Source organism: Alligator mississippiensis, chromosome 3, assembly GCF_030867095.1.
Source record: "Alligator mississippiensis isolate rAllMis1 chromosome 3, rAllMis1, whole genome shotgun sequence".
Classification (NCBI taxonomy): domain Eukaryota; kingdom Metazoa; phylum Chordata; order Crocodylia; family Alligatoridae; genus Alligator; species Alligator mississippiensis.
In genome coordinates, this window is record NC_081826.1 from 234,722,131 (window position 1) to 234,794,219 (window position 72,089).

General features: G+C 44.5%; 1 long non-coding RNA gene across 1 annotated transcript; it reads left to right on the top strand.

The window, feature by feature from the left end:
* Nucleotides 1–7,166: 7,166 nt before the first annotated feature.
* On the top strand, nt 7,167–41,971 carry LOC132249581 (uncharacterized). The gene is made up of 3 exons (XR_009461082.1): nt 7,167–9,706; nt 34,790–34,954; nt 40,001–41,971. It is a non-coding gene; the product is annotated as an uncharacterized LOC132249581 (long non-coding RNA).
* The last annotated feature ends 30,118 nt before the right edge of the window (nt 41,972–72,089 follow it).

Consider the following 72,089-nt stretch of genomic DNA (forward strand, 5'->3'; position numbering starts at 1 on the left):
AAGCTAGCTGAAACTTAACTAGTACCAAACAGAGCAGTTCTATCAGCCCTTTTTTAAGTGGCCATATATTTCTCATCCAGGAATTTACAATTTGCTCTGGTAACTTCCTGGGTAATAAAATCAGATTAATTGATCTATATTTCCAGGGATGATCTTCTTTTTTTTTTTTTTTTGTACCTTTTAAAAAATGGGCACTGTTACCCTTCTCTAGTCCTGTGAGATCTTGCCTGTTATCCAAGACTGCAAATACTAGTGTTAGTGTCCTTAAAAGGGCTAATTTGCATTGAAACACTTTTAACCTTAAACTTTTTTCCAACCAAGACTTTGTTTGCATTTTAAATAGGAAAAGAAGGAAGGGGCTGAGTGGGATACACACTTTATTAATACTACTACTACAACAACAACAACACTTTCAGATTGCATCATTTTAGAATCTAGTTAAAGGCCCTGTTTCTGCATGGGAGATCTGCTGTTCCTACATGGTGGATTGCCACTGAAGTCAACGAAGTTTGCAGGATTCAGATCCAACACTATTTCTGGCCACCATCTCTAGTAAAAGTACAGTAAAAGCTTTGTTATCCAGCACCCATGGAGAGTGGAGGGTGCCGGATAACAAAATATGCCAGATAACTGAGCGGCCCGAACAGGCGTCTTTCCCTGTTTGGGCCCCTGTTGCCTGCCCCTCCTGCTGTGTTGCCACCCCTCCCGTCGCATCACTGCCCCTCCGATGGGCCCCGAGGGACAGGGAGGGGGGACCTGTGCAGGCTGCTATGCCCCAGGCCGTGGGGGCTTGGCAGCACAGGCTGCTTCTCCCCGGGCCATGGGGGCTCTGTGAAACCGGAAGTGCCATGGTGGGCACTTCTGGTTTCACTTTTCCCTTACAAGCTGGCATGCCAGTTAACAGAGCACACCAGCTTGGAAGGTTCCAGATAACTCAGCTGTACTATAGTTAGCTTTTGCATGTCATATCATTGTGATGATTGCAATCTAGGGTCTTTTTTATGATTGAGTCATAGTGTCATCTATTATGGATTGCTTTTATGGGTATCTTTTTATTTAATCATAGCTAAGTGGAATAGTTTGGCCTTTTGTCAGATTACTTAGAATTTTCCTGCAATTTTATCATTTCAAAAGAACTAACTCTATTTTAAACTTATGTCTTATAAAGTGCAATGAATAGTTATACGCAATGTGTAGAAGAGAGAACTTGTAGTGGGTCAAGCATGAACTGAGGACCTAAGGACTACTCAATTCTAATTGCAATTTTACACTGGTTGGTTGGGTGGTTTTAGCCAAATAATTTAATCATTTTTGTGCTTACTTCTCCATCTGTAAAACAAGAGATTTAATATTTAATGCCCTAACAGCATTAGCGGGTTATTATTTGGCTGCTTTATAGGATAAAATGTAAGTTCTGTGTTCCATGCATAACTAACATGGAATTTGAAGTGATCTTGCATAGAGTCATATATATGAGCTAACCAAGGATAACTACATATTACTTGAATAATTAAAATATAAATGACTGCCCATGTACAAATTATTATGGAACACATTAGCTGAAAATTATATTTAGAATGATGATGCTATTTAATGTTAAAAACCAATGACAACCTTTATTGGCAAGCATTATATTAATATTAAACGGCTGGCCAAGAGAATAGGTGCAGAACCTTGCTGTTTGAGGTATCTATTCAGACTTGTTTTAAAATGCTCAGATACAATACAGTATTTCAAATGTTATGTGCAGCAGCATGAAAGCTAATCAAACGGCAAATGTTTCCATCCCATACTTCAATCACAAATGCATGTATGTGCAATTATGTCTAATTACACAGAGTGGTGAGAAAATGGAGATATATGTGGATTGCAACATCACAGTAACAGACATTAATTTAACATGTACACTTTCTGGTTTTCCAGACTGCCTCTAATTAAGTTGTTGTTGTTGTTTTTTTTAAATCTATATTCTTTTTGTTCATGTTTAATTTGAAACAGACATTACAAAGACATCCTATTGCAAAGTTGCCTTTAGACTATTTTCCTAAGTAACAAAGTATACCGAGTACAATTGTTTTGCCTGTCTAAACCAACAGACAATGTAAAATTAACAGAATGAAATCAAACCAGCTGTGTAATACCCAGGTTGCATATACAATTTTTGGAGGTGCAAGAGTACATATAATTTCTCATTTGGTACCCTAGTCCTTTTCATGGTTCTCAAGTCACATGCTGAGTTACCTGGAAGTCATCTGAGATGAAGTATGCCAAGGATCATACTAACTGATAAATCCCTAATGGAATTTAAATTTTACACTGCTGGACTTATGTGCTAGGCCTCCTCAAATACTTTATAGAAAAAGTTAAATGCCAAAAGAAAAGAGACTCCGAAAACAGCTAAGTGGTGAACCAGAAGAGTCAGGAATGAAATGCAGAGGAAAGGTAGGGCTTAGTATATGTATCCCAGCCAGAGAAAAGTTCACATCTCTGACTGGCAAAACTTTTCTTGGAGTAAAGTATCTAAGCCCACTATGTGAGAGAGAGCCTACCCAGTGGGTGCATCTGTACAAGACACTAGTCTGCTGTAGTGACATGCTATGGCAACGTAATTTGTCACTATGGCAATGTAGTGTCAGCAGGCCCAAACCATGGTGCTGATGCTTCATTGTTGTAGTGGTGAGCTACCACATTATAGTGCATTGCTAGGGTAACATATGTGCTAAAAATAACCGTACACTGCTGGGACAATACAGTAATGGTTGTTACTGTGCCATCATTTAGTACTTGATGGAGCACTCCTGAGGTGTAGGAGACTGAAACTGTAATCTGTATTCTGCCCGATTCAGATCAGGGACTTAACTCCACACTTCCATATTTCATGGAAATGATCATTAGGTTACTGGACATGGTGCAATGGTAGAGGAAGATCTTTTCTTATGTACCGTCTTTCCTGTTGGAGTAGTCTCCTTTGTTTACATATATTAAATATTTATTGGACCAGAAAAAGTCTGACTCTATGTAGTTCAGTAATTAGAACCTTTACTAGAGATGTGGGTTCAAGTCTCTCTTACAACAGATAACTCATTGATACAGAGTGTAAGAGTGCCAACAGGAGAGATTGCCTTGGAAATTGTTTATGCTACACGTGGGCCAAACATAGAACTTGTTTTGCTAGTGGAAGGGAGAAACTGTGCATCAATTTACTCATAGTGCACATTCTTGGTGCATTTATGAATCTCAGGATTGTAAAGAGAATGGTATTTGCTGATATTGGCAGCATATTTGGAACATACTTTCCTGGGTGTAGTGGCATTTCAGCAATACTCACAAATAGATAGAAACTGAGAGGTTTGGACCTTTACATGTGTTTGCTAATTTTTTCTTTTCTCTGGGATGCTTTGAGAGAATAAAATATATTGATTTATCATTTATAGGAGTCATAAATAACAAGGCTATATAAATATATAATGAAATTTTTTATTGAAACCACTAGCCTTTACAGATGTGGTGCACATTATTTGTTTATACATTATTCCAAATGGGAAACACTTTGTTAATACATCTACAGCTATGAATTTATACTTAGCAGTTTTTAGCAAGTTACTACAAAAGGCAATCAGCTGATTGCCTAAGATGCAATGCTTCCAAGTGTATTCTTGATACTTTTATAATTACCAATTAGACTCAACCTGAAAATGTAAATGTTGATAAATCCTCAGAAGCTTATCAGACTTGTCAGGTAAATTGATGCATTTCTTCTTTTTTTGGTTTGCTTACCCATGTTCTTCTCTCTAGGATTGCCCTACAATCTCACCAATAAGCTCTCTTATTAGACTTCTTCATTCCCCGGAATCTTACAAGCTTTTCAGACTTGAAATGTTAGGGATCAATAGAAGAACTATGAAAAGTATGGAAACTCCATTTAATAAGTAAATCTGTAATAATGAAATTAGGTTTCATTCTGAATTGGGACCTTCTTCCCCTGTCCCCCTCCCCTCCCTGAATATATGAAAAAGTTACATGAGAACAAACTCCAGCCTCTTAAAAAGACAAACAAAATGAAACATTTAATTTTGTTGTGTAACACAATACATAAAAAAAAAAAAATAAGAATGAAAGCTAATAACAAGATACAATAATTTGATCCACAAGTGTAAAAAAGGGATGTTTCAATACCATTGGAACTCCTTTCGTATTTTTTTCTGAAAAGAAATTTTGGTGAAATCAAATTTGCAAAGCATTTCATTAGTGATAAAATTAAATTTTCTAACAGAAGATGGCTGCATGTTTTTCTGCTTAGCTTTAGATAATTGTCTGGTACAATTTCTGCTTAATTTCTATGTTTTTGAAAGTTGTTTATCCAACTTTGATCACCATTTTCTGATTCAAACCAACACATTTCTCTCTCTTTCTCTCTGAAGTAGACCATGTCTTATCAAGAAATCATAGATTCCTGAGCAGCCTAACGATTTAGTAGATACGGGGTGTGTCTACACGTTCATTAAGGTGTATAATTATGACACATTAAGTTTAGTACCTGTATTAGCACAGATGGATACTTTTTTGTGATGCTTAATGCATAGTAGACTTAGTCTAATGTACATTAGCATGCTTTTTGCATGACATGCTAATGCTCAGCAGAATTAAACTAATGCACATTTATCATCTTGTGTAGATGCACCCATGATGCTGGACTTTGAAAACCTACTTCCTTGCAGGAGGTACAAAGACAGAACTGCCAAAGTAATGGAAATGAGGTGAGAGACAAAGGAGTCTGAGGAAGACTTCCAGGGTGGAGGATTAGGACTGGGATAAAGGCAAAAACTGCTTGTGGGATGACTGTCAAAAAGAAAAGAATCTGTAGTTATCTTATTTAAAGAAGACAGGAGGGGTTGAAAGTGAGTGACTGTTTGTCATCTGTTGTGTGATGGTTGATTTGTTGGTGGTTTGTGGTTCCAGAGTCTGTTAAGTGGAGGTGTATTGTAAATAGGAGAGAGGCCTTGCAACTGAAGATTTGAGGCATGCTTCCTGTCTCCAAGTACATCTGGTGGACAACTGTGGAGCCTTAATAAGGGTGAAGGATTAACTTAAGGGAAAGAATATAACAAGCTACACAGTTGGTGACTAAAGCAGTGGACAAGAGCAAAAAATAAGAGTTTGCATGTAAAACTGTTGCTGGTAGAATTATAGGTTTATTCATTTTAAGATGGGTATAAGGGAGAGAAGGCAGTGATACCTACTAAGGCAGAAGGAAGCAATGAAGACCACCGGATGGAAACACAGTGGAAGCTATACTTGAAGTGATAAAGCTCTAAGAGCTGAAGGAAGAGAAGATCCAAGGGCTAGAAAAGCAGGTAGAAATTATGATGGAGCTGCCATATGAATATGGAGACATGGAAGAGAGATGAAAGGAGGCTACATGGACAGCTCAAGATTGGTAGATCCCTGTTAGATGATAAGAGGGGGAGTACAGGCTCACAAAAGAGGATGCAAGTCAACAGCACATTGCCATGATGAGTATATGGAAGAAAAACTGAATTATGAGGCAGTTTTGCTACACTGAAGAATGTGGAAGAGAAGCAGACAGAAATTGATGATGAGGTGGCCTGGAAACAGTTAGCCCCATTAAGAGATCATGGAAACATCTAGGGATTGGAGCGCAAGGAGGAACAAGGATAATAAGGAGAATAGACAGGATAAACTGTAGATACAATGGACAAATAGTCACAGAAGGGACAGGTATTCACATCAGTATCAGGAAGAGGCAGATTTATGTAATTGGAAACTTTGTGTAAAAATGGATCGATAGGCCTGTTACATGAGTGGAGGCTATTGTATACCAGAAGCAAAGATAGAAGATGTGAGCCTAAAGCTAAAAAGGATTCTCACGAGACTGGGGGTGGGGGAAGAAAAAAAAAAAAAATCACCCGTTTATTCTCCAGGTAGTAACAAATGTCGTTATCAGATTCTGTCTGGAAGATCAAATATAATAACACTGGAAACTGCTTAACGAAGTTAAAGCTTAGGTGGTCTTTGGAATTTTCTTTGAATATAAAGAGAGGTGGCAAGATAATGAACGTAAGCAGGCAGTTCATGGAGTGATGCTGTAGAAAGGTTTTAGAGTACTTGATCAGTTTGAGAGGGTTCACAGAAAGATTTTTTCTCAGTATATGGACTCAAGTAAAGAACGTAAGGTATTATCCTTCTGAGACTGAAGCTAGCATGATTAATGAGATATCTTTAAATTAATAAATCAGGCAAGTGTTGGGAGTAGCTTGTATATATGCCATGCCAGTTTTACTACACAGAAAGGGAAAGTGGCATAACCATGGATACAAGAGTGGATACAAGAATATTAGTAGGTAGGAGGAGAGATGGCAAGGAGGCATTTGTAAAAAATAAATGGAGCTTCATCAGAACATAACTTTTGAGCAAAAAAAGAAAAGATTTAGATCAGTATAACAGGGTGGCCTCCTTGTCAGGTCTTTGCTGGCTGCCCTGCTCCTCAGGTAACCACCCACTTCACTCATCTGCCACACCTCGACAGAAAAATATGAGAGTTGTTACTAAGGTGGGAGGCTACCTGTTACTCGTCCTGCTGACAAGGGCCTAATACCTGCTCTGATCTCCCCTCCATGGGTTCCATGCCTCACAGATGCTTCTCTGATGTTAATTCTCCGGCCTATGGCCAGAGCAAACTGGGCAAACAGTTGTAGCTCTTTTTTACAGCCCCAAAGGGCCACTCATATACTACCCCTCTCTCACCAGGGTCCCACTCTGCTTGCTTTCACCCAGCCTTTCATACTGCCCTCTCTCAGGGGCCACACTCATGCTACCCGGCCTCACCTGGCTTTGGGCTCAGCTCTCTTCTCCTCGGTCAGCCCCAGTGCAATCTGTTGGGCATCTCCTGCTACCCTCACCTGAGCATTGACTGAGCAATTGTATGGCTATAGGTCTATTTTGCTTCTAACCCCTCACCAGACCACTATGCCCCCACTGGGGCCCACACTCGCAGGCTGCTCTGTTCATTGCCCTTCTCACACAGGGCCTGACTCGGGCTCCCAGGCTATCCTCTGCCACCTGGGTATGGCCCCAGGTCCCTCCTCTGGCCTGAGCTCTGCCGCAGGACTCCTTAAGTGAGCCCTGGGATCCCCCTGCTCGCTAGAACACCACTGGGGATAGGTGGCTGGGGTTATAAGGTGTCCCAACCCACCTTTCACTGGGGAGGTAACTGGCCTGGCATTTCCTGGGGGCTCCAATTCCACTAGAAGCCCAACCAGACCGCCCTTCCCCAGCAGAGTGCAGTTTTACATCTTCCCCAGGACAAGGGGTCACCTCCTCCCCATAGCCTGTGCCCTTACCTCCTGACTCTAGCTGGAGCAGCCCCTCAGCCTGATGGTTCCTCCTTCCTTTCTACAGCAAACTGCAGCCCAGCTTATATCCCTGGGCCAAAATGGCTGCCCTCGTCAGGCACCTGGCTGCTGCCTGTTTGCTGCTCTTAAAGTAGCAGGCACCAAAGGTGCCCTGCCACAATCAGTTTTAATATTTTTAGGTATGCAATTATTTTTTTGTTACTGTGTGGCAGTACAGTATTTCCAGATGCATGTGAACAGTGAAGTGAGAAAAGTAATCTGACATTCAGAACTCATCAGTGGGGCAATATATTATCTTTTTTGATAATTGTGTTTTCTGTTCTTATATTCCTCTTCCTCTCCATATTTCTGTCTCTTGTCCTCCTTCCCTTTCTGTATTTCTTCCTTCCCTTGTTCATCAACCTATCTGCTTAAATGCAGAGTTAATGTAAGCATATAAAATGCCATCTTGGGTTTTATAGTTTTTATTTCAAGAAGGATGAAACTTCACTCATCTTAGAGTCACAGTTTCAGCCTCTCTCTTGGAAGTCTTAATGATCCTGCACCATTTTATATTTGATTCATATTGGGAAATTTATCTTTTCAAGTACAAAGGTTAGAAACTTGACTTTTTTTAAAGCATCTGCAAAATTGTATTTGGTCATGCACACCACTTTTGTAGGTGGATAATTTAGCTTTCCTTATTAGTTCATACAAGTTCTCACTGTTTTAGGTTCAACTGCAATTTCAGTAACAACTTCTTTGCACCATCTTCTAGAACATAAGGGAAGAAATGAAATATGGGTAACTTTCTTTTAAAAACATCTACTCCAATGTTTTAAATGTTTCTGAGCACCTAGGAATTGAACTGGGATTGAAAGACAAGGAGTTAGGATCTTAAATTGCTTCTGAAAATGAAACATTGGGTGCATCTACATGTTGCCCCATGGTGATGTTGTTATTGTGTCATGTGCATGGTGCACTTAGTTTTTGCTGCTACTTCATCATCAGTTGGGTGCAGTAGGAGGGAGAGGAGGCTGACTGGGCACATGTGCGGGCTCTCAGCACATGTGTGCCCCCTGCAACATACCTGAGGCAGCAGAGGCTGAGAAGCAACAGCGGGGGCAGCAGCAGCTGACCCCCTGAAGGTAAGTGGGGCAGGAGCCGGTGCAGCTGCAGAGGATCCAGAGGGGAAGCCCCTGGATTCCTCTTCGCTGAGCCGGGCATGGAGCAGTGTGCAAACAGAGCGCGCAAACAGGCACGCTCTGTAAGGGTGCTCCTGCATTTACGCAAGGTGGGCACACAAAGAATAAGCGACAAGAAGGAACACCTAGCAAGAGCAATGATTACTTGAAGCTCAGCAGCTAAGGTAAGAGCAGCTAAGGTAAGCGCACGGGATGCAGCTGCAGCTCAGATGGTGCTGCCCACCTGTGGTTCCTCTGAGGTGTCCACTCAGATGGACCCCTGCACCCCTGTCTGCAGGGGTGGCCTGGCAGTGACCCTGCCATCGGGGGAGGGGGGGAGCCCCCTTACCTGTCCCTCATGTGCCTACATTTGAGCCTTGGAGGAGCAGGTGAGGGAACTCCAGGTGGCAGTGAGCAGGCTAAGGGGGATCAGGGATGATGAGGCTGTGATTGATGGGTATTTCCATTCCTTACAGCTCCAGATGCCCACGGGTGAAACTCCATGCGAGGAGTCTGCAGCTGGGGAGTGGAGGACAGTCACCTCTGGATCCAGGTGGAGGGGCCTGGTGTTTGCTTCCCCATTGCATGTGGGGAAAGGATACGGGGCCCTGACAACCATGGAGGAGACAGAGAAGGAGCATTTTCCTGCAGATGAGGTGATCCCTGTAGCCCCTACTGGGCAGGCTGGGGGATCACTGCCCAGGCAGAAAAAGAAACACCGAGTGATTGTGGTGGGCAACTCGATCCTGAGAGGCATGGAGAGGCCGATCTGTCGACCGGATCCTATGGTGAGAGAAGTCTCCTGCATGTCTGGAGCTAAGATCAGGGACATCACTGAGGCGATTCCTGCTCTTATTAAGCCCTCTGACGACTACCCCATGGTCCTCGTCCACGTGGGAACCAACGATGCAGCTAGGACCAGCCCTGACCACATCATGAAGGACTTCCATGAACTGGGAGACAGCCTCAGGAAGACTGGAGCACAGGTTGTATTTTCTTCCATCCTTCCACTTGGCAGCAGCCAGAGACGCCAGGGTGCCCGCATCAAGGAAGTCAACCGGTGGCTCCAGAGTTGGTGTCTTCAGGAGAGCTTTGGATTCTACAGCCATGACCAGCACTTCCAGGGAGGAGGCTTCCTGGGAGATGATGATCTTCATCTCTCTCCCAGAGGTAAGTATCTCCTCCAAAAAGCTTTAAACTAGGCTCAATGGGGGTCGGGGAACCGGTGGTCAAAGAGAGCCCAGGGTTGGTAAACCACAAACAAGACACCAGATCGCACCAGGTAAATATTAAGGGGTTGGTAAGCCATAAACAAGGCACCAGACCACACCAGATAAGTAATAAAGGGAATACATGCCATCAAGGCACAGGGGCACCAAGAGCCCCCTTTGGAGGACTAAAATGTCTTTATACAAATGCCAGAAGTATGGGGAACAAGCAAGAGGAGCTCACATTCTTGCTTGCTAGCACCCAGTGTGACCTAGTCAGACTAACCAAAACATGGTGGGATTCTACACATGGCTGGGCGGTAGGCATTGAGGAGGTATAGGTTGTATAGGCGTGACAGTGGGGAAAAAAGGTGGTGGGGTAGCACTCTATGTTAAGGAGCAGTATACGTCTTCCACCATTAAGGTGGGGGTTGAGGAGGGGAACACCGAGGCATTGTGGGTTAGGATCAAGGGGGGACCAGGCGAAAAGGACTTGATTGTGGGGGTCTACTACAGGCCTCCTCATCAGGATCAAGAGCTAGACGATGTATTCTCTGGGCAGCTAGCAGACGCCACACAGGTGAGGGAGGCAGTGGTCATGGGAGATCTAAACTACCCAGATATCTGCTGGGAGGAGCAGACAGCCAAAACAAGCTGCTCGTGGAGGTTCTTACACTGTGTGCAGGACCTCCACCTAACCCAGGTGGTGTCTAGTCCCACCAGAGGTAGCGCCTTGCTTGACCTGGTCTTAGCAACAGGGGATGATCTCGTGGGGACCATGCGAGTTCATGGTAGCCTGGGAGATAGTGACCATCACTTGGTCGAGTTCACTATCCAGCAAAGGGTGGGTAAAGTAACTAGTGGGGCTAAGGTGGTGGACTTCAGAAGGGCCAACTTTAGTAAGCTTAGAAGGCTAGTTAGTGAGGAGATGCAACTCAAAAACATAGAGCAAATGAGGGTCCAGGAGGGTTGGAGGTATCTCAAGGGGGTGATCCTTGGGGCCCAAAAGGAGTCTATCCCATTACATAGGAAGGGAGGTAAGGGGGCAAAAAAGCCCTGTTGGCTGAACAGGAAACTCCAGGAGAGTATGGGGGCAACGAAAGAAATGTATAGGCAATGGAAGCAGGGAGTAGCCACCAAGGAGGAATATATCTCCCTGGTGCACTATTGCAGGGAATCAGACAGGCCAAGGCGGGGCTTGAGCTCAGGCTGTCTTCAACAACCAAGGACAATAAAAAGTCCTTCTTCAGGTATATAGCAGGTAAAAGGAAAGCTCAGAGCAACATAGGTCTCCTGCAAGACAAATCAGGGCAGTTGGTGGTTGACGTGGGGGGAAAAGCAGAGCTCTTCAATGAGTTCTTCACTTCAGTATTTCTAAGTACCGACCAAGCCAATTCCCCCACCTCGATCATTGATGGATGTCCACATGGCACCAGTCCACCTACGGTTAGTTCTGAAGTAGTTAAGGAGCTCCTGGAGGAGCTGGATGGGTACAAGTCAGCAGGCCCAGATGACCTCCATCCACGGCTGCTGAAGGAATTGGCCAGTGTCATAGCTGAGCTGCTGGCACAGCTGTTTGAGTACTCAAGGTGCTCTGGCCAGGTCCCTGAGGACTGGAGAAGGGCCAATGTGGCGCCCATTTTCAAGAAAGGGAGAAGGGATGAGCCGGGTAACTTTAGACCAGTCAGTCTTACCTCTATTCCTGGGAAAATGCTAGAGAAAATAATCAAAGAGCACATTTGTGCAGGCCCAGCAGGGGAAACGATGCTGAGGGGAAACCAGCACGGGTTTGTCACAGGTAGATCCTGCCTGACAAACCTCGTAGCCTTCTATGACCAGGTCACATACTGCCTGGATGTGGGAGCTGAGGCTGATGTCATCTTCCTGGACTTTAGGAAGGCCTTCGACACAGTTTTGCACCCTATCTTCATTGGGAAGCTTGCAGACTGTGGAATGGATGCCTATGCGGTCAGGTGGGTGGCCAACTGGCTTAGGGACAGCACCCAGAGAGTGGTGGTGGATGGTTCCTTCTCAGCGTGGAAGGAGGTGGGGAGTGGGGTCCTGCAGGGTTCGGTCCTCGGACCAATATTTAATATCCTCATCAGCGATTTGGATGAGGATGTGGAGAGCACCCTCTCCAAGTTCACTGATGATACCAAGTTATGGGGCAAAGTTAGTACACCGGAGGGCAGGGAGCAGATTCAGGCTGACCTGGATAGGTTGGATCAATGGGCAGAGAGAAATAGGATACAATTTAATAAAGATAAATGTAAGGTACTCCACCTGGGAAGGAGGAACCTTCAGCACACCTATAGGTTGGGGAGTGTCCTTCTCAGCAGCTCGGAGGCAGAGAGGGATCTTGGTGTCATAGTTGACTCCAAGATGAACATGAGCCGGCAGTGTAACGAGGCCATCAACAAGGCCAATTGCACCTTGTCGTGCATTAGCAGGTGCATGACTAATAGAACAAAGGAGGTGATGCTCCCCCTCTATGCGGCACTGGTCAGGCTGCAGTTGGAGTACTGTGTCCAGTTTTGGGTGCCGCACTTCAAGAGGAACACGGGGAATCTCGAGAGGGTCCAGAGGAGGGCCACTCACATGGTTAGTGGCCTTCATAGTAGACCCTATGGGGGGAGGTTGAGAGAGCTGAATTCCTTCAGCCTTCACAAGAGACGGCTAAGGGGAGATCTTGTGGCCGCCTATAAATTTATTAGGGGAGGTCAACGGGGAATAGGGGAAGCGCTGTTTACTAAGGCGCCCCAGGGAGTGACTAGGAATAATGGGTGTAAACTAGTTGAGAGTGGATTTAGGTTAGATATTAGGAAGAAATTTTTCACAGTAAGGGTGGCCAGGATCTAGAATGGGCTTCCAAGATAGGTGGTGCTATCACCTAGCTTGGAGGTCTTCAAGAGGAGGTTAGATAGTCCCCTGGCTGGGGTCATCTGACCTCAGTCCTCTTTCCTGCCAGGGGCATGGGGTTGGACACAATGATCCATTGTGGTCCCTTCTGACTCTACAATCTATGAATCATAGCAGCGCGTTAAAATGGGGGAGCATGCTGTTACACTGAAGTAGCTGCCAGTCGTGTAGATGCACATGATTGCTATGTCACCATGGTGATGTACTATGGTGATGTAGCTTGTTGCTACTGTGAGGTAAGGTGATGTGTAGACATGCCCATTGACTCCTAATTCTAAGAATTTTATCCTATTATTTTAACATAGATTCCCATTGAGACCCTCTTACAACTTAGTTCTTTTGTGATTCACCATAATTGTTTTTATGGTCTTATAACCCTGTTTTCCCAATCAAAAAAGTGGGATGTTTCAAATATTCAGCAGCATTGTCTTGTGGTTGGATGAGATAGCTTTATGGCATTTGACAAGAGCTATGGTTGGGTGGGTCTGAATTTTAACATGGAAATGCTGTGTTAATAAAAGAAAAGAAAAGATGAGATAATGCATGAAAAGATTAAATGATGCATGATCACTCGGAGAGCTCCAAGAAGGTACACTGGCCAACTTGAACCATTTATTTTGTAAATGTATTAATTGATTCTTTTTGATATGGACAAAATTAAAAAAAAAATGAAAAAAAACCCCCTTCTAATTCTCCCCATTTTCTGAGAAAGATCATAAAAGCAATACACATGCTGACAGAGCTTCCCAGCCTTGATGCTGAAAGCTGTGATTTAAGGAAACAATCAGCATTTAGAAAGAGGAAATTAGAAAATAAAATAACTCCTGTTGTCCCATAATTTATTTTTATGATATACTACTGTAGCTCTATTATGCATGGACATGTTCTCATTTAAATTTGGGTTGTTTGACTATTGTTTATGCCTTAGCAATATGCAAGCTTTTTTGCTATAAAAAGTACCTAAATGCTTTTTGCATATTCCATAAGCACTTCCCACAGAGCTCTTAGTAATAAAACACTGATTTAAAGGTTATAGGAGTGACTATAAATCTGTGCTAATGCTGCATTCTCAGTTCTGCAAAACCATGGCCTCTAGGCAATGAATTTGTTAGTGAGAATAATGGTGTTCGGCATATTCTAGTCTCATTCAGAATTTGGAAGATGGGGTGCAATACTGATGCATGATTAATGTTACTACAGTTGAACACAGTGTTCCTTCAGAATTCTGGACCTATATTGTTAATTTTGCTGTTTTGAACATGGGATCCTGAAGAATTTCACCATTTATTTTCATATGTTCATGCAAGTACCAAAGCAGCATTTCCACCGACATGCTCTGAAGTATCCTTCTTACCCCCAGTCAGGAAACACTGCCTGATCCTGACTAATATCAGTAGAAGCTTTGGAATTGACATCAGTAGCAACAGGATCAGACTCACTAAAAAAAATAGTGATTTCTTCTGACAAGAGTGATTCTGTCTTTCTGGCCCAATTTTCTTCATTAGAAAGGAGGCTTTTAAAACCCTAGCAGCAACATGCCTTCTGTGTGAGTTGCTTGTTTTCTCTTTGGGTATTTTTTTGAGAAGAATATCTCTGAATTTCATACTTGCATTGTATAATCATTGTGTGAAATCCTGCCTTTACTGAAGTTAGTGGGAGTCCTGTTATTGACATTGGAAGGGCAAGAGTGTCCCTTTTTTTGTTTTAATAATTTTGTCTACTATCCCTTACAGGCTTGTATATGTTGTTATCCCTATTGAAGTAGCATTCACAGGTCTTCAGCGGGCATTCTTGGGGCTCCACCTCCCCTACACCCCAGCCATATGCTAGCCCTCAGGACAGCCGGATGATGGGTTGCCAGCCTGCCCCTTGATGTTGACGCCTGTTCTCTTTTCCCCACTCCCATCTCTCGGTGCCCCTTCACCCTGGATGACTACAGGGCGTGGGACTGTCCTCATCACTGTCTGCTCTCCCTCTGAGGAGTAGTGGTCTGCTCCACTGCCTCAGCTCTCCCTCTTGACCCCGGGGTCACTTGAAGACTCCTTCTCCGGTCCATGCTCCATGCACCCTTTGAAATAACAATAAAGAAAAAAGAGAAGAAAGGAATAGTTGGGGTATGGGGCCTCGGCCTACCCCACTCACGGATCCAGCGTCTGTGATCCTCATGACCCTTCGATGCCATTCTCCTTGGTTTGGCTGCCCTGCCAAGCCAGGTGGATACTACTTTTAATGGAGCCGGGACCCCTCCTATGGGTCCCTGTCTGGCCCCCTGCTGAGCTGCCGACACTGCTGATGTGCAGCCTGCGGAGCAGCTTTGCCTTCTGGCTCCGGTGTTGCTGCCCCCACTTCCATTTCTCTGCCACCAGCTTTTAAATCAGCCAGGCAGCAATTTTTGATGACGTGTTCTGGCAATTCCCAGCTGGCAATAAAAGAGGCTGATGAACCGCGCTGGTGGTCTGTGTCAGCACGGCTATATTTCTCCTAAAAACAGTAAGTATGCCTCTTTTCAGGGATTTTCATTTCTTTCCTTGGGTGGGTCAGCCCTGCCTTGGGTCCCACCATGGGAAGGTGCTCCAGGGCCTCTGCTTATGTCCACCTGGGACAACTTTAATCAAGAATAGTATTTATCATTCTGTAGCATCGTAAAAACTGAGGGTACTCCTGCAAAAATCTATGGATGTACATATGTAGGAACACCCCTTGACATCTCTTAGAATGGGTAATATGGAAACCAGAGGGGTGGGGGAAGCAGCAATGTGAACAGAGTAGGGAAAATCTTAAGGTAAGAGGTAAGACTAAGAAATGGAAGTATAGATGACTTGGGATATTTTTGGGAGTGAAGGATTGGGAAGCTTTACTGATATAACAAGGTGGAATAACATGATATTGAAGGAATTGATTGTTAGGAAGTGATCAAAATGAGGTACTACTTATTCATCAACTGTGCAAATTGGGATATCATCATTTGCATAACATCCCCAGCTATCCAGAGTCACAGAGTGTCTATACTTCAGCTACCATGCTGTGTATCATAGAAATAGAAATGATCATATCATAGAAATTAAGGGCTAAAAGAGATCTTGAAAATCCATAATGTTCAATCTCCCTGCTTTGAGCAGGAATACTGCTGAGAACAAATGATCCCAGCAAGGTGTCTGTCCAGTTTCCTCATGAAGGATTCCAAGGTTGGGGACTGCACCACTTCTTTGCGAAGTCTATTCCATATTCTTGTCACCCTTACTGTTAAGTTTGTCCTTACATCCAACCTGAAACCATCCTCTAACAGTTTATGGGCATTGCTCCTTGTCCTCCCCTCGGGTGCCCTAGTGAACAGTTTTTTTTCTCCCAGCTCCTAATATTCACCCCTTATGTACTTATAGATGGCCACCAAATCCCCCCTCAGTCTTTTTTTCCCCAGGATAAACCATCCCAGATCCCTTAGTCTTTCCTTATAAGGTTTGTCCTCCAGGCCCTTAATCATTCTTGTGGCCCTTCTCTGGACCTCTTCAAGGTTCTCCACATGTTTTTCAAGTGCAGTGCCCAGAACTGGACACACTGCTTCAGCTGGGGTCTCACCAGTACTGAGTAGAGAGGAAGTATCACTTCCTTAGCCAGAGCCATCCCTAGGAGGATGGGGGGGGGGGCATGCTCTGGGCCCCCTCAGACAGTGCTGTACAGGCTCTGCGGACAGCACCTTTGGCACATGCTGAGGGTGCCACCACTCTGTGCAGCTGTCTCTGGCTTCGTGCTCTGGCTGCTTGCCACCCCCACACCCTGCACAGGCCCTGCACAGACTGATATGCCCCAGGCCCTACACACCCCTAGGGTCAGCTCTGTCATTATCCCTGCTCACGACACATTGGCTAATGCATCCCAGTATGCTATTAGCTCTGACTACAGTGTCACGCTGACGGTTCATGCTCATCCTGTGATCAACCATAACCCCAAGATCCCTTTCAGCCAGCATGCTGGCCAGGACATCTCCTCCTAACCTGTATTCATGTCATTGGTTACTTCTCCCCATATGATACACTCTGCATATTGAATTACATCCAGTTCCTCTCCACCCACCTTTTCATCTTGTCCAGGTCTGCTTGGATCCTCAACCTGTCCCCAAGTGTGACTGCTTTTCCCCATAACTTAGTCTGAAAACTTATCTAGCATGCTTTCCACATCCTCATCTAAATTGTTGATAAAGATGTTGAACAGTACAGGGCCAAGAACTGAATCCTGTGAGACACCACTGGCCCCACCCTATGCCAAAAAAATACAGATCATCCACTAACACTCTCTGGGTTTGATCCCTTAGCCAGGTTCCATCCCACCTGACCATGGGCTCTGCCAGCCCATAATCCCCCAGTTTTTTTTATAAGAGCATCATGGGAGACCATATCAAAGGCCTTTTTAAAATCCAAGTATATAACATGAACTGCATCTCCTACATCCAAGTGGTTCGTTACTTGATCATAGAAGAAGACACGATTGGTCAGACATGACCTACTCACAATGTAATCATGCTGGCTATCCTTCAGCATCACGCTTTCTGCCAGTCTCTCACAAATGGACTTGATAATTTTTTCCAAAATGTTACCTGGTAGTGAGCTCAAACTGACTGGCCTCTAATTTTTTGGATCCTCCCTCTTTTCCTTCTTAAAGATTGCCACCACATTGGCCCTTTTCCAGTCATCTGGGACCTCTCCCAAGCACCAGGAATCTTTAGGTACCTACGCCAATGGTCCTGTAACGACTCCTGCCAATTCCTTCAGGACTCTTGGGTGTAGTCTATCTGGTCCTGCTGACTTGAAGACTTTCAGCCACTCTAAGTGCTCCCTCACCAGTTCAACACTGACCATTGGTTAGCAATTGTCCCCCCTCCGCCTCCCCCACCCCCATGCAACTGTCCAGTATCCAACCAGGCGGTCGACCACCATTTGTATGCAGGAACACTAACACAAAGTATTCATTAAAGAGTTCAGCTTTCTCCTGACTGTCTGTTATCAGCTGTCCCATTCCATTCTGCAAGGGCCCTACATTTCCCTTGTCTTCCTTCTGCTCCCTATATACCTAAAGACGGACTTCTTATTGTCCTTGATTTCAGTCACCAACCTGATCTTGGTCACCGCCCTTGCCTTCCTTATTCTCTTCCTACAAATATGGGCTACATTTGTGTATTCCTCCATGGTGACTATCTCTTGTTTCCATTGTCTTAAGCCTCCTTTTTCTTTTTTAAGCAGTCCTTGATTCCTTTGGTAAGCCAAAAGGGCTTCCCACCCCACCTTACCACCTTTTCCTCATACAGGAATGGACCTTTTCTGCACTCTGAGGATCGTTCCTTTGAGGAGCGACCACCCTTCCTGAACTTCCTTCCTTCCAGTCCTCCTTCCCATAGGGTGTCTCCCACTATTTTCCTAAGCTAATTGAAGTCAGCCTTCCTGAAGTCAAACACCTATGCCCTACTGGCTGACTTTCCTGCCCTATAATGGATAGTGAATTCCACCATGATTACCATCTACCAGATTACACTTAATCCTGAGATCTCCCACCAGGTTGTCCCCTTTGGCTAAAACCAAATCCATCAAAGTTTCCCCACAGTCAGCCCGTTCACCTTTTGTACTAAATAAAGTTCTTTCACGCAGGTCAAAGGCCTACATGATCAGGCTGAGTGCTCCTCCCAGCAGCTGTCTGGGTAATTGAGATCATCCATGACAACCATGTCCCTTGAATGTGCAGCCTCCATCAGTTCTATGGAAAATTCCAGATCCAGTTCCTCCTCCTGGTGTGGCAGTCTTCAGTAGATGTCTACCATCAAGTCCTCTTTTCCTCATCCCCCTGTATCTTGACCCACAGGGTCTTGATTTGCCCTTGTCTTGAACCAATTTGGGCCTCCAAGGAGGCATACCACTCCTTTACATAGACAGCTACATCCCCTCCCTTCTTCCCTACCCAGTTCCTTCTATGCAGCCTGTAGCTCTCTGTGCATACAGCCCAGTCTTGCATGGCATCCCACTAGGTCTCTGTTATTTTGATGAGATCATACTCCCTATTTGCTAGCAGGAGTGCCAGTTCCTCCTGCTTATTCCTGATACTCCTAGCAATTGTGTATAGATACTTAAGTCCCCCAGTTCCCCACTGCCCTGACACCATTCCACCATTCTTGACACCTCACTGACTGTCCTCTCTACATCCTTCATGCTTAGCTGTCCCCTGGCTTGCATTCCCATCTGCACACCCATCCCCTAATGCACCTAGTTTAAAGCCCTCTGCAGCAAGTCAGCCATACAGGAAGAAAACAGGTTCTTCCGCCTTGGTGTGAGGTGGATGCCAGCTCTTCTCAACAAGCCTCTACCCTGGAACAGCATTCCATGATCATAAAATCTGAAACTCTCACTGTAGCACCATCTTCTGAACCTCCAGTTGACCTCCTCAATACAACAGTCTCTCCAGGGACCCTGACCCCTGACTGGAAGGATGGAAGAGAAAACCACCTGTGCCCCCAACCCCTTGAGTCCAGCCCCCAGAGCCCTGTAGTCACTCATGACCCACTCAGGTTTGTTCCTGTGTTATTCGTGCCCACATGGATGAGCGCCATGGGATAGTGGTCAGAGGGCCGGATGAGTTTTGTAATCCTCTCTGTCACATCCCAGATATGGCCCCTTGGAAGGTAGCAGACCTCCTGTGCAAAAAGATCCGGCCAACAGATAGCACCCTCCAGTCCTGTCAGGGGTGAGGCACCCAGTACTACCACCTTACATTTCCTCTTCTGGACAAGAGCTTGCCTCATTTCCTCCCCTGGAGGAAGTGACTTTGGTCCTTCTTCCACCAATGGTGCAAGGGTCTCGTATCTGTTGCACAGCTGAAGCAGAAAAGTTTCCCTTGTAACACATGGCCTGGAGCCTGAAGTGACCACCTTCCACTCAGTTCCATTCAGGTCCTCCTGCTCCAACTTCTTGTCCTCATTCTTCAGTTGCAAAGCCTGGCTGTTCAACTTGTCTATGTCCTGCTCAACAGCCTAATTCTGCACAGCCTACTCACCTCTGCTTGGGCTCCTTACCTGGCTCTCTAGAGACTCTGCTAGAGCACCCTGCCCCCCCCCATGTGGTTATCCCTGTGTCTGCTCCCAGCCACTGGGGGCCATGCTAGGCACCCTCTGAAGCCCAAGATCTGGGTTGAAACCTCCACCACTGAGAGCCACTGTGCATAGTATAGATTTACATTAGCCAACGTTGCTATTGTTAGCAGTCTAGCCATGGAAGCATAGAGCCCAACACAGGCTACCCTGAAACTTAATATGTAGGTAAGTGACAGGATTTATTTGAGTGTCAATTGGCACTGTAACTGTAAACTGGATTGAACAAATACTTAATTATGTAATTATATCAACAGAAGCCTTTAGTATCTTAAATAACTGCAGCTTCCAGTGTAAAAATGGCATCTTCAAATAATCAAGGTAGGAAGCCACTACTTTCCATGGAAGAGGAGCAAAACAGTGACTGAGTTGGCCATATACGAACCTCAGATCCCTATGATGCAGCCTTTAGCTGCTCTTAAGTATTATATGGAGTAGTGGCATGTGATATGTAAATAAGGTACTTCATATCAATCAGAAGACCACATAAGATCAGACAGAAATAGGACATGGGAGTGTGTATACCAAGTCTCTACATTAAATACAAAAGTGACTAGTGTCCTCCTTCAGTGTATGTGATTCTGGTGAGGGATCCCATAGTAGATGTTGCTTTCTGGTAAGCCAAAACTCAGCTGTGCTAGAACAAATATACTCTACCTAAAAAGCTTAAAATCTAATATTATACAAAATGGGAAGAAAACAAACAAATATTGGTGCTTGGGTGGTTAGTAGGTAGACAACATTTTCATTATATTGTTGGGTAGAGATGTGTTGAATGTCTTGACATTACTGATTTTAGCATGTCTCTCTGCTAGAATTTCATGAATGCTATTAAACATAAAAGTACAATTTATCTGCAATGATTCTAAAGATAAAGGGAAAGTATGACAAGATTTGTGGCAAAAATATGTGCCTGTAGTCACCATCCTACCTAATAAAAACTATTACTACTACTTGGAAAATATGTTCACAAAACCTGTAATTACTGAACAAAGAAACTGACAATTTTTTCAGCCACGAGGGCTTGATCAACCACAAAGAGTCTATAAAGAGGAGGCGGCTGTGTGATCCAATTGCTTGAGCAAAGGCACAGTGATCTTGATTCTGATTTTATCAGAACCCCTGACAACTGTGTAAGCTTGAGAAAGGAACTTGACTGCTGTGCTTCTCTGTCATTGTGGGAAAATTAAAATAAAATGTGGCTTCAATAATGAGAAGGCATGAAGAAGATAGTGTAGCTTCTTTGTGAAATTCTTTTTGAAAAAGAAATCAGGCATGATAGCTTGGGGGAATCACCATGGGCACTGCATTCTATGTTAATTTTTGTTTCTTCCAAATTCTTGCTTTTGGATTGAGATGGAGAATATATTTAGAAATGTCAACAGTTCTCAATGTATATCCTCAGTTTTATTCACAACATCCCACCTCTACTGCTTCAATAAATAACAATAATTAAAGCATTTTTCAAATAGTGATTTAAATGTAATTTTATTTACTATAGTTACTCATATCAAGATGGGGTTGCCCCCCATTTGACATGGGAAGGAAAAAAACCTGGTCTTAGATACAAGTATAAGTGGAGGGGTGGGAAGGTAGCAGCTTGGCCTCTTATATTTATAAATGTTCTGAGAGGAGGTAGCAGTGATGAAGGGCCACATTTTCAAAGGCCCTTGTCCTAAAATTCAGTCTTTCTTGGTAGATCCGATTGTTGGGTTGAGATCTTGTTTTGCTTATCTTGTCTTGTTTTCTCACATACAAAGCCTGCTTCTGCACTCCTTCAGGCCATTCTCTTATTGACTTCAGTTTGCATTTTGCTCCTTTTGAGCACAAGATCTGGTTCATAGTTTGTGATTGTTGATAAGAAACAAAGCAGTGTTCTTTAAGAAGTCTATAAGCAGAGACAGATGAATGGTGGAATATATCTCCAACAGCAAAGAATAATATTTATTTCTGTAGAGCTTGTAGGGATTTTGAACATAATCTTTCCAAGCCAGTTATGTAACTCAGTGCAAGACATGCAATCTGTACAGATGAAATATGACATCTTAGGCTGGCTGAATTGCATGTAGGCATTACCATTTTAAGCTAAACAACTGTCTTGATTATAAAGTCAATAGCCAAGTAAAAACAAATTTTAATGGAAATAACAACAACTGTGTCCATATATCACACACAATCCACAACTTCAGTAATGAATGCGTGTGTTTTTAAAATCCAGTCTTGAGACAGGTTTGTTAACTTTTAGTTTCTGAATATTATACACTTGCAAGATTTTTACAGGTTTGTCAGTTTCTCTACATTATTTTCAAATTGATTTCTAAAAGGCTTTTTAAAATTAAACTGAAAAAGCAATATGGTTCTTTCATGATATGGCATATAATAAAATCTTACAGAAAGATGGTTTTTTTGTTTTCCTAAGCTTATATCTAAACCTTATTTGAAGCAAAACTATTTAGGTTGTTTTTATCTAATGCCTACATTTTCATGTCTGTTCTCTCTTTGCTGCAGGAAAAAGAAATATTAAAATTAAGTCTTAATTTTTTAACCCAAAACTTTGCAGTAGTAATTTTATTTTTAGAATCTAATCCTTCCTTTTTTGGAAATGGCAGTGATAATATCTTGGCTGCTAAAAAATGGTATTCTTCTGGAAGATGAGAGAGGTATGTTTGAACTCCTGTAGGCCTAGAGTGACCTAGAATACAGATCCCTACTTTCTAGTTAGGTAATTTAATTACTAAGTGGTGCTCAAGTTACAAAGCATCTATGGTGGAAATCCCATGAGGAAGAAAACTAGCTGATCAAGTAAGGAATCCTCAACATTTACAAAACTATTAAATGGTTCAGATATCAAGGACAGGTACTTGACTTCCTGGCAAGTTTGGATTTATAATTTATAATTCAGGTAACAAGAGATACTGGGCAGGTCTACATGAGACACTTACTGCTCAGTAGCCTAATAACACTGTGCAGTAGTGTGCTGGTCAAAAACTGTGCTAATATGCTACCGCACAGTGTTGTTAGGCTACTGCACAGTAAGCTTCATAAAAAAACTGCACTAGTGCTACTGCACAGTAATTGCTGTTACTGCATATTTAGTTAGTACTTACTTAGGCAAGTACTAAACTAAATGCACAGTAACTACCATGGATTAATGACCATGTAGATGCGGCCTCTGAGGAGGAAACAGTATTTGGCCTGAGAAGCCTACATTAGAGGGCTTCTGTATTTTTTTTTCTTTTTTTTTTCAATTTCGAAAAACTTTTATTTAAATAAATTACTTTGAGAACAGAAGCTGTCAGTTTGGGTTAAAATGCCTCAAGTAGGAGAAATACTGAAATCAAACAAGTGTTGACAGGTGTTAAATATCCAGTCAGGCTCTTTTTTCCCTGTCTTAGATGCTTTTTTCAATATAATCTGGAACTGATTAATTTTGTTTACTGAGAAATAAAAAAAAAAAAAAGTCTGGTTGCTGTGTTGAATACAATAATCCCTGAATTTGGGGTAGGCGATGCATTCATTCTTTGCTTTGTACAAATGCTGCATGATAGAAAGAAGTAACACAAAATGTTAAATGCCTAGCCTGTGTACTTCGTACAGTGCCAATTAGAAACCTGAATTGACCAGAGAGCTATCCATCTTAATTATGAAAGAATATTTCTCTTGATATCTTGATGTCCTCATAACTGCATGTTTCTTTGCAGGGCCTGTTTTGGAACTGATACCCATTGACATTTTCTAACAGCTCAATGGTTTGTTATTGTTCTATTGCAATTGCATTTTAATTTCTCAACAGCCAACATTTTCCTTTGCTGTTCAAGGACAAGGGATCCTGAAAAGAGTGATTTGTGTGGTAGTTGAGATTATTACTCTACTTTGAAACCTGGAATTACATTTTAGGAAGGGAAGTTGGACCTAATTAAAGTTTCTCATAAAAGAAAAAAGGATTTTAAAATGCAGTGCTTCAAACTTTCGTTCCATAATTAAGCACGGTAGTATATTTGGGAAATTATTCCACTTCACAAACACATATGGTAACTGCTGGTAGAACAGAATACTGAAATCATAATTACAGATGATAAGTATGGGATTATTTTGCATCTCTTAAGTGTGAGAGTGGAAACCTTGATGCAGGCTTTAGTCTTCTCCTCACTACTGAAATTTCTACAACATATTTCTGTATTGCATCCACAATCCTACTTTAGGACAATCAAACATGAGTTAAATACCTCTCCTAATTTTTGAAGTTTAATTTGAATGCAAGCTGCTCCACCACAATACAAGTTCAGTCCAGCACTTCTGTTCTGTGTGGGCTTCCCAGCCCTCTCTCCCTGCCATAGTTGCAGACTGTCTCAGCCATATGGGAAGGTGGAGGCAGGCAGTGGAAGTTGGAGGATAGAGAGGGAAACCTGTGATAGCAGCAGCAGGAAAGTGATAGGAGGAGTGGTGCTCAGACTTAGAGCCTGGGGGCTGCAGGTTAAACCCTAAGGGCGTGTCCACACATGCAAGCACATGTGCTTGCAGCAGCTCAAATAGAAGCAGTGCGAATTTGAGCCAGGGCTTTTTGCTTCAGCGCATGTGCTCGGACATGCACATTGTTGTGGAACACATTGTGCCACTTGGGGCAAAATACCCCTGCCTGGCTCCTCCTGGATCTTCAGCTAGGGGGAGCTAGAGCCAGGGCCAGCACCTGTGCTGTCGCCAGCAGTATAAAAAGCTGCCCTGTCCTGGCCTCAGGATTATAAAAAGTTGCCCTGGCAAGCAAGGTTCCCCCTAAGGTGGGTGCGTGCACGGCCGTGCACAAGTAAAAGTGTGGCTCAGCGCAGCCTTTTCAAGGCCGTGCACTAGGAGAGTCTGAGGCGGGAGCCTGGCATAGTCTCCCCCAGCTCTGGGGAAGTGCTCTGGTCCCCGCATCAGGGCTGGGGAGCGGAGCACTTCCCCGGAGCCAGTGGAGCCCGTGCCAGCCCCACGCCCCAGCCTCCATCCCTGCCTTGCCTCACCTCGGGGAGGGAGCCACTGCCTGCCCTAGTGGGGATCTGCTGACTCCGGGACACTGCTTTGCTCCCCTGCATCACCTTGGGGAGTGAAGAGGCATGTGGCATCAGGGCCAGGGAGCGGAGTAGTGCCCTGGGGCTGGCAGAGCCTCAGTGGGGCAGGCAGTGGCTCCTCCCCGAGGTGAGGTAAGGCAGGGATGGAGGCTGGGGCGGGGGGCTGACGTGGGGTCCGCCAGCTCTGGGGAAGTGCTCTGCTCCCCGGCCCTGATGTGAGGGAGTGGAGGACTTCCCCGGAGCTGGGGAGCCCGTGCCAGGCTCCGGCTCTGGGCCCTGGCCCCCAGCTCCAGCCTCCAGCCACAGGCCCCTGGCTCCAGCCCCTGGCCTCCAGTTTCCGGCCCCAGCCTTCGGCCCATGGCCCCAGCCTCTGGCCCCCAGCATCTGGCCCAGCTCCAGCCTCCAGTCCCCTTTGGTAAGTGTCCCATGCCAGACAGAGGCAGTGCACTCACAGACTGCTGCTCCTTAGAGGGAACATTGCTGGCAAGTAGCTCAGGGCTACTCTCTCTCAGGAGCTTCTGGGGCCCAGCCAATTGGTACCTGGGGACACTACCCCTTGTGCCAGCTGGACTGCTTAAGCAGCCCTGAGAGTTCCCTGCACCCTCTACCCACTGCAGCAGTCTGGCAGTGGGGGCTGCTGCCTGGCTGTGACCTGCTGTGCACCTGTCAGACTCAGATGGGGACTGCACAGCCTGTAAAGGTATCTGCCCCTCTGGCCCAGCTGCCAGTGGACTGCGGTTGCAGGGTTGGCCTTTGTGAGGCACTACTGCCATTTGTGCCCCCTGCCCAGCCATCTGGACAGCTTTCATCCAGAAGAAGTTCCAGGTGTAGTGACCTGCTTTGAATTGTCAAAGCATTTCCTCCTGGCCCCATTTGACCAGGAGGTCAGCCACAGCCAGATGAGTCCAAGGTACTAGCTCTGAGCAGGCAGGGTCCTGCCACTGGCTCCCTAGCAGAAATTCTGGTGTTCCCTATTGGAAAACTGAAAAATCCCTGATAAAAAAAAAAAAAAATCCCAAAGTCACTCTGTAAAATATCCCCAAATCCATGTTCCTCCACAAGCAAAACAAAAGACCACTATAGAGAGAGAGAGTGAGTAAGACAGAGACAGCAATCAGTTGGACAATGTTTTATTGATATACCTACAGTGTTAAAGCATGTCTCTTATCATAATAAAGTGAACTCTAAATACATGTTTCATGAATACATATTTTGCTGCCCTCCCACAGGGCAATGGCCTGAACAAGGGGTTCAGCCCCCCAACAGGGGATTCAGCCCCCATACAAGTGGTACGGCCCCTCAACGGGGGCCAAATGGCCCCTGCAGGGGCTACCTCCCCACTGCAAGGCCTACATGCCCCACCCCATCCCCCAATTGCTGCCCTACTGCCACATCCCCCACCAGCTGCTGCAGCCCCTGCAATGTCTGCCCCACCCAGCCCCAACCCCACTCCCCCAGGCTCCCAAATGGCTGCCTCACCCAGCCTCACCCTGCAACCTGGCCCCCCAGGACTCTGAGGTTACCCCTACAACCCCAGGCACTGTCACTTTAAAAAAAAACCCAGAAAAAGAATAGAAAAAATAGAAAAAAAAGCCTCTGCTTGCATTAGAAGGGGTGGGGGGGGGGCTCTAGGGTCTCCTAGCAGACCCCCCTGGACAGCACAGGACAGCGGGGGGCAGGAGAGCCTGGATTTGGGCTGCTGGGGCTGTCCGCCTTCCCTGCACTGTGTGGGCAGGGCCCCAGTCAACCACACGGCAGTTGGTAAATGCTGGGATTTTTTTTGTTTGTTTCTTTGAACTATGGAGTGGGGGGGGGCAGGGATGCGGGGCTTGGGGGGATGGAGCTGGCCAGAACAGGGCTTGAGGGGACTGGCAGGGGGAGGGGCCAGCCGCAGCAGGGGTGGGGGGCCTCAGGTGCTGGCAAGGGGAGGGGCCAGCTGTGGCAGGGGTTGGGGGCTTGGGGGGGCTGGTGGGGGGAGGGGCCAGCTGTGGCAGGGGTCAGGGGGCTTGTCAGGGGGAGGGACCAGCCATGGCAGGGATTAGGGGGCTCGGGGGCTGGTGGGGGAAGGGCCAGCCACGGCAAGGGTGGGGGGCCTAGGGGGTGCTGGCAGGGGAAGGGGCCAGCTGCAGCAGGGGTCAGGGGGCTTGGGGGGGCTGGTGGGGTTTGGGGCTGGTTGTGGCAGGGGGAGGGGCCAGCCATGATGGGGGGGAGGGGGGTTTGGGGGGCTGGCGGGGGGAGGGGCTGGATGCAGTAGGGGTTGGGGGCTTCAGGAGGGCTGGTGGGGGGGCCCAGCCAGGGCAAGGGTTGGGGGGCTGAGAGAGTGGGTGGGGCCATCAGGGGTCCCTCACCATGGTCCCCTTCCTCCTCCTCCAGCCCCCCCCCCCGATCCCTTACTCACCAGCACCGGAGCCCTGGTGCTGAAACATGTGGCCTGGCTGTTGCGTGTTTCAGCACCAGGGCGAGTGGCCAACCATAGAGAAGCTCTGGCAGGCAGAGTGTCTTCATGGAGGACCCAGCCTCTAGCTGCCTCAGGGCATGGTCTGGGACTGTGCCCTGCCCCGCTTTTTTAAACTTCATTTTTTTTAGATCCAGAGTCTAACATTTTTTCATTCCCACACATGCCTCTTGCCCTGTCTCAAAGGGGTTTGAGGTGGGGCAAGAGGCACGTGCGCACTCATCTGGATGCGCCCTAAAGGGCTATATATAGCCTACAGGTCACCAGTTGGACAGCCCTGCCCCATAGCATCAGGTTGTGAGTCCTAATCTCATTAAAATGTGTATATCTGGGAGAGATGTAAGTTTTCAAATACACCCTTTCTGCAGTGTTTCCCATTTCCTCAATGTTTTGCTCAGCAGGCTAGCTGCTGTGAACCCTATTCTGAGGTGACGAACTGTCCCACACATTGTATAGACACCTAAACTGGGTTACTTAATTCTACACTGCAGTGAGGGCTATTGCCATGACTAAATTTCTTTTTCTGGATGTGGAATTACATTTATAGCCTTCTTGTTACTTTAAATACTAATTGCCAATTCAGGAGCAAGACCTTATAAAGGGGGATAAGGCAAAACGCCGCGTTTATTGTTCAAATGAATTAGACACAGAGGTTCAGATACACTCATATAAACATGCATAAATCATCATACATATTATATCACACACGCGCGCACACACACACACACTATGCAACCATTCCATTCTGACATTATAGTTAACAGTGGCAGTTGTTCCATAATGGCACTGGGTGGCCATCCCAGGCCTTATTGAGAGAAAGAGATCGTAGAGATTGCAGCTTGAAGTGGGATGAACAGATGCACCTGTGCTCCGAGAGGACAGCAGTGGAGAGAGAGATTCACCCAACTTGACATTTTCAAAGTCTTCTTCTATAGGGATTGGCATGCTTTCGGGTTTTTCCATACTCAACTTCTGTTGTTGCAGTTGTTTCTCATTCATCCTCTTATCTCAGCCCTGGAGTGTTCTTGCTGCCCATCTGGCAGGATGTGTGCCTTTCTCTCCTCCTCGTTATCTCCTGTTGTGTCTTAAGCCTCAAAGGGATTCTTCAGCCATCCATTAATTAGTTTACTGACTTACATTTGGCACCTTGTTTACATAAACAGTTAAACCTTCTTCTCCCATCTCTATGCCATTCTCCTCACCATTCACCCTTTCACATTCACTCATTTAAAAAAGGGCATACAGAGTTCATTCACTTATGTCAAGCCGTAGAGTACAATGGTTACATTTCACTACTATTACACTGTATGTTAACATCAGCTATATTAGTTCAGTTCATGCTACATTCTTGGTCACGTGGAAGAGCAAGCAAACACAAGCCAAGTATAACCAAATCAGGATGTTGGCACTGGATTTATGACTTGGATACTTTGTTCTGGGTGGATCCAAACCTTCAGACTGACCACAATCTCTCCATTCAATAATCAGCACATTTTATTGATACACAGTGATAATAGATGAGAATAATGGAAACAATTCTATACCTACCAGCCCAAGAGCTGTTATCAGTGGGAAGTTACACCTGGCCAGTATGCCTGCTTCACCTTGAAGTTCTTTCTTGAATGTCAGATGTCAGCAGCCTGGAGGTTGGAGGCCAAGGCTTGCACCTGCCCAGTGGGGTGGGTAAGACAGGCTGGTGGTATGCCTTTTGTCCATGGTGGCCTCAGGTTTCCCTCTTTGCTCTGAAATCCCTCCTTTTGTATCCTTTTCCTCCTCTGGTGACTTAATCTCCAGACATTGTTGATTAGTCTCTCTGTATTCTGTCCATGTTCTGTCTTGTCAGCATATTCATTTGTTTCACAAACCCATCGCATGCACACATCCCAATTTCATTGATTTCTGGGCCTCCTAATTTGGCCCATCTACCAAAACCAGAAATCCCAAGGTTTGTGCAGCTGGGCACTGTGACCTCGCACCAATGCTGCAGAGTTCCTTACCTCTGGGTACACTGTTCATGTTATTGAACAGTGTGGTACATGTGTTCAATTTCCCAGTCTGTATGTATGCTAGCTTTAAACACTGTGGGCCTTGAAGGAAACTTTGTCACAAACAGGCTTTTAAAAATCAATTAACCTTTACCATTGCCCTGGACCATTGTTCTAAAACCTACTTTACCTACAAGGTAACAAGCAAACCTCGAAATACCATTTTCTAGCCATCAATTCCCTCCTTGAAGGTCTTACATATTCACGTCATAAGTGGAGCATAATCAAGGGAATTACCTGGAATGTTCAATGAGGTTTGTGGGGAGGACCTCCATCAGTCATCCCAGGAAAAGTATGATGACTCTTGTGATCAGGGGCTCCAATGGGCTGGATTTTGTAATGAACTCAACCGTTGTCTGATTATCACTCATATCCCCCCTGACTTGGTCTTTTGCCTCATCATTTCCTAAATAAGCAAACAAGTTCTAGCCAATCAGGTTTAAACAGGCCGCCCATACTAGGACTGGGGAATGTGTGGCCCGAGATGCCTGTTAAACCTTTTACTCAGCATTCCACTCAGTAATTAGCACCTTATCTTATTTCCAAGATGACTGTTTACAGCAGATAAACATCCCATGGTCAAAATCTTTGAGGACCAGCCACTTTCCTCGCAATTTTACCCTTCCTGTACAATGGGCAATGCTGTCCTTATTGTACTAGTCATTTGGTTGGTACCATCATAGCACTACCCGTGCCCCTCTGTACTGCAAAAGCCTATAGAAATACCAAGGATCAGTCCCTTCCTGTACAAACAGCATGCCTGCTTTTACTGGGATACCACCATTCTACTCTTTGTTCCGGATTGTTGCACAATTCTGGGAATTAATAAAGGTACATTACATTACCATTTCTACTATAAAAAGCCTAAATTCATATCTAGCACAAGCAAAGCAAAACAAGCAAGAGAAAACAAACAAAAGGATCACAACAAAGACAAATGGTCAATCTGACCTTCTTGCTCTTTGGCATGGCTGAACTCTTGGAGGCCATGCTCCATGTTTTTTCTTTTCAAAGTGACAGGTGCTCCAAGATGGACCCTGCCTCACACCTTCTCTCTTTGGCCTTCACCAAGGGTTTTTTTGTCAGGGTATGCTCCCCTAGTCTTTTTCTATCAAAGGGTGACCCACAAGACAGTGTGAGCTAGGGTTTTCAGGAGCCTTACATTTGCCTTTTCCTGGGGTGGCAGCATGTGGCATGTTGTAAAGACTATATCATCACAAAGTATTTTCTCCACATTAACCAATCCCAGAAGGTTGTAGTTTTCACTTACCCAGGACCAATCTCCTGGCTTTCCTTCCCTGGTCATCTTCACACCTCATGGACACAGTCTCTCACTTTTGGGCTTCCTGGCCTCTCCTTAGACTAGTTGAGATCTCAGACTCTCAGCTCTGGCAGTATTAGCAATGGTCTGTTTCATCCTTTTGACCTTTCTAGGGCCCCACCTGCAGATTGCTAGATGATTTGGTATTTCAGGGGTCCTCTAGACCCCTTTGGGTTACAGGTCTCTGGACCCCTTTGAGCTCCACCTGTGTTCCCCAGACTGGGTCCTGGCCTCATTTTTGGGCCAATGAGACCTGGCATTTGGTTCTGCTAACACTTTCCTCTTCTGGACTGCAGACCTCTGGGCTCTCTAGCCCCACTGATACTTGTCCCCACTTGGGCTGTCAGACCTCTCATCAGAGCTCTCTCTTGGCTCCACTCTGAGCCTCTGGACTCATCTGGTCCCATTTTTTTTCTGGCCCCTCCTGGGCTACAAGTCCCTGACTCTGCTGCGCACCCCTTCCGTACTGTGAGTCCTTGGCTTCCACGCTTTCTTGACCTTTGGCTGGGCCCTGCAATATGCCTCCCACTCACTCCCTCTGGCCTCTGTGGGTCTGTCCTCTCAGGCTCTTCCATAGATCTCTCAATCTTAATCTCTCTCTCTCTCTCAGTTCTCTGAAGTCCCCACACTCTCTTCTGGATCTCAACATTCACTCTATGGGTTTGTTACCAAATTTGCCCATTACTTTGGGGTGTGCTCATTTATTAGGGATAGCTTCTAGGGTCTTGGTGATTCTGTCAATGTGCTGCTTGTGTTACTATACAGAGCTGTATCTCTCCCTTCTGCAAGCCCTCACCCCCAGTGGAGCTATCTCAATGGGACTGGGTTCCTCCAGTCACCAAATCAGTCATACACACAAACGCACACAAATTAACGTGACATGCCTGACCTGGCCAGGCTGATCAGCATGGACAGGCTGACACCCTCATATGCCAAGAATCAGTTCATAACAGCAACAATAAAATGCAGTCAGACACAAGCACACAGGTGAACAGAATCCCTCTGAATCGGACTGGGTGTCCAGCTGACACCCTCATGGGCCAGCATTCAGTTCATAAGGGCACGTCTGAATCAAACTGGGTCAATCAGCCTGTACAAGCTGATCCCCTTATGTGTTTCAAACTCAGCACGTCCCAATCTTTGGCCTCTTGATGAGCAGACCCCACAATATTTTTGGGCTTCACAGGGATCTTTAGCTTAGGTAAAAGAAGCGTTGCTGCAGAGCACGGGAGGAAAGAGAAGCGGAGAAGGAAAAATATACCCAATTACTACCAGTTTGACTATAAAAGTTATTTATTGCTAAGCATATGAAATATATAATCGTACTAGTAGTAATAGACATGCAAAAGAAAAACAAACACCAACAATGAAAATACTACCCTGGTTTCACTAAGTATTTGGGGAACCTTAGCTCAAGCTTAACTAATACAGTTCAGGTTCAGAAGTTTATGCCTAGAGAGGACAGAGAGAGAGAGAGAGAGAGAGAGAGAGAGAGAGCGAGCACTGGGATCTCACCTAGTCCAAGGTACTCAGGCTGCAAAGCTGACAGGCACAGTCCGTAGCACAATCCTTGAAGAGAGAGACGATCTGTTCTTCCAGCATCCAAAGAACGACAGGGGATGGTGTCAGCACAGGAGTTTTCTTCTTCTTCTTCTTTCCTTTTCCTCTCCTTCTCCTTTCCTCCTGCTTCTTCTTGAAGCGCACACACTTTTTACAGATTTTTATACCCTCAGTTCAGCTGCTTCGAAGTACCCTCAGTAGTGTAAATCATTGTCTTTTCTATTGACAGGGGGTTATCTGGTTTGGAACATCTCAAGAAACTGATTGATAATCAGGAAACACTTAAGATTAGGGAGTAACCAAATACTTGGGAGCCAGCTATGATTCCTATGGATGGCAGATATCCTGATGGGATATCTCATGGTTTCTTCAGAAACAATATATAGCTTGCAGCATCAGGATTTTGGATTTTTACTTGTTGTGCACAAGCCTCAGCTTAGCATGACTTTTCCAGATTTTCCTATAGTCTTTTAACAGACTTAAAGCAATTATTGGGGTGTTCATAACCTTTTGTGGAGAGGACTCCCACCAGTCATCTCGGGAAAGGTATGACAACACCTGGGATTAGGGTTCCAACGGGCTGGACGTTGTGATGAACCCTTAACCATTGTTCAAATGTTGCCCTGTAACAGGCATCGTTTCCAAGCCGAGCCAAGCTGCGGCCCGCTCACCTGTTCCTGCGGCAACCGCCCTCCTTCTCTCCTGCCACGTCTTGATGTTAATTAATTAATTAGCGGGAGGCTGCCATTGTACTGTCCTGATGCCAGGGGGCGGTATCTGCGGCCCCTTCCTCCCCAATACCGCAGTCCCAGCCTCGCGGTTGTAATTGCTGTTATCTCTATTCTGCCCCCTTCCTGGGGATGACTGTGCCCAACTTGGGCCTCCAATGTTGTCCCCTTTCTCAGGGCTCACTGCGCCCTCACTTGGGCTCCTCAGTGTTGCCCCCTCCTTGGGACTCACTATGCCCACACTTGGGCTCAATCGCCCCTCTCTGGGGCTGGGGTCTATGCACCCCGTAAACTGCGCCCTCACTGGTGCCTGGCATGCTGTGTCCAACTTGGGCTTACAAAATGGCCCCCTTCCTGGGAGCTCACCCTGCCCACGCTGGGGCTTCAGAAATGCCCTCCCCTAGGGCTGGGGTCTATACACCCCTGTATGCTGCACCCTCCTGGGCACCGGGTCCCCACACTCTGTTGTGGGTTACCCCTGAGGATAATGCGCCCTCACTGGCGCTAGGGCCCCATCCCCTGTGGGTCCCTATGAGTAGGTTGCGCCCGCACTGGTGCCGGGGTCCTCACTTTACCGTGAGCCCCCTATGAGGCCTCCTCCAACCCCTTATAGCCTCGCCCAAACCACCGGTGCAATAAACAAAACGAAACACAAGTCCCTAGGCTGCAACATAACCATAAGCCGACTGGCTCCAACCACACTGCTCCAACATCTTGGAGCTGACTCTGAAGCAGTACCTGTGGTTGCTTCTTGCATCTCTCCCCCAGGAGCTCCTGCCTCTCTGGCTGATAGCAGGGAACTGCCAGCCTGGCCTCAGCCCTGGGCTTTATAAGGGCCAGGCCCTGCCCCCTTCTGGCCAGCTGACTCCCATTAGTTGCCCCAGCAACCCGCAGCTGTGCCCATTATGTTCTGCCAGGGCTCTCTCTCCCTGGCAGTTTTTTCCTCCTTAGGAGCAAGGCACTGAGGTGCCCTGCGACATGCCCATACCCCCTCTGACTCGGTCTCGTGCCTCAGCATTCCCTAACCTGGCAACCGAGTTTTTAGTCAATCAAGTTTAAATAGGCCTCCCATAGTGGGACCGGGGAATGTACGGCCCGAGATGCCTATTAAACCTAGAGGTGTGTGTGTGTCCGGGGGGGGGGGGGGAAGTCCTTAGGAAATCCAGATTAGAACTGGTCTGATAAATGATGAGCTGGGCATGTGAGAACATGGGTTGATTAACATTTGGAGCACAGATTCCCCATCATGCAGTGCTCCCCTGCTTCTCTGGTCCCAGAATTCACTGCAGTCTCTGCTTCAGGCTTTCTGTTCTCCATCTCTGATGTAAATGAATGGTCATCTGGTTCCATCTCGGATGTAAATGAGACCTAGTGATGTAGTCTTTTTCATGGTATATCTAGCTTTTGCAAATTATATCTAACTGAATACTTAAGGCAGCTTGCTGGTGCTGGGAGGGGTGTGGTATATGTATGTTAAGGAATGCTTGCCTGCTGGAAAAGAAATGCCACGTAGGCAAGCCCAGACAAGTACGGACATGTTCTGTGGCTAAGGTTATATCAGCATGGGCTAAGAGAAGGCAGCCAGTAGTAACGGTACAGCGTGTTAAGTGGGAGAAAGCTATATAAGGCTGAAGCAAGCCAAAGGGGGTGGTGCTTGCTTTGCGAACGATCGCCAAGCACCCCTCTCTGCGCAGACTTGAAATAATAAAGATTAAGTTGGATCCTCCACCCCTGTGTGTTTATTGGCAAAAGCGCACCGGGCACGAACTCACACAGTCCTTGGGGACAACAATTTGGCGACCCAGACGGGACCCCATTGACCGTCTTGCCCGGTCCACTTCCTCAGCTCCAGCAACGGCTGTGGACAGCGTGAGGACCAGGTGCCACCGGCTCTTTTCGTTGGAGGTCTGACCGTCTCCTGGTTGTTTGACAGAGCCGTGGAGGGGCACAACGGCGCAACGCTCGGAGGAACAACTTAATCCGACGGGACGAGGGATGTCTCAATGGACTGGTGAGTGTCTCTTTTGATTTATGGATAGGTTGGGTAAGAGAGCCAGCTTTAAAATTTCCGACCGCGTAGACGCCCTAGGAGAGTAAGATTGGGTGGCAGTCCTGTGAACTCCCTTTAATTAGTTTGGTTCTGAGGCCGAGCGGCAGTCGCCGTCCATTGTTTAATAAATGGGGAATAACCAGTCCAGGATTCTGACCTGCAGTCCCCTGGGATGCATTTTGAAAAATTGGTCAAAGTTTGGAGGTGACCCAGTGACAAAAAAGAGAATGATTCGATATTGCAATAAATGGTGGCCACAGTACAAACTCGAGGATGGTGTGATCTGGCCGGAGAATGGGTCTTTAGATTATAACACTGTTTTGCAATTGCAATTGTTTTGTCGGCACCAGGGGAAATGGGATGAAATGCTTTATGTGGATGCATATATGTCTTTGTATGGAGATAGGATTACTCAGAGGTCCTGTGGGATATCTGGGGGGAGTGGGGTAATGGCTTTGTGAAATATTGAGGCTGCGGGTTGGGAGGAGCCGGAGGAGGATACGCAGCTGCTGGTTGCTCCCACGGCTCCCCCGCTACCTTCTGTGCCCCATGCGTCACCACAGGGGGCTTCCACGGCACCCGCAATTGCTAGTCATGGATTCTCGACCAGCTCACCTAGCTCGTCGTCTACCACTACCCCCAGTAGCCCTGGGGTGCCGTCCCCGGGTTTGGCAGATGCAGGCAGGAGCGATTTGGCGGTAGGAGGGGCTATGAGCAGTGAGACATTCAGTCCAATAGCAGACCACTTAAGATTGGCCAAACCAGTAATTCAGGCTCCTTTGCATCAGGCAGTGGACCCTGAGGGTAGGTCCATTTTTGTTCACGTGCTGTTCAGCATGGCTGACCTGATCAACTGGAAACAGTCAACTGGCCCGTACCGCCAGAACCCCAAGGCAATGGTGCAGCTGTTTACCACCATTTTTCTTACCCACCAGCCAAATTGGCAGGACATTCAGGCTTTACTAGCCGCCCTTCTAACTCTGGAAGAAAGGTTGGTTTTAGAAAAGGCGCGTGCGATGGCTCAACAGCGTCACCCGAATGGCATTGTAGATGAACTCTGCCCCAAGACAAATCCAGGTTGGGACTCCAATGCCAAGGGGGAACTGCGGAGCCTGGAACTGTATCAAGAACTGGTGTTGGCAGCCCTTTGGGAGGCCATTCCTAAGCAGAAAATTTGTCTAAATTGTATGAGGTGCAGCAGGGTCCAGAGGAAGACCCGTCTAGCTTCTATGGGAGGTAGTGTGAGGCGGCGAAGCAGTGGACAGATTTTGATCCGGAATTGCCGGAAAATGCCAAGATGTTTAATATGCTGTTTATAGGACAGTCGGCCCCAGATATCCGCAAAAAGTTGCAGAAAGCAGAGGGGGCCGCCAGAATGGGTATCAGCCAAGTTATTGAGATCGCCTATAGGGTATACTTGAACAGAGATCAGGTTAAAGAGAAAAAGGAAGACAAAAGAATGAAGGCGCAGGCGTCATTATTGGCGGCAGCAATTGTAGACCAGAGGGGAAGAGGATGTGGGAGAGGAAATAGAGGAAGTAGAGGGAGGGGAGGCGCCGGTTACGCTCCGGGAGGACGTGGACAAGGCCCCAGATTGGGGGCTGACCAGTGTGCCATCTGCAAACAGATCAGGCATTGGAAGAATGAGTGGCCCCAAAGCGGGGAGAAGAAACGTGATGGAGAAGAGAGAGTAATGATGTTAGAGGATTCTGACCATGAGTGACGGGGACTGGGGGCAAACATCGAAGTGATTCCCGTCTCCCCTGATGAACCCCTGGTTAGAATGCAAGTGGGGGGAGAACTCATTGATTTTTTAGTGGACAGTGGAGCCACTCATTTAGTTGTGACAAATTTTAAAGGACCCCTGTCAAAAACCAAGATCCCCATAGTGGGAGCAACAGGTCAACGGACCCATCGTCCTTTTGTACCCCCCATGGAGTGTAAATTGGGAGGAAAGAAAGTATATCACTAGTTCCTGTATATGCCCGAGTGCCCCCTGCCCTTGTTTGGAAGGGACTTGCTGTGCAAGCTGCAGGCTCAACTAAACTTTTCAGATGAAAAGATTATCAGGAAAATACCAACAGAAGAGGCCTGGAAGGCTCAAATGTGTCTTCTGCGAGAGGTAGGGGAGGAAGGGAAAGTTCCCCCCGAAGTAGAAGACGCTGTAGTACCCTGGGTATGGGCGGGAGAACAGCCACGGAGAGCAAAGCTGGCCACCCCCATCAGAGTTGACTTGAAATCCGGGGTTAATCCACCCAGGGTACCACAGTATCGATTAAAATTGGAAGCTTGGAAAGGTTTGGAACCGCTTATAAAGTGATTCCTCGAACATGGCTTGCTCCGGGAGTGCCAATCGTCCTTTAATACCCCCATTTTGCCTGTTCAGAAGCCCCACAGTAACGAGTACCGTTTTGTGCAGGACCTGAGGGCTGTAAATAAGGCGACGGTGACCCTTCACCCGGTGGTACCTTCCTTATACCTTGCTGGCTACGTTGTCTGCAACAGACAGATGGTTCACAATCCTGGATCTGAAAGATGCCTTTTTCTGCCTCCCACTTGAAGAGAACAGCCAGGAAATCTTCGCATTTGAGTGGGAAGACCCGAATACTAGGAGAAAAACACAATTGTGCTGGACTGTCTTACCACAAGGTTTCAAAAACAGCCCCACCATCTTTAGTACAGCCTTAAGTACTGACCTCCAGAAGTGGGACAAGGGACCATCGGGGACCTTGTTACAGTACGTTGACGACTTGTTAATCGCAGCTGCCACCAAACAGGAGTGCCATCAATTGACTGTGAGCTTGCTGAACTTCCTGGGACAAGTGGGGTACCGAGTATCCTGGAAGAAGGCCCAGATAGAGCAGGAGAAGGTACGGTACCTGGGATTTGATATCTCGCAAGGCCAGAGAGCACTGGGCCCCAAGAGAAAAGAGGCTATCTGCCGAATGGCGGTTCCACGGACTAAGAGACAGTTAAGAGGCTTCTTGGGAATGGCAGGATTCTGCTGAATCTGGATCCCCAACTTTGGACTAATAGCCAAGGCTCTTTATGAGGCTACTACTGGCCGCGAGGGAGAACTGCAGTGGACAGCAGAATGCTGAAAGAGCTTCGACACCATCAAGCGGGCCCTCATGACGGTGCTGGCCCTGGGCCTGCCCGACCTCAGTAAACCATTTCAACTTTACGTTCATGAACGTCAAGGGGTCGTGTCGGGAGTGCTGACCCAACACTTAGGTAGCTGGAAGAGACCGGTGGCTTATTTCTCCAAGCAACTGGACCCTACTAGCCTAGGTTGGCCAGCTAGTTTGCGAGCAGTGGTGGCCACAGCTATGTTGGTGGAGGAAGCAAAAAAACTCACCTTAGGACAACCAATGACAGTGTATACTCCGCATTCTGTATTGGCAGTGGTAAATGCGAAAGGGGGGACTTGGCTGTCCCCAGGCCGAATGGCAAAATATCAGGTGGCTCTCCTGGACCAGGGCGACATTAATCTGCAGATTTCCAGTACCCTCAACCCAGCTACATTATTGCCTGTGGAACAGGACGAAGAATTACGGCACGACTGCATTGAGACCATTGAGAGTGTGTATGCTAGTAGGCCAGACCTTAAAGACACCCCCTTGCTTAACGTGGACCTCGAATTATATACGGATGGAAGCAGCTTTATGGAAAATGGGATCCAAAGAGCAGGATACGCCATAGTCACATCATGGGACACCGTTGAAGTGGGAGCCTTGCTTCCAAATACGTCTGCGGAAAGAGCTGAGCTTATTGCATTGACCTGAGCTCTTCACCTGGCAAAGGGAAAGATGGCCATGATCTACACAGACTCAAAGTATGCTTTTGGAGTTTTACACGCACATGGAGCTATATGGAAAGAGAGAGGACTCTTGACGGCGAATAAAAGCCCAGTGAAGTAAGGGACGGAAATTTTGAGGCTACTCGAGGCTGTGATGGAACCAGTTGAAGTAGTTGTGGTACACTGTAAGGCCCACCAGAAGGGAGACAGTGAGGTCATAAGAGGAAATCGGCGGGCTGATGCTGCAGCAAAAGGAGCCGCTAGAGAACCAGTCCAAAAAACTCCAATACTGGCATTGGTGCCTCAAGTGGTACTACCGAAAGGACCCCCGAAGTACACTAAAAAAGAAAATCAACTTGCAGAGAAGTTGGGAAACAAGGAACAACAAGATGGATGGTGGGTTTTGCCCGAAGGGCAGGTCTTGGTGCCGAGATTGATTCTCGGTAAAGTGCTTCAAGAATATCACCAGAGCACTCACTTGGGTACCGACGCCATGACCCAAGGTCTCCAAAGAATCGTAGTGGGACCCAGAATGAGGAAGATGGCAGAGCAGATAGTGCGAAGATGTTCTGTCTGTTGTGCCAACAACCCTAAGATTTCCCCCAAACCTCCACCGGGGACAGGGAGACAAGGACTGCTAGCCGGCGAGTGCTGGCAAATAGATTTCTCTGAAGTTCCCAGGAAAGGACACTGCAAGTACCTATTGGTACTTATAGATACTTTGACTGGATGGACTGAGGCTTTCCTGTGTCGAACCACTCAGGTGAGGGAAGTAGTTCGAGTAATACTAAAGGAGATAATTCCACGATTTGGAATTCCGGAAGGACTGGCCTCGGACCAAGGGCCACACTTTGTGTCAGAAATAACCCAAGGAGTTTCCCGAGCTCTGGGAATACAATGGGACCTTCACACAGCTTGGAGGCCACAGTCTAGTGGGTAGAAAGGATGAATCGGACACTAAAGAGGCAATTGGCTAAACTCTGCCAGGAGACTCAGTTAAAATGGCCCGAAGCTTTACCCCTTGCCTTACTTAGAGTGCGTATAGCCCCTAGAGCAAAATTGGGGGTTAGTCCCTTTGAATTAATGTACGGTAAGCCATATCCTAAGAATCCAGTGGTGACGCATGGGAGCCAGATGCATGTTAAAGGAGAAAGTTGGGTAAAAGATTATTTGCACTCTTTGTCTGCTGTGTTGTCTTCTCTCCACAGGTATGTCCAAGAGCGACTTCCACTGCCTTTAGATACTGCAGTCCACAAGTTCCAAATTGGAGACGAGGTTTTGGTCCGAACGTGGAAAGACAAGCCTCTTCAACCCAAGTGGAAGGGATCGTATCCCGTGGTCCTCACCACTCATACGGCAGTGAAGGTCCAAGGGGTAAAGCTGTGGATCCACTATACCAGGGTAAAGGCTGCACCGGAAGTTTCTTTTGAGGGAGCAGTTGCTGAGAGTGTCGCACCGGAAGCTGACACAAACGGACATCGTTGGATAGCAGAGCCTGTGGAAGGACTTAGATTCTTGTTTAAACGTCGGCCATGTGGAAAGTAGTTCTTTACCTAGGGTTTCTAGGGTTGGAGGGATTGTTACATCGAAAGTTTGAGAAAAACCAAAATGTGTGGATTTACTTGGCAAAAGAGGTGGTGAACACAACTCATTTCTGTTTGGCTGGTGGAACGTCAGTTCAAGATGTGTTTACCTCATGCCTCGTAGGGGTGCCCACTCCATTAGAAACACTCCAAAGTCAGATTTGGCTAAAAAACTTCGACCTTTCAGGGTTTAATCTCTGGAATACAGCCTATGAGTGGGGACCCATTACTCAGAAGAGAAACGTTAGTACCTTTTCGATAGATTTGCTAACCGTGACCTCACCTAGTAACACCAGTTGTGCTCGATTTGTAAATTGTACCAAAGTTTGTGAAAACCTAACCCGAGAGGAAGGGACTTTTAATTGTTCAAACAAAACCAATGTGTCTTATGGTACTGGTAATGTCATACTACCCTCAGGATGGTTCCTCCTTTGTGGGAAAACTGCTCATTTGTACATCCCAGCTAATGCAACAGGGGGACCCTGTACTCTTGGCAGGTTAACTGTCTGGTTACCAAAGATGTCTAAAACCTCCGACAGGTGCCACTGAAGTTCTAGCCAGCTAGACGAGTCCTGTGATAGTAACATAAACCTCCTCAGTAAGGCCGAGGCAGTGTCTTTATCAGTCTCTATAGTAGGTTTACCAGCCCTGGCGGTAGGCAACCATGGTCAGATAAGTAAAGTGGCCTGCGCCTTAGCAAAGAGCCTGAACATGACCTCACAGGCCCTAGCGGCCCTCAGCACCGAGATGAAAGAACTGCGGGGGGCTACGCTGCAGAATAGGGCAGCCATAGACTACCTGTTACTGAGACATAACCATGGGTGTAAAGAGTTCGATGGAATGTGTTGTTTCAATTTGACAGATAATTATGAGCTAATAGAGTCAAAGGTACAGAAGTTGCAGGATGTTCTGTCACATATTAAGCAAGATGATGGATTTGATTTTTCATGGCTTACTTCTTGGCTTCCTAATTTTTCATGGCTAAAGCAGATGTTCCTTTTAATTGTAGCAGGTATATGTATTTTCCTAATGATTTGTTGTGGAGTGCAATGTGTACCTATGTGCTGTGACTCACTCAAGAAGTTGATACCTACCCCTGTCAACCGAGTGACGTTCATGAAACCTTCAGTCATGGATCCAATCCAGAAGAATCGAGAAGATACAAAACGTTTTTTGAGGCTAAAAGGAATGGTCGAGGACTATGGTCCCATTTCATAGGGTCATAGCCTCGAAGTGGGGATTTGATGTAGTCTTTTTTATGGTGTATCTAGCTTTTGCAAATTATATCTAACTGAATACTTAAGGCAGCTTGCTGGTGCTGGGAGGGGTGTGGTATATGTATGTTAAAGAATGATTGTCTGCTGGAAAAGAAATGCCACATAGGCAAGCCCAGACAAGTACGGACATGTTCTGTGGCTAAGGTAATATGAGCATGGGCTAAGAGAAGGCAGCCAGTAGTAACGGTACAGCGTGTTAAGTGGGAGAAAGCTATATAAGGCTGAAGCAAGCCAAAGGGGGTGGTGCTTGCTTTGCGAACGATCGCCAAGCACCCCTCTCTGTGCAGACTTGAAATAATAAAGATTAAGTTGGATCCTCCACTCCTGTGTGTTTATTGGCAAAAGCGCACCGGGCACGAACTCACACAGTCCTTGGGGACAACACTAGGGCAGTTGGTTCACTCTAGTCACCCTTATCTTGAGGGTCTTAGGTGTGTCTCTCACTGTATCTTAATCAGTTTCGTTTAGGTAGAGGAGGGGAGGGAGGGGGGGTGAGTCCTTTGTGAGTCAGACAGACTGCATCCTGTGCCAGGGTTGCCCAAGAACACACAGCTAAGACGTAACAGGTCTCCCTTAACTTCTAGCCTTTCTTTCCCTTTAACAGACCTTGTAACTCTGGCACTGCTTTAACCATATCCTTCCTGGGCTGCGGGGTTCACAATCCATTCTCATCAGTGGCCCCTTCTGGCCTTGCTTTCTTCAAACCAATCCAGCAAATCTACTGCCTTTTCTCTGACAGCAAAGCTACTGTCCTTGCAGTCTGTTTTCTACATCATGCACAATCTTTCAGGATACTTCCAGCCCTAAAAAAGACTTTAAAACTACCTGTCTAGAAAAAAACCAAAAACAAACAGACAGAAGGAAAAAAAAAAAAGCAGGCATCTCTGATAAGAGCCATTTTCCACCCCCTGTGGCTCAGGCTATCTCCTCTTGCTCAAAATAACTTCTCATCACTGACTCTTTGTTTACACAGCTGCACCCTGAGTTTTTGTAAACACGCTCTTGCCATAGCAAGCTGTTAACACTTTCCCTTCTAGGATCAGCCTCACAATTCTTGGAGTGGTGGGGGGAGCAAAGTCATTTATCACCCCCATTACCAATGCACAAATCTTCTGCCAACAGCCTTGCAACACAAATGCATGCTAGCACAATGTACTAAAGTGAATGAGCAGGTATCCAATAACATTGCTTGTCTACCCTTGTGTCCACTCCTAGCATACTAGGATGATCAGCCACATCCAAAAATATTTTTTTTGTGATCCCATCTATTCTCAGGGGCACACTGGATCACAAGGTATCTATTTTACATCCCCTGTCCTTGATCTCAGGGTGGGACCGAACCCTTCCTACTATTCCTTTAACTGTGTCTTAGCTCCCTGAAGCTGTGTAGCCTGGATGACATTCTGGCTTGCCATAGCCTGCAGTTGTAACTTCCAAATTACGGTCTCCAAAGGACACACAACACTGCTCCTGGAACCAGTGCCACACAAGCCATCCTTGCAAAGCAGCCTTGCTTACAAATGCCTCAGAGTCCCAAGGATTGTTTTCCTGCTGATTCACACAGTCTCCTCCAGCAGAGAGATTATTTTTCTCTGCTCCTAGCTTCCTATCATACTCATGATAAGAGGTTATCTTACTTAACCTAAGCTTACTGGACCACAGCACATCTCTTTTGAGGAGAGGCTGAGGGAAGTGGGCTTATTTAGTCTGGAGAAGAGAAGACTGAGGGGACATTTAATAGCAGCCTTTAACTACCTGAAGGGGGTTTCAAAGAGGATGTTATAGACTGTTCTCAGTGGTGGTAGATGACATAACAAGAAACAATGGTCTAAAATTGTAGCGAGAAGATTAGATTAGACATTAGGAAAAAAAATTCTCACCAGGAGGGTAGTGAAGAACTGGATCAGGTTACCCAAACAAGTGATGGAATCTCCATCCTTGGAGGTTTTCAAGACACAGGTACACAAAGCCTTAGCTGGGAGGAACTAGTTGGGGATGGTCCTGCTCTGAGCAGGGGATTGGACTAGGTGACCTCCTGAGGTGCCTTCCAGCCCTAATTTTCTATGACTCTATTATTCTGTCTATGTTCGGAAGAGGAGTGCAGAGCTGCCTGCCTTGCTTATATGAGTACATGCCATCTGAATCAGCTGGACAGAGGCATAATGACCTATTTTGGTGCTCTGGGCAGATCTGCTAGACAGTGGCAGTGGGAGGGGTGTTGTGCCAGTCACCAGAGGGCTGGGTGAGGGGGGAGGAATTGAGAAATTGCCACATGAGTTTTATCTAATCCCTGCCATGGTCACCAGAATGGTGACCTTCTAAATTAGTGCCTGGAGCTGGTGCCCATACTTGCCTACTGGTAGCCACACTGCACTGAAATGGTCCTTACCATGCAGTGATGTCACAGCTGGAACTATGTTAAGGACTTGGTCCATGAATATTTTTAAGCAGTTGGGGTTGTCCTGGCGGTTCCAGCCAGTGCTGATTGTGGTGGCAAGGAGTCAGCCAGGCCGGCCTACCTCTATCGTGAGGGGCTCTGTGTGGTGCATGTGCAGCTCGTGCCACTGGGGGAAACCCCATGCAATGGAGCTGGCTGCCTTCACCAGCCCCTGCTGTGCAGGTCCTGGGACTCCAGCAGGAAGCAGGGGGCAGGGCTCCCCTCTATTTCCTAGCAGAGTCCCAGGACCTGCACAGCAGGGAGCAGCAAAGGGAGCTGGCTCCGTTGAATGGGGCTTCCCTTGGTGGCATGTGAGTACCAGGAGCTCCACGTGTGCCACATGGAGCCCCTCATGATAGAAGTGGGCTGGTCTGGCTGCCTCCTTGCCATGACGTACAGTTCTGGCTGCTCTGGAGCTCTGTGTGGCTGGGTGGCAGCACATGCAGAGGCCAAAAGCACTCTGAGAACCTGCCACCTCCTGTTGCTACCATGGGGAGAAGTATGGGGGATCCCCACACCTCCCTACCCTCTCTCACCCACCCCAGCCCACCCAAGTTCCATGCTCCCACCACCCCACTGGGTGTGGGCTCTGCACTGTCACTGGCCCCAGCTCCATGCTCTGTGCTCCTGCCCAACTGCAGCACCGCTCTCCCTCCCCCTGCTGCTTCCCTACCTGATGCCCTGAGCGAGCAGGGCACTGGGGAAGATGAGCAGGTCCCTCAGCGGCCGCAGCAGCAGCAGCAGGCACACTGCCCTGAAGCTGCATGCTGGTTGGCCTGGCCCCTTCTACCCATGAGGGTGGGAGACAGGCATGTGGGCTGGGCAGGGTAGAATTAATTGGTAGGCACCTGTGGGCCAAATGAAATTGCCTGGCAGGCCAGATCCAGCCCACAGGACATATTTTAACTGCCCTTGTTCTTGGGTCATCATTAATGAGGCTATCTATCAGAAAAACCTATACAAAAGAAATATTAAACTTAATTAATGCTAAAGTGAGAATTTTATATTGGGATAAAAATGTTCTTCAAGAATGTAACTGTAGTATTGTACAAAAAATGTCTACTACTGTCAAAATGACATGCTTGTTCCTCTGAAAAACATCCAGACTTTTGTACACTTGTATAAAAAATATATATATATATATCACCCACTTGTTTTTCATTAAAATAAAAGAAAGCTTTTGCCTCTTTGTTGAGAATATGGCAAAATACTTGATTTAATAATGTCATTTTTCCAGATACCAAAATCCTGCTCCTTCTGTCACACTTCAGTCTTCTTGCTTTGAGAGCAAAACTGAACAGAACTATCTCTAGAACTGGGAATGGAATTTCAATCCTATTTTAATGTAAATGGTGTGAAACAATAGAACTTATGAGGACTTTTTTTGACAAAATGTTTCTGTTGAATCTTGCATATTTGCCAGACCCCCTGGAAACATGCTGGTTTTGATATTTTTTTATATTAAAATAAATTTGGAAAACAAGAATTAAAATGATTTGTTTGAACTTTTTGAGAATGAATTCATATTTTTTATGTTATGTTTGAAGTGATTTTCAATTTTGAAATGTTTGGTTTGATATTCACCTTTTCAGGTTTTAGCATGGAACAAATATTTCATATTTATCAAAACAGACATTTCAACTGATACAGAAATTAATATTGGGGTTAAAATAGATATTCTTTTTATTTCATTAAATTAAAATATATTCAAAATGCTACTCCAAAAAGCAAACTTTATTTTTCTTATCACAGAACACATTATAATATAATAGAATGATATAACTTCTCCCCAAGAACTTCTATTTTGTTTCTTCTAATATAGCGGTACAAGAAGTGATAGGCAGATCCATGTCATATAGATAGATTTTTCCACAATTGAACTAAATGAATGGGTCTTGTGGTTTCTCAGTAACTTTCAGGGTTCCAGGCCCACCATTTTTATACTAGTTTTTTATTTAAATTTTTGGAAAAAGTGCTGAGCTCAGATTACATTGTTAATTGAACAATATCAAACCAATCTTTATCCTTCAGTTTCTACATTGTTTCCCATACTATAGCTTTTACTGTAGTGTCAGAATACCTTCCATATGTATTATGCTAATGTAGGGAGTTCTGAATATTTCTTTTCCTTTCTTCAGGAAACTTTCTGCATTATGTTTCAATAGGGTTATTAAGTGAAGCCTATGTACAGCGTATAAAAATAGAGTAAAATGCAGCAGGCTTTCTGAGAGGTCAGGAAATAATGTGTATGCTACATTGCTTTGCTGCAAATATAATGCATTAATAACTACATGGTGCAGTTATAATGTGTAACTTGAATCTTAGATTTGACATTTGTGTTAATAGCATCCTCAGTATGTTGATTCTGTAAATGTAGCCCTTCTTCCAGGGTTGTTGATTGTGACATTTGTTTCTTTAAATTGCTAGGCGTCCCTCTTGAGCTTTCAAGTCACCACTGGCTTAAGCTACTATGTCGAATTTCTATGATCATTAAGGCCAGGTGCAGAAGTTACACTTATTGAGCAGTAAGTGCACCGAAAGCAGTCTATAACCATAACCAAACAGGGCACATAGAGCACTGTAAAAATGGCAGATCCCATTCTAAGGTAACTCTGGATGGATGTGGTATCAGACTTCAGCACTGTATGTTAGAGTGCTATAATGAACATCTAATCCTACATCCTGGCAGGGTCTTTATGTGCCTTGGAAGACAGCCTACCAATGTGTAGGTCTGGGGCTACCAACATTGGTGAAGGGGGCGGTGAATCATGGTAGATCACATTCTGCTGACATCCCATGGAGCACTGCAGCACCCCGCTCACCCCCTCCCCCCTCCCAGGGCAGTGGTTTAGCCTAGGTCATAGCTCACCTCCTCTGCTCAAGCACCAGGCTGGCTTTGCCCCTGGGTTCTCAGTGACCTGAGTCAGAGAAGCTGATGTTTCCAACCCTCCCCTCTTGCTCCCTCCAGCCAGCTATGAGCCACTGTCTGGTAGTATCACACAGTGTGCAGATTCCATGTATCCCATATGGGTATTTGTGAAGATTGCAACTTTTGATTAAGTGCTGTGCTGATTGTGGATGCTGCATTTACACAGGGGGTTGTCCAAGATGTTTATCTTGTACAGTGTTGTTTTGAAGTGTCCTTATCTAGATCTCGGTCTGTTTAGATTTAACCATGCTTCTCTGTCAAAGTTGTGCCCAATGGGGGACTCATTTGGTGTTGGTATAAAATGCTATAAGAATAGATTTCAGACCAGATTAGTCTGAATGATCCTTTCATTTCCATTCACCCTACCCCTTTTCTGCCTCTGCACTGACAAGAAGCAGCATACCCAGAGGCTGGGGAACTCCCTTCTCTTCAGTGCAGAGGCAGAAAAGGATCTTGGAGTCATTATTGATGCCAAAATGAACATGGGCTGACAGTGTGGGATGCGGTCAGGAAGATCAACTGTACCTTGTCGTGCATCCACAGATGCATCTCAAGCAGGTCCAAGGAGGTGATCCTCCCCCTCTATGCAACACTGGTCAGGACGCAGTTGGAGTACTGCATCCAGTTCTGGGCGCTGCACTTCAATGCTGCCTCCCTCAGGGGCACCATATCCCTCCGGGGTACTAGTGGTGGAACAGGCTGCCACTCCCCCCCCCTCCCCCGCATGGAGAGTCCTGCTCTAGGGACTCCCCCTTAGGATGACAGGAATGGGGGGGGGGGGTGGTCTCACAGGGGCTAGACCTGATGCCAGAGCTGGCAGTGACACAGCCTGCCTTCCTGGGCCAACTCGCTACTCTTGGCTGGTGGCAGTTTTTGGTATAGGTGCAAGACTCCAAAGAAGTTCCAGGCCAGTCCTGGAAGGGCTCAGGAGTGCTCAGAAAGGGGGTGGGGTGGTGGCAAAGCCCACTGGTACAAGCCACTCTGGGCCTGGGTCTCACTGCAGGGGAGCTGTGCAGCCTCTGTGAAGATAGGGAGCCCCCTGGGCTCAGGTCCACAGTCCATAGTGGGCAACATTCCACAGTTTTTCTGTATTATGCACATGAAAAGTTCAGCAGCTGCAAAATTTAACTGAATCAAAAGCCTTCAGTTTTGTGGACGGCATTCCCCCTGTTGCCCCAAGGTTTCATGTTTCTGAAGTTGAGCCCCCACAGCCTCCCACCCCCTTCCCTCTCTCAACATCATAACTACTCAGTGCAGCCAGGGCCTTTCCCCACCTCTCTTGGTTGTTAACTGAGAAGAAGGTTCCAAGTTCTGGAGCAGGCAAATGTACCACAGTTTTTGTTTAATAAACACACTAGCAGTTTGACTGATTCAACATTTGATTAAAATGAGGCAAGTTTTTGTCTCAGGCCACATTTCCCCGCAGCCCTGGTGTGTGCCTCTGGGAGTGTTGGGGAGGGAGAGGGTATGGTGCTGTGAGTGGGGCTCCTGAATCGAGCACAAAATGAAATGTTAAGACCTTCTCCCCCATCCCGATGCCTGTCTTGTCTGCCATGACTTGATGGGAATTAATAAGGTGACACCAAACAGTGGGGAGGCTCACTGATTTAAATGAGGACTACAACCCATTCTGTCCCGCTCAACTACAGCCACTCGTGGCTGCCATGGGCTCAGGTTCCTGTAGGGAAAACAGAAATCAGTTCATCCAACCCGAGTCCTATTGGGTGAGATCTGGTCCACTCTGCACTGCAACTCCATGCCCTGCTTTCACCTGGGTGGGCAAACCACAGCTGTCTGCCGATTCAGTGCTACATACAGCTGTTGGCTATTTTCGTTCTCGCCTCCCCTTGCCTGGACTGGGTTGAGCTGTCAAGTGAGCAATTACTTGGGTGTTTCATCTACAACCCACCCCTTTCCTACCATGTCAAAGAAAAAGTCTCTTACTTTGTTGGCTGGCACCACCTCAATCTGCTGCAACACTCGCTCTTTGCATTCCTGTGGCACCACCATTCACCGTCCTGGGAAGAGACTTCTCCTCTCTCCCCTCTTCCAGCCTGCACCTCCACACAGGGAAACTGTTTGCTGCTGTGGTTCATTACGTGCCTCAGCTCCGGTTGCTCTTCTGAGGGAGGTCTTCACTCAGACTATGGCATCTTTATACAATGTCTCTAACAAGTAATTAACATCTTCCTGGTGGCTCACCACCATGTGGGGAAGTCCTTAATTGGCAATTAACAAGTCTGTAGCTTGGCTCCTGTGCTGAACCATGGATTCTAAATGAATGGGTAGCTTCTCTCCAGTGGCTCTGTAACGGGGTCACTACCTCCTTGTTACACACCTCCCACTTTGGTTAGAGCACCCTTGTTGATTTATCTAGCAGCAGCATCTCTTTTAGGTTCTTCTGGCACCCTTCTGGCATCTTACAATATTTCATCCCCATTAGTCATGGAACAGGACAGGAAATCTGCTACAACGTTCTTCTTTCTGGCTCGGTATTCAACTGAAAAATGAAAAGGTTGTAATGCGACAGCCCATTGCAGTATTCACGAGTTATCCATCTTTGCAGTTTGTAACCATCTTAAGGGGCGATGGTCCATAATCAGCACAAACCTAGTAAATAATATCTAAACAGTTCAATGCTCTACCTGATAGCCAGACATTTGTGCTTTAATTTTGAGTACCTTGTCACTGCCCTCATCATTTTTTTGCTCGCATATGTTATGGGCTGTTCTGCTCCCTGCCATTTTTGAAACAGTGCTGCTCCCATAGCTCACTCAGATGCATGTGTCTATAGGAAAAACGGTTCCTGAAACTGGGGCGTGTATAGGACAGGTGTACTGCAGAGAGCTTGTTTGGTCCTCTCAAACTGTGGGTTTGGACCAATTTAACAGCCGGGGTTTCCCCTTCATCATGTCTGTTAGTGGGGCCACAATTTTTGAAAAATGTCGAATAAACCTTCTATAGTAATTTGTGAACCCTAAGAATGACCTAAATTGTTTTAAGGTCCTGGGTAACCTGTAGGCTTTCATGGCTTCCACTTTATCAGCTAAGGGTTTTATCTGACCCTGCCCTATCTGAAAACCTAGGTATTTGGTCTCATTCTGCCACAAGCTACGCTTCTTAGGGCTTGCTGTCACCCCTGCCTTTCTTAGTTCCTGCAAGTGTGCCTGTAAATGTTGACAATGTTGTTCCCAGGTTTGCAGAAATAGTATAATGTCGTCAATGTACGTCGAAGTGTAATTTTGATGAGGAGCCAACATCTTATCCATTAAATGTTGGAACGGGGCAGCCAAACAGCATACATCTAAACTCAAATAGACCCCAAGGTGTCCCAAAAGCAGTCTTTTATTTATCCCGCTCATTCATGGATATTTGCCAGTAACCCTTTATTAAGTCCAGGGTTAATATATATCTGGCCTGCACAATCTTTTCCAACATCTCTTTTATCTGGGGCATGGGGAAGATGTCAAAAGCCACCACCTCATTAACCTTTCTAAAATCCACACAGACTCGTATGGCATCATCTGCTTTTGGAACTATCACAAGTGGAATTCACCATGGGCTTTGGGACTCCTTCATAATTCCCGCCTCTAGCATTTGTATGATTTCTTGTCTCACAGCTTCTCACAAATTTTGGGGTAGACTTCTCCTGTGGTCCCTGACCATGCACCCTTTGGGGGTCATAATCCCGTGCAATACCCCCTTGGCTCTCCCTGGCCTGGCCTGAAATACATTGGGGAATTCCCCAATTAGCCGCATTAGCTCATCTTTCTGCCCTGATGGCAATCTATCCCCTATCCGGGGTTCCTCTGGCTCCCACTTCAATATTCTACATCTTCCTTAATTAACCAGGGCTCTCTACCATTCCATTTATTAAATGAGTTAATGTGGTAGTTCTGCCTCCTCCTCACCAGTTTGGTCCTTTGGACCTCATAATTCATGGGTCCCAATCACCTAGTTACCTGGAATAGTCCCTGCCACTGGGACAGAATTTATGGCTGTTGTCAGGCAACAATACTAGAACCCAATCTCCTACTTGCAGATTCCTCCCCTGAGCATGAGTATCCTGGTTTAGTTTTTGCCTTTCTTGACTCAATCCCAAATTCTCTTCGGCTACCTCCCGAATTCTCTCTTAACATTCTTGGAAATCCCACATGAAATGGGTTGTTTCTCTTCTTTTGGGATGCCCCTTGGACCAGCTCTCACAAATAATATCCAGTACCCCTCACAGCTTATGTCCATAGACCAACTCAAATGGGGTACACCCCGTTGGGGCCTATGGGGCTTCTCTAACTGCAAACAATAACAGGGGTAATATCGACTCCCACTTCTGCAGATCTCCCTGGATACATGCCCAGAACATGCCCTTCAAGGTTCCGTTAAATCTCTCTACTAATCCATCCACCTGGGGATGATAGACTGAGGTTCTAAGCTGCTTTATTCTGAGCATCTTACACACTCCCCTTAGTACCCCCGACATGAATGTCTTGCTGTAATCGGTCAAAGGGAAACTGTTTGCTGCTCTAGCTCATTACGTGCCTCAGCTCCGGTTTTCCTAATGAGGGACGTCATTCAGACTATCGCTTCTTTATACAATGTCTCCAACAAGCAATTAACATCTTCCTGGTGGCTCACTGCCATGAGGGGAAGTCCTTAATTGGCAATTAACAAGTCTGTACCTGGGCTCTTGTGCCAAACCATGGGTTCTAAATGAACGGGTAGCTTCTCTCAGGTGGCTCCGTAACAGGGTCACTGCCTTCCTGTTACAGGTGCCTAGGCAGTCTGGGTTGTGGGCAGTGGTGCCTGTGATGCAGGGCCAGAGGAGCCTGGGACTTGGAGAGCCATGGTCTGGGCCAGGGTTGGAGCATTCAAAGCCCTCCAGCTATAGTCATATGGGGACGGCTCCTGATCCAAATGGGTGAGCAGCCTGGGAATCCCATGGGGTATGCTGGGAGGTGTATGAGAGTCCCCTCCCCACCTTCCTGTTTCAGCCCATGCAGGTACACTCTGAGCCCCAACCCTCCTCCTCCTACCCCTTCCCCTCCCCAAGGGTTAATGTAGGTTCTGCTTGTTCCTGACCTAACCTTTGGGCACTTAAGAGTAAAGAATGAAAGTTACAGTGCTTCTACCTTGGGATTCTTGAATGCCTGTACTTAGCCTAAATGTCTTCCCGAAGCTGTCAATATACAATGCTTCACCACTCCCAAGTACTATACATGACTCAAGAAAAAAATTATTAGGAAAAAATGGAAAACAGTCCCAACTTGGAACAAGACATAATTCATATAAGTATATTGCTGCCAAGTAAAACATGTGGTTTCCACAAGATATAGTCACATTATCGCGATACCGATTAGCCATTGGTTAATATCTAATTAACTGTCTGCTATATTATGCTAAAGCACAATAAAACTTCTGCCAAAGGTTTTATTCTTGTATGATGTAATATGCTACTAGTAGCAGTTAAGTAAAATTCATTTTATCTATAGTTAAAATATAGTAATTTAAGGAGAAGGGGGAATCTAATATTCTAAGGAGAAAGCTAATCACTATATACATCAAGGAAAGATTTTTCTCCCATTCTCTTTTTGTATATCACTGCACAGTTAATTATGAGAATTATGGGATTCACTAGACTTTCTCTGACTGCCAGTGACAGGATAGCAGACTTGACTGATGGATCATATAATGTGGTTTGGTAAATTATGTTTCTTAAAGCCTAGGGGACAGACCTTTTTAAGATAATGCTGGGTAGACAGGGCAGTGAGCAGAAAGCACAGCAGCACTTTGGGCAAGGAACACAGAAAAGGGGACAAAGCAGAGCTGGGCAGGGGAAGGGGATCAGAGTGGCACTCGTACAACTCCCCATCAATCTCTAGGCAAAGATCATTGACCAAAGTGGCAAGCTCAATCTCTGTGTCATACTTAGAATGAAAGACAGACTGATGGGAGTCAAGGAATCCAATAGTATCCAGATGTGCCTGGAGCTGTTAGGCAAGTACCCATTAATTCACCTTCCCTAAAAAGGGGATATTGGCAATAGAGTGGTAGCTGGCTATGGAGCCACTGTCAATAGACTTTTTTCTAAGTAGGGGCCAGACAATTACAGACTTAAGGATGTCTGGCACTGTAACCTTCTAAAATAAGGCACTGACAACCTCAGCCAGCAATGGCCCCAATTTTTCCCAGCTGGCTTTTGCAAGCCAGGAGAGACATGGGTCCGGTTCCAAATTGGCCACCCACATCACTCTGCATCAGTGAGTGACAACAATAGAACCATAGAAACCAGATCAGAATGAACTTCCCCAGCCCCAAATTTAGGCTCTGTAGCTAAATTAGTGATCCACAAATAATGCAGGATATAAGCATTTTTATCTGTATAGTACATAGCAAACTCATCACAGAGGACTGTGGATAGCTATTTTCAGGTTGTTGACCATGATGCCCCCTGGTGGCTCCATGACCGTACACCACTCTGTCCCTAGGGTGCCCTCCTGTCTCGCCTCCCACGCCTTGATGAACTATAAATGAATGGGGAAGCTGCCCATAGACCTTTGTGTAGCTCTGGTTCCATTAAACCCTCACTAGGGTCCCTGGCACTCTACTAGTCCTTGCTAGCTTCAGGGCCCCAGCTGGGCCTCGGTAGTCTGCCTGGCAGGGCACTCAAAGCCTTAAGGTGCTTGTCTGCTGAATGCCTCATTTTGCCCTGCTGCCCTGGCAACTGGCAGCTGCTGCATCCTGCCTGCCCTACAGTGCTCCCTGGCTGGGCTGCCTTTATCTGGCCCTGGGCTCTCTGTTACACGGGTGAAGAACACTTGGATTTACCAGACTATTCACCTATGGAATAGTCCTTTAAAAAGGATCTATGCCATGATTGATTTGCTTCAGTAAGAATTGAGAAGCACCTGTGCTCCAAGCACCTACCCTCCTGCTTGAACTGACTTTGTTTCTAGGCTCGGTGAGATTTTCACTCTGCTTTTGAGCTGAAGATTACAACAATCAGCAGCGACTTCAAAGCAATCTTTATCCCCAGACTGGAGCAGAAATATGCCGATAAACTTTGGCTTGAAAATTCAGTGCATTTATTTAACACAAAGTAATGAAGAAAGATAAATGTATTAAGGTCGTTTTTGCACATTGGGTACTACTACTGACTATTTTCATTTAACAACTCTTGCAGGAAAGTTGCACATTTTTAGATGGCTGAAAAAGAAAAAGAAGCAATTAGAGATTTTTGAAGTATCTGGAGAGACAGAAGAGTAATCAGTACACATGGGACCCCAGCATGGAATTCATTTTTGCTGGAGTGAACTGAAAGGTGAAGCAGTGTGGTGTCAGGGAAAGTCTTTTCAGAGCATTTTAATTGCATTTTGAATGATTGTACATTTCCAAAATGATGCTTTCCAGCAAAATAATTTGTTCATTTTTCCCCCTGTTGAAGCACATGAAAATTGAACATAACATACTGATTAGAAATATTGCAAGCCAAATTTTCAAGTGAATGTGGGAAGGTTTCCACTCCCAGTTCCAGTCATTAGATCCAGAGACCTATACTTGACCCAAACTGACATTATGCTGGTTTTGAGTGCCCGGCTCTCTGGCACTTCTTGGGGGTAGATGAACTGTAGAACTATAGGTATGTCACCAGTTAGCAGCAGGATTGCTTGACGTAAGAGATGTGTTACTTTGTGAGAGACCAAGCTAAGAACACAAAGGAAATGACAGCAGCAGTAACAGCAGGTTTCTGCGAGTGTTGCTGCAATGGCTGCTCTGCATTCTGAACAATGGCAGAACATGTCCTGACACAGTCTGATACAATGGGATCCTCCTAGCCATAGTCTGTTCTTGGTGACTAGCTTTTGATTGCTACTCATCATAAGGAGGATTCTGTTACTCCTCCCACCATGGGCTCCGTGACAGCATGTTCATGTAGTTTCTGATGAACTGACATATCAGAAAAATCCTCCTCTCCAATTTTGACATCATGAGTAGCAGCAACCTTTCCTCTGTAGGCTTCAGTAGTCCTCCCAGTTAATTTTTGTAAATTAGACTTGCATTTTTTGGCAGCTACTCTCTGAGGTCTGCTGGCTAAATTGTCTATTTAGAAGCTTTTCACTGCCAAGGAAGCTGTTACAATGCTGGGGGCTGGACCCAACATCCAGCTACTGACCCTTGTTAAAGGTGCCTCTTTTGGAAAAATGCCTTCTCTTTTGAGACTGTAGAACTAGCTCTGCTTCTGCTCCTGACCATTTTCACTTCAGACGAATGTCTCTGATGCCAAGACGCAGCAGAGCTGTCATCTTTCTCAGAGGATGTGTTCCCTTTGTAAAACAGAATGCTGCATTATATTAAGTTGCACTTGACAGTTAGTATCTCATATGCTGGGAAAAGAAGCTGTTTCTAGTTTTAGCAAAAAAATTACTTCCCAGAATTTATATTATTAGAATATTAAGCACTGGGGAAAAAAGCATACATTTGTTTATATTCTTATTCACATCAATGTATAGCTTTGAAGTCACTGAAGAAATATTGATGTGAGAGCAGAATCAGACACAAAGCTTTTTTCTCTGAGTCAGATTTCTGTTGAAATAAAAGGAAATGGCAGAGGAAAAAAGGTGTGATATGTGTTACCTATTTATCAGGGAATATATGCTAGTGAGGTAATTTGAACTATATCATGGTGTCTTCAACTTTGTAACTTCCTTAAATGACCAGCTCTATTCAAAACATGACATCTCTATAACACCATGGAACACACCACTTCCTTTCTTCTCTCTCAGGCAAGCTGCAGAGACTGAGGTGGTCCCCAGGGCAAGGGAGAGGATAGAGGGATGAATTAACTCCCTCCCTGCCTGGCTGCAGGTAAGCTGCAGAGGTGCAGCTGGGGCTGGCAAGGAGGAAGGGTGCAAAGCATCTAGGATGCTGGGGGACTCTGGTTAAACTTAAACCAGGAAGGGGTCTGGAACAGAAATTGCATTAAACCAGTTTGACCCAAATCAGTTAAATCTGATTATAGGCAGTCCTCAACTTACAACGTTTTGAGTTAAAACTTTTCACACTTGCAACGTTTATAAATTGATGCCCTGTTTCAACTTTCTGATGTTAGTTTCAGCTTTATAGCGCTTGATCTGATGCCACACCATGCCACGCCAGTGAACAAATTCACTGTGTCACCCATCTCCCTGGAGAACATCTGTCCAAACTTCCTGGGACACGTTCTTTAAGAAAGGAGACAAGACTCCAGAAAATCCTGCAGCCAAGACTCCTGAGAAGACTCCAGCCAAGAACCCTTCAAAAAGTCCAACCAAGAGCCCTTCAAAAAGTCCAGCAAAGTCACCTCAAAGAAGTCCTTCCAAATCCATATGATTACTATGTACAATATAAATACATTAATGTAGCTGTATTACTCAACTATAATTGATTGAGTACAACATTCTGGGTTATTTTTATTGAACATAGGGTATTGAGCATCAGTGCAGAAACCAATCCCCCATTTATAGTATTGTTTCCTATGGGAAAATCAGTTCTGAGTTACAACTTTTCTACTTAAGACAAGGTTTTCAGGAACCAATTGTGTTGTGAGTGCAAGGACTGCCTGTACTACACACAACCACATTTATCTTAAATTGGTTCGGTCATTTTGAAACTGGTTCACGTGCACTGAAATTATGTTCTGTTACAGGCTTAAACCAGTTTCTGATCACTTAAACTAGTTTATGTGTAATGTCTGTCCCTAGCCTAAATGTGTTGGGCTCTGAAAACTATTTGTATCATCCTAGGTCATGTTGATCACGTCTTGCATTCATGGGCTTCTTTTTCCAAATTTACATATAAATATTGATTGATTCTGATTTGGTTTTAAACAGTCTTTATCTTTTAGCTTACCCACTATATGAATATTTAGCAGAGCACAGATCTCTGCAAACAATTGCTTAAAGGAGCTAATTATAAAGTATTCTGATTTTGTGACCAGAACATCTTAGCTGTGCCTTCATAATCATAGTATCTATATTTGGCATGTATACTCACAGGGTGACTTCAGTATTTTGAATGGTATCTTTACTTTGTTTTCATTAACTTTCTCAGGGAACTTAGATGGAAATATTTCAGCTTCTTAACATGAAATCTATTGTTTCTCAGTGATGCACCAACACTAGGAAAGGAAGTCAGAACTTCCACTTTCTAGATTTTGTTTTGCCTAAAAAGTTATGCCCCTCCTATTCTAAAGAAGTTTGCATAATCTTCCAAATGTTGCACTGGTTTTATTAATTCTTTTTGAAACCTCATCACAAGTATGAACTTTGCATGAAACCAGGTTGGTGATTTAATCTACAGCAGAGAATACATGCCTTCCAGTGATGGTGATTAGGAGTATGTAGGACTTACAGATGGGTTGATACAAAAGCTTTCTTTTAGTCAATTGAAAATGTGAGCATGACATTGCAAAGGATGACTTGTATATCTTTCTGGAAATGGTCAACCAATTTGTCTAAGTTACTAGAAAACAGAACTTCATGGAAAAGTTTCTCAAGCACTTGTCTCTTATAGCTGAATCTGGTCTGAATATTTAAACCCCAATCATGAAAAGCAACTTATATCCTGGCACAAATCATCAAATGGTGCAGAAGTAGGTGATCACCATGTTTTACTTTTTTCTTATAATTTTTTTTTTTTACCAAAAATAGATTGGGGATATTTTCATCTTTCATAATTCTGTCCACTATGAAACTGTCTAACCATTACAGTGAATTTATCGAGAGAGCCAACTTAGAGAGAAGCTCCATAAGTCTTTTCTATTCTGTCTCAAATGCCTTTATTGGGGTTAACAAAGACCAAATAGAGGCCAGTGTTCTATTTTCTGTTTCTTTTGTGTTTCCCATGTAGCAAAGTTTCTTCTGTTGCTCTCTCTTTTCCAAAACCAAATTGACTGTTTGACAAGTATTTCTTGGCTCTTTGGCAGTTGAGCATGATTCTTGTAAGGATCCTGCTAGCAACTAGGAGTAGGGAGATTCCTTGATGATTATCATATATTAAATTGTTATACATATTAAATAAATAATAAACAGACAATGGAACAATCTTGATCTTCTTGGGGATCACTCCATGGGGGATTCTTGGGGCTTCTGTAATGCTGACTGAAAGCTCTGGAAAATGTTGGTTGTACAATGTTTCTGTAGGACTAGCATTACAGTCAGGTGCTTTGCTCTTTGAAAGTAACACAGTCAGCTTCTTGGTTTTTTAGACAACTGCTGCGATTGAAAGAATGTCATTAATGCCTTTACTGACTTTGGATTCTTTGCTGAGCCATCTTTAATAGTGATCAGAATTTTAGAATTTAGTTCTTTGCAGTTAAAAAGTTATTTTCACGTGATTTCAAAACAAGACAGAATCTGAGACCCGTTTGCTATTTTCAGACTACCATAAAATTTCATGATGTTATGGTCAGAATATGATAAATTTATTTACTTTCTTGATCTACCAGGTATCATATGTAGCTTTTGATTTAATTGGAAGAGAGTTATGTGCCTTACAAAAAGCTGTTTTCTCAGGTGATGAATTTTTATCAGTCACCCAAAGTAAACAGAGGCAACGTTACTCATCAAGCAATCTCTTTATACCCTCAGCATTCTCATTAAACCACTCTTGAGGTTCAAAGCATATTTGTTCAAAGTTTCCTTCAATGCTTCCAGTCCATTTCAATGTCACTGGAGATTGTATTAGGATATTCAGCTGGATTCTACTGATTTGCATTTCTCTTGTTTTTTAGTATCAACATTATCTGTTTGTTGACATCTAGCTTTTTCTTAGAGGTCTTGAAAATGCTCTAGCATGACTTTGCATGGAAAAAAATGATGGTCTGTCCAAAACTCAGCTCCTTTGTTGGATTTGGTAATCTTGTCATCATTGTTTCTTTGCCAGACAATGATGTAATCAATCAAATTTCAATGTTTTTAGACTAGGAATGCAAGAAATTTTATTCTTTTTTGGAAACTAAAACATGATATTTGTCCTGAGTATAATAGGCCATTTCTATTGCAGTTCTGACATGGTGTTTGCTAATAATAGCTTGCCAAGTTAAATTATATAATCCAATATGGGCATTGAATCATCCAGAACAATGAACTTGTCCTTCTTTGGTACTTGGCAGATAGAATAATCTAGGTGCTCATAGAAAATATCTTTGATCTCGATTTGGCTTGTTATAGGTGGTATGTAGATGCTGTTGATGGTAGTTTAGTGCTTCTCACAAAGTGGGAATTTGTTGTTCTTTAAGTGAGTTTTTATTTCCATAAATGGACAATCCAGTATATTGACAACAGTAAGACTCCATCCTCTCAACAATCTCTTTTTGAGTGATCTGTACTAAAGGAGGTGTAGATAATCCCAGACTTTTTGAGCTGCCATTCCTCTGCAAGGTGAGTTTCCCATAGTATGGAAAGTAGATTCTGTGTCTGGCCAAATATCTGCCAGTTAGTGTTATATTAGGTCTTAGATGCCACCATCCGTAGTGTTTGTATGTTCCATAATGCTGGGTTCAAAAAACTAAATTACTTTTCTGATTGTTTTGGTCACTACAATGGAATGAGTTGGTTGCAGTAAACTGACTAGAAGCAAGTAATATTTAGGGCATTATTTCTAACCCCGTCCTCTGGCTATACTGGTGAGCAATGCAATCCAAGGGAGGAATTGCTTAGTCACCCAAGGGACTGCCAATTCCACAGTTGCTATGATTCAGTGGATTGTGTCCATATACCCGGAGCTACTCAGTGCTGGTTGTAACTACAGTTCCTTGTGTACATGTCCTGTTTAGCTGCTTTTCTGCTACTATATGGAGCTTTAGAAGCATGGCAAAGACATAAAATGATAGAAGATAAAAACTGAGAGGCATAATAAGAAGGGTCTATGCCTTGGATAAACACCTAGAGGCAGCAGGGTTTGGAAGGGTGGGAGAAACTGCTGCTTAACACCGGAGGGGAGGGGGCAGAAGTCTTACCTATGCTGGGGGTTCAAAAACAGTCCCTTGCTTCTGCTGTCACTGCCGCCACAGCATGGTCTGGCTATTGGAGCTATTGCTCCTGCAGCAGCAGTGTGGGATCTGTAGGCCCAGCTGCTGCTGCAAGAGCAACACTATGGGGCTGCTTCTGCTACCTGGGCATGGACTCTGGTGATGAGGGATGATTCTGGCATTGTGCTCACCCACACCAAGCTAATCTATGGTAAAAAAACCCCATCTTTGTATGTATTAGATGTAAGTGAGAAAATTTGCATGGAGATGACCTCACTCTCTCGGCCTATATAATTGAAATCCAGTCACAAGACAGAGGTGAGATAACAGGAGATTAGGTTGGCTACAGTGGACAGTATGCAGTATCTGATGCACCCACATTGAGTAGGTATATTTTTGCCTGCATGGACATGCACTTGTACGTACACACACACACACACACAGTGCCAAACTCCAATATAGTTTTTTTTTTATTGGTGCAAAAACCTTTGCACAAAAGACCACAGATTTTAAACACTTCAGAAGTGATAGACAAAATTGGTAGCGGTGTTCTGTTGAAATTTTCACACATCTAACAGAAAACATGTCACAAAACCTTTTAGTTTTGATAATACTGTGCATTGTACTCTGTGTGTATTCATGTATACTCGTATACATAAATACTGCAAGAAAACATACTTTTTAAAGTGAATTAGGGTAGGTGTCCAGATAGGAGAATAAGTTTGTGAACATCAAAGTAGACTTGCGTGAACTTTCATAGGCTAAGTACAGACTGACAGAAAGCTTGAGGCTGAATTGATTCAATCTTCTCAGGTTAGCCTAAGCTGCATAGATTGAACTAATAAGCAAGTTAACAGAAATTCATTTTTGATTCTGGAAATTCAGTTGTATGCTCCAGTGACCCAAGCCAGAGGCTGAGGGTTACTAGAACATGCCTCCCTGCTTAGCTGGAGCAGACAGCTTGGGCCAAGGCTAGCCCACTCTCTTCTGCAGGAGACTAGATGGTTCATAGAAGAGAACTCGCTGACAGTAAGAAAAGCTAACGGTCAATGGGCTCCCTGTATGCTCACCTCTGATCTCCCAGAATGCTCCCCCTGCCACTAGAGCATGGGGAGGCACTGAGGGACACCTGACCTCAAGGCTCCTGGTTCCTGTGGGTAGGGGGGCATGCTCTGGGAAATGGGAGGAAGAGTGCACATGGGAGCACTCACTGACAGTTCACTCCTGTGGTGGAGAGCATGCTGTTATGTGCATTTTGAAGTGCTCCAGCTGGGATGCTTGGCAAGGAGCTTTTATCTCTGTCCATGGTTGAAGTGCTCTGTTTTTTAAGCACTTCAGAGTGCAGCTGCATAAACGTTACTTATGTCTGTTCCTACTTGAAAGGGCACTTAGGCCTCCAAGATTTCAAGTGAGACCCTATTCCATTCTACTTGAGTGCCTGAAAAACTATTGACACATCTACTTTTGTAACTTGCCTTCAGCTTAACCTTAAGTCTTTTGTGACTTAACGATTAAGTCACAAAAAGCAGAGAGGAGGAAGACGAAGACCCACCCACCTTTTGTGTTAGCTCTTTTACAGGAACTCAAGCAGGGTGGAATAGGATTGCATTTAAGATGCTTAAGTGCCACTTAAATGTATAATAAGTGGAATAAGAGCTGGTCTTAATTGCACATGCTTATAAAAGTTTCCCTCTTAAAGTGATTTTTTTCTGAAGATATTTGTAGCAAAGTACTGTTTAAAAATGTATTTTATTTTTATTATACTTGTTTAATGCGTGAGAGAGTTACTTTCAGTAAGGGTAATTGACACTTGCTAGTTCTTTCTCTGTTCAACACAGAATTTATTAAGTGATGATGTGTGATTTTTATTTCTCCCATTATGTTGCTTTTCTGTCATGAAAAATTATGAAAAAGAAACTGGAGCCACCAGAGAAGTACAACTGAAGGTGAAAATGGAAACTATCAGAACCCAATATGTTAAAGAGGCCATAGCAACAGCTAATAAGGAACCATTCTGCTTTCCCAATGAAACATCCTTTTACTCTAATACAAAGTCCCATTCACAGCCTTAGCTTTGGGTCTACTACTACTAATAAAAACACAAGATATAGAATCAGTAGGGGCAAAGACTGGCTCATTATGGATCCATATGTGTTCAGATAAGGGACAACTTATCCGGTCTTAGAAGCAGACAGCTGTTGGAAAAGGTTTCTATTAATGAAATAATATTTCCTCAAATCATGCCCCAAAGCATGCATGTATACCACCCTCTTTGTTTAAATTTAGAAATGCAAATGATTACTCTTACTTAAAATATGCAAAATATTCCAATTCAGATTTGGTTAGTGGTCTGGACTTAATTGTTCAGAAGGGAAAGCCTGTTTGTTTTAATTTAAAGACTGTTTTTATTTTCATATATATAAGAAAGAAGGCTACATTTGTCAAATGATTCTCTGCAAAATAATTTATTACATTTTATTTAATATATTTTCTGTCCATGTGTATTATGGCATTTGCAGTAATAACAGATGATGATAATATTTAGCTTCTCGTGGTGACATTTTCAAAGTGTTTTAAAAAGGGTTAATTGAAAGGCAAATGCTGCAGTTTTAAGCTTTAAAATGGGTTCTGCTGTAACCTCTTGCATTCTTTTTCTCAGACTTCTAGAAAAATACCTTCTTCTTGATGTGAAATATTCTCTACTCGGTTTCAACACAAAACTTATTTTCTCGAAACTTGCAAAAACATCACGAATTGTTTTTGTGTTGTTTGAGCAAGAAATACATGTTTCCTCACAATGGTCATTTATCTGGGTTGGAAAGAGAAGCAAAAATGAGCATGACTTTATAGCCTTGCACTTAGGGTGCTCAATGGGGTTACAGGAGACCTGAGTTCCAGTCTTGTTCTGATAGTTATTTAAGTATAAGTATTCAGTGGAATGGAACCCAGATCTTCCCTCTCTTAAGTGAGTGCCTGTAGGTGGGTTGTTTAAGCTGCTGGTATGGCAGTACAATCTGTTCCTTGAAGAGCTCCTTAGCTAGCCCTCTAAACCAAGTTCAGTATTTTAAGCAAATACCCAAACCAAAATCCCCCTGCCTTATCCCACACTCTAGTGGGGAGACCTTTTTACTCTGGACCCACAAGAGCAGTCTGGCTTCTCCTGGCAGCAGGCTGTTCTTTTCACAGCTTGCTTCCATCTTTTTTTAAAATTTTAATTGCAGTAGGGCACTCCCTTCATACCCAAATGTCCCACATCTGGGCTTTCTGACCAGGGATGACTGATCCCCTTTAAAGTGGCAGACTATAGCGGCCTAAACCCAGGTTCAGTCTGCTCCTTTCTGTGACCCAATGAAAATGTAATTATTCCTTACAAAGAGGAGCAGCTTCTACAAAAGGGACTAAGGCCATCCCATCCCGTGGCATCCAATCCAGCTTGGTGGTTATGGCTGTCTCCAGGAGATGTATACAAGTTTCCCTTGATTTATGTGGGCTCTTTATATGTGAATTCGCTCTTATGCGCTGAGCATATTTAGACCCATCATTCGTTATATGCGAGGTAAATTTGCTCTTATGTGATCAGCATAGATGCCCCCCCACCCAAGTAGGTAAGTCTGTGGGGGAAGGGGAAAGGCCTGTAGACATATATGTATGTATGTATATGTATATGTGTATGTGTGTATGTATATGTATGTATGTATGTATATGTGTATGTATGTATGTGCATATGTGTGTGTGTATGTGTGTGTATGTATGTATGTATGTGTATATGTATGTATGTGTATATGTGTATGTATATGTGCATATGTATATGTATATGTATGTATGTATGTGTATATGTATGTATGTGTATATGTGTATGTATATGTGCATATGTATATGTATATGTATGTATGTATGTGTATATGTGTATATGTGTATATATGTGTATATGTGTATATATGTGTATATGTGTATGTGTATATATATGTATATGTATGTATGTGTATATGTGTATATGTGTATATATACATTTTTTTTTGTATGAAAAACAAGAATCAAGAATAAAAAAATCAGTTTGGGTAATATGATCAAGCACAGAGTAAACAGTTAAAACTCATTTTGGCCATGTTTCTTCATGTAATTTGAGAAAAAATAACAATGGGACAAATTTAAATTCTGATTATAGTGGCAGAAAATGTGGGCCTTATTTTTCCAACGTGCTGAATGCTCTTAGTAGGCTTCCAGCAGCTTCCACTCCTGTGGAAGTTGGGAGATGTTGCAGAAACCCTGCATCTGTAAGGAGGCATTCAAAATCTCCTGTGTCACCTTTTACTGGAAGCAAAGTCTCTGTCCTAAAACAACATTAATCTCAGCTGCCTTTTCACTCTAAATTTTAGTCCTAGCTTTGTAGCATTTGCCCCCAATTTGGCTTGCCAAGGCAGTGGCTGAACAAAGAGATAACCAGGCCCACGTGCATTTTCAGGAACTCTGGACCATGCTAATTTCAGGAATGCATAAATCAACCTCTCACCACAGAGCTGTGTTAACACTAATCAGGGATATTGAGGCTTGAGCAGGCTTGTAGCTGCTGTTGAAACCCTTTCAACCAGTCCAGGCTAAAATGAAAGCAAGAAAGGATGGAAATATATATGTAATGCATTTTGATTGGGCATACATAAAGCATGGTTTTGTATGAAAATTTTATCAACGTGGGTTTGGAAAGCTGTAATATTCTTAGGTGGCAAAGTTATGGATGGGTTATATAAAGCTTCCCAAGACATAGTGTTTATCCTCTTTGCACCATATATTACAGCTAAATTGCATTATATTACATATATTGACAGAGTTGGCAACACTGTTTATTATTAAGATTAGTTGACATTTTCCTACCATATGACTTTGTCATTAGTTGTTTATAAGTATTGGGACACAAATTTTCCATAATGCATATCTGTGTCAGCTTGAATTGTTTTGGAAATTATGAGTCAACACGATCAGAGTTCCCAAGACTTAAATGTATTGTTTTATTATGTTAAATACATCTTACTGTTTTGTTAAAAAGCTCAGGGGCCTCCATGCTTTGGAATATGAAATCTAGCTGGTGATTAAGGCCTGGGAAGAAGAAGTCCAGAGTTCTGGGCCCTGAACCTAGGGCTTTTTTGTCCAAGGGGATGGTGGAATGTATATAAAAGGTCTAGTCACCTTCCCCCTTCCATCTGAGAGTCCTAACCACTGGGCTACAAGTAGAATATTGAAGGGGAGGCAACCAGGGCACCAACCCAAGATGCCAACCTTGGGGGGCGGGGTGGGGGCACAAAAAATAGTAGTTGCTCTTCCAGTTCTGGTGTGGCCCACCAGGCATGCGGTTCCTGGCTGCTTTGAACTTGGACATAGTTTCATAGATGTTAGGGGCTGGAAGTGACCTTATACATCATTGGGTCCAGCCCCCCTGCACTTGGGCAGGAAAGACTGCTGGGGTTACATGACCCCAGGAAGATGGGCATCAAAATGCTTTTTGAAGGTTGCCAGGGTCCTTGGTGTAGACTGTTGCTCTTAGGTCTTTGTTACAGGTTACCTGTATAATACCAAAAATTTGTGGAAAGTTGTGATGTCATAAAGTTAGGGCAGTTTTAGAACAGTCACAGGTGTGAAGGATTCCTGTTGTTTTGGACCTTGCCACTAAAGGGCCTAGCGATCAGGGGAATGGTGACAGTAGCCAGGTGGGAAGATGGGAAGGAGTCTTGTAGCTCTGAAGCAGATTCCCTAGGGCTCTCTGGTCTTGCTGAAACTGAGGCAATGGCTCCATGCTAAGAGTAGGGCCACTGGGGCTTAGGATGCAGGCTTTTCTGGTTCCATGATCTCTCTGCAATTAAGCCCTTAGAGCAGTTGCTTTCAGTGGGAAGGTGGGGATGAGGGACTGGAGAGGGAGACCACCAGAATCTTGAAGGGTGGGACATGGTAGTGTGGCTGAGAGCTGTGCATCCTGGTAAAAAATATTTTACCGCCCTGACCGTTCAAACAATACCCTGGAATGGCATGGGCAAAATATTTCCAAAATAAACTTCCTTGTGACTAGCTTATCTTTAAAAAGCTTAGGGTACTTATGGTGGTTTAACACTCTTTAATATGTGAATGTTCTCATTTTAAGTGTCTTATGTCAGTTTTAAGGTAACCTGTGACAAAGCCGTAAGCAAAGTGGGCTGAACCAAAAATGACTAATATGTAATAGAGTTTTGTATGGGGTTTGAACTTTCTTTTCAGTTCTCTGGTTCTATCTCCTACTCTCTGTTCCTCCATTTTTTTATCCTTTCATTATTTTGTCTTCTCTTTCATAGAATCATCGAAGTAGGGTCGTAATAGACCTTGTAGATCTTCAGGTCTGACCCCCTGCCTGGGCAGGAAGAAAACATGGCTTAAATGACCCCAGCCAGGTAGGCATCAAGCCGCTTCTTAAAGACCCCCAGGGGAGGAGCCAGCACCATTTCCCTTGGAAGTTGGTTCCAGATCCTAGCCACCCTAACTGTGAAGTAGTTCTTACAGATGTCTAATCTAAACTTACTCTCCAACAACTTGTGGCCGTTATTCCTTGTTATCCCGGGGGGCGCTAGGGGAAACAAGGTCTCCCCCAAACCCTTCTGGTCCCCCCTAGTGAGTTTATAGATGGTCACCAGGTCCCCCCTCAGCCTTCTCTTGTGAAGGCTGAACAGGTTCAGGTCCCATAGCCTCTCATTGTAGGGTCTGCCCTGCTGTCCCCAGATCATGCGGGTGGCCCTCCTCTGGACCCTCTCAATGTTGTCCACATCCCTCTTGAAGTGGGGTGCCCAGAACTGGACACAGTACTCCAGCTGCAGCCTGACCAGTGTTGCGTAGAGGGGGAGGATCACCTCCTTGGACCTCCTTTCTGTGCATCTGTTTCCAATTCTGTCTCATACTTCAGAGAGAGATTTCCCTATAATACAAGAGGTATTTTGACTGTAGTCAATAATTTATAGAGACAAGCTTCAGAACTGTTTTACAAGCAATATCTGAGGTTGAGAAAAGACTTCAGTTCTGTAAAGGCTCAAAAACTTTGCCCAGCACTATAGTATCTGAGTGTTTGTCATATCCAGATTAAAAGACCTCAAATTGCAAGTCAGGTTTTAGAATACAGCTGGTCAGAAAAAGGTTACTGGAACTAGTTTCCATTGGTTCTAAAGTCCAAAATGTTCTGTGGAATGAAGTTTCACAAGTTTTCACAATGAAGTTTTTTCCAAAAATATTTTTCGAGAGCACTTAAAAAAATTCTAAATTTGAAACATCCCATTTTGTTAGCATTCAGACTGAGCACTTGAGTCTTTTTTTAAATGCACATTCCAAATTGTATCTCTTCCTACAATATAATATAAAATTGAAACATTTTAATGATTTTTTAATATTATTTTTCATTGGAGAAGTTGGAAATGTTGGGGTGCTCTTCCAATTTACAAAGAAGTCAAGGTTTGAAACCCACTTCTGCATGGAATGTAAGTTCTGTTCTGTGTATAGTTCTAATTTACAGTTTAAGAACTAATTTTTAATCCAATTTATTCTAATGATATACCAAAGAAACTTCATTGACTTAAACAGAATTAGTCCTGATTTACAATTGTGTTAGGTAGGAGTCAGGCCCTAGGGGACTTAATGTGCCTATTACAATTTTAATAATTTATATAAATGATTTTAATATTTCTAAAGTTGAATTAAGATGAGTTGAGGCCATTTTATTAATTTGTTTCCTGCTGTATCTAAAAGTGCACAGCTATGTCTTTGTTGATTCACATATCTGAAATAAGAACTTACTGGAAGAGACAACTGATTCAATGTTAATATACAGAAAAAATTCAAGTACAAATGCTGTCTCCAGGCTATAAGGTAAAACAGCTTGTATTATATATGTTGCTGAGCATACTTAGAAACTAAGGAAGATCTCTTTATGAATGACCAAGTCATCACCAATTACTTCAAATCTTTTTGTAGTTTCAGGAATAAAAGTATATTCTTCTGACTTGTTATTAACCATTTATGCTGAGAACACTGGCTATATTTTCTACACACTGGGTGCATTTACATGTGTGTATTAATATGTAGCAATAAACTCCTGTGCGTGTCTCACCAGAGGTTATTGCTCCCGGATACTGCGTTTACACATACCCCTAGGACTGCAACACATTGAGCCGGGTTGGAGTAGCCTCAGCTTGCAGGGGGCAAGGAGTGCCAGCCTGCCAATCCTGGGCTGCTCTGACCCAACTCAACATGTTGTGGAAGAGCTGGCTGGGGCATGAGGATGCTCCAGTGTGGGGCTAGCTGACCAGCAGCCCCCACACTAAAGCACAGTTGTGCCCCAGACAGCCAGGTCAGCGTTTACACATGCATTACTGCACACGAAAAAACTCCACAACAGGATAGTATTTGTATTTATAAGTACTAACCTGCTGTGGAGTTCGTTATTCTTCTGGAGCCTAATAGGGTTGCACATGCAGATATCGAGACATTTATTGCTGAGCTAATTAGGCAACTGCAGTAAACATCTTGTGTAGATGCACCCACTGCCTACTTAATGGCCAGATTCAGAGCACTTTGACTTCAATGGATTTGAGTAAAGCTCAAAGTCTTTTAGGGATTTTTTTCTTCTCGTGCTTAAAATCAAATCTGCTTAAGGATTATATTTGTTTTCTATTTTCTTTGTTTATTTTCACAAAATATTCAAATATCTATTTAATGGACAATTTCCTACATTTTATTTTGATCAAGAAAGCTTACTAAGAGACTCTGAGAATGATGAACAACAGGAAATAAGAGACTTTTAATGTTATTGTGCTAGTAATGATTAATACATACTTACACTCTCTTTCTGTGATCATCTTGGTTAAGTGGATTTATAATAAAAAGTTTTTTTTAAATAAATTTCAACATATACAATTCTTGTGTATTTGGATCTTAATGTTGCCATGTAATAGAGGCTATGTAAACTTTTTATTAATAAAAATATAATGTGGTGTTTTGGTATAAGCATTGCATTTGGACATTCAAACCAGAAGAGGGCAATGTTAATCTTAATAAAAAAGGTAACATGTTTTGGTTTCATTTTAACCTTTCTTCCCCTTCCTCCCCCTTGAACATTTGCATGCTTGTTGCCTAAAACTATGTAGTCTTCCTAGGCCCAGTCCTGAAAATGTTTAAGCAGGTGACTGATATGATTCATTTGAGTTCAAAATAACTACTCACTGACCCATACATTACTTTATTCTTGCAGTCTCAGAAATGACTCCTTTAAAGTTACCTCTCTTATATTTTTAGAGGTCTTCTTTTTTGTATGTATAATAAAATTATACTACAACTTTCTATTGAAAATTGGAATTTTAGATTAAAAATGTAGTCCATAATATAAATTCAGTGTAAACTTTTTTTTAACTCTTCCACTGTAGACCCACACCCCTAATTTTTATATTTAAGAACTAAGAGTGCAATTCTAGCTTCTCTGAACTCGGGGGGATGGATACTATTCATTTCCATGGGATCCAAAGTTTCATGTCAAGAAAATGTGCATTTTTAGGCACATCTACTCACCTAAGTGTCTAATTGCTTATGTACATGCAAAAACCCCTAAGGTATACATGCATGGTTTATTAGCATACCATTAGGAACTAGGGCATGGGCTGCAGGGGAAGGTCACCTGATATGCAGCCAGTATCCAGGGTCCAGGAGCCATAAATTAGAAATATAGGTGAGGGTGAACCAGAAGCCAGGACCAAGGTCAGGGTAAGTGAAGAGTCAGAACCTGAATCATGAGCCAGAACCAAGTCAGGGTACACCAGAGCCAGAACTGGAATCAAAAAACCTCAAAGTTCAGAGCTTCAGTAGGGATATATATACCAGGAGTCTAAACTGTAATCAAGAACCAGAGCTAAGTCAGGGTCAGGGATCTAACAGCAGAAGTAGAAAAGCACAGGGTGATCAGAAACCAAGTACTAAAATCTTTTCCCAGACAGGGTACTGCAGGCTGGACCTAGCTTTTAAAAACTGGAATAGGTGGAACCTGTTGCCCTTGGCCTTAGGAGACTGACTGCCCTGATTGCCCCATTAGGACCAGCTAGATCCAGGACACTGATCCTGGCTTGCTGCAGATGGTGCCTGTTTCCCTGCAGCCTCAGGAGATAAATTGGGACTGGCAGGGTCAAGGGGTCTGACTTGGCCTCATTAGACATGCAAACGTAGGCTCACAGTTACCCATGGCTAAAGGAAAATTAATTACTAGATTTTACATTAGGTAAAATGATGGCCCAGTTACATACATGTTTAAGTAATATGCTGCATTAAGGGCCTTTAATATTTAAGCAGTTTTAAGGTGAAAAGGATAGCCACACTAAATAGTATTTAATACAGAAATTACTATAAGTCCTTAAGAAGGACATGCAATATTATAGTGTGAAGGAAAGCATAGGGATATAAAGTATTATAGTGCCTAATCTTTAGGTCCCTCCTCCCTGGACTGGAATCCAAAAAAATCCAAGTTAGGTGCCTAGGCTCTTGATGCAGATTATGGGCAAAGTGAGGAGCCCCAGAAAGGCAGTTAACATTGAGCAATGTCAAGTCAGACAATACAATATAAAATGGATGGACAGCCCTTGGAGGAGGGTGTGGAACCCAAGTGAGTGCCTTCACCATTAGGTTCCAGTGTCATTCTCCCTCTTTCACATCTTCCACCTATAGGGATTCTTACTTGTTTCTTTCACCGTGGGAAACAGTAGGAGGGATGGATAGTCATCCTATATTCCAAAATAGCCTGTTACCAGGAGACTAGGGCACTGTCCAAGGAGGTGGGAGACATGACCTTGAACACAGCATGAAGAGAGAATAAAATCTAGGTTTCCCATATTCTGGATGAGTGCTCTATCCATTAAGATATGTAGAAAAGAGGTCAGCAGGTGTGTTTTAAAAGAAAGTGGCAATCACTGCATTTTTGCCAGGAGCCTGGTCTTGTCAATGTATGTTTTGGTTGCAAATACCTGAAGGATAAAGGGATTTGGGCAAAGGAAAGCCTAGTTTCTGGATCCCAATTGGATTTAGGCTTGAGGTGAGTGCCAAGTTACTCAGTCCTTTCAAAACTAAAGTGCTTCTAGGTGTGAGCAGAACCTTGAAGTCAAAGAGGTGCCCATGGTGCCTTGATGGATAGGCAGCAGCTGAATGGGAATTTTCAAGATTGCAGTTTTGGACTGAGATGCTTAAATTCTGTCTGATCCCAACTCTAAGCACATAAAATCTTGACCTCCCCACCCCCTGATCTGGCCTCAAGGCCTCATCTACACATTGCACTTAAGGCATGATTAACCATTTAATTGCACCTTCAGTTGTGACCCACCCACACATTCAGTCAATTAATAGTGTGATAAAACAAGCAATAAGCCATAAAATTATTCCACAAAAATGTGTAATAAAGTTTTGGCATGGTCCAGGTACTCCCCTGTGGTGGGGAGCCTCATCAACTGAGGGGCTCCCAGCCACAGTGGTGTATCGCCTGCTGTGAGCTCTGCAGCTGACAAGGCTCACACTGGCACCAGCAGCGTTCCCCATGCTGCCCTTGGTATGAGCCCTTTCAGCTGTGGGGCTTGCAGGAGTGGAAGTTGGCATTGGGGGAGCCTGAGATTGTGATCCCAGACTCCCTATGCACCAGCAAGAAAGCACAATAGGTTCTGATGGTTGGTCCCACAATCACACCTCCTGCCATGCACATGTGGCAGCGCAGGAGGCGGGATTGTATGGATCACACATTAGATCCTATTATGCCTTTACCTGAACATTTAGAGTGACCCTCAATATTTAATACTAACAAAGAGGCTGATACAGAAAAAAGAACTGTATATATGCATCGAACATATGGCAATCTGCTTAAAGAGTATATATTAACTTTACTAACAATGGTACTCAGACTTGAAGCCTTTACTCTCATGAAAAAAGCTGCATATTTTGGCTGTCTGATTAAGCTTCCATGCAAGGGTGAAACAAATTAATGTGTTTTTCTTTTTTTTAATGTTTAACATAGTCTAGACTATGCTGACAAGAGTTCTGTT